We start from the raw sequence: 72,089 nt of genomic DNA on the forward strand, positions 1-72,089 counted from the left end.
TGGGGCTCACATATCACCTGCCCCCTTCGTAATATGAATTTTCTATAGATATCTGTTGAATTTTCTACCTTTTTTTTTTTTTTTTTTTATATATATGAAAGTTGTTTACTATTGGATGAATTCTTCAGCTTAACTCGGTGCATAATTGCTTTCTTTTTGTTATTCGCTATGGAGATAGATTTTCATTCTTAGTCAGAAGCAGAGAAGCAAGTCATGTCTGAAAATAAAGTTGAACAGGTTGAGCTACTAAGTTCAGATAATGATTCATATGGAGGAGTTGTAGTGAAGATAGAGCAGCCCGTAGATCCTAAGATCTTTCCTTCTTTGCTTAGAGCTTCAATATCGCAATGGAGGCAACAGGTATATATATATATATATATATAGTATCTTTTAATCTTATCAGTTTATCTTCCTACGTCTAGTATCCATTTGATGTAGAAGTTGCTACTAGTACCTCCTATTATGTTATAAACTTGGGATGTAATTTGCAGGGGAAGACAGGTGTTTGGATCAAATTGCCTATCGAACATGCAAATCTTGTTGAAGCTACAGTAAAGGTAAACACAGGTTTCCAGATTTATTATTATTATTTTACAACAAATTGGCTAATACTTAAAAGGAGGTGTTCATTTATTTATTTTTTAACATTTAAAAAAAAAATTTCAACTTATATGTCCAATAGATAGAGGTTTGTTTTGACACATATACCTGGTAGTTACAACTGCGCTTTTATTTCATAACAAATTAACCTATTTCATCCTAAAAAGCATCGGTATGGGTACACAATAATACAACAATTTCTGAAAAGTAAGATACATTACGAGGGGACATGTTCTAATTTCACAAACATGGCATAAATTCATTGTGCATGCCCTCTCGTCAGAATTGTAAACCTTGGGCTTTTCCTAAAGGTGGCTTCTCTAATAAAAATAATAAATTCATTGTGCTAAGTTAGATCCTTAATTCTCATTCTTACCCACCACATTACCAATAAGAAATTTAACCATCTATTTATTGGTTTCGTATTAAAATGCACCAACAATCGATGTATATAGTCTTTCTAAATTGTGATTTATAATCTTGTTTGTTGATTTTACAGGAAGGATTTCGGTATCACCATGCTGAACCAGATTACTTAATGCTTGTATGTTGGCTTCCTGAAACTACTGATACTATTCCTCGAAACGCTTCACATCGAGTAGGTGTTGGTTCTTTTGTCATGAACAATAAGAGAGAGGTATGTGTTTTGGATTAAATTCTGGCTTTCCATTACCATGGGTCGGCCTTTAGGCTAGGCTATTTGGGCCAATGCCTAAGGCCCTATTATAACTAAACCTCTTATTATTATTTTAATAATTATTATTTTTACTAAAAATAATTATTAAAAAAATTTCATAAATAGGTTGTTTATTCTTTTCTCCATCCCCAATATGACCACGATATTGATGAAAAAAGGAAAATCTAACCCAATTGAAAATCTAAAATGTTTAGAAAGATATGTCGTAAATATGATGAAGATGATAATGGTGTCATTATTTTCCTGTAACAAATTCAAGTTTGAACTTTTGTAATAATAAAAAATAAAAAATAAAAAATATACTGCGTCATGCATCGCCTTATCCAAATTAAATGAAAAGTCATTAATTTAAAAAAAAATAAAAAATAATGGATTTTATGTTTGAACCATGATATCTGATTTTTAATATAAAATTTGTCTTGGTTTGATTAGTATTGATTCATTGAGTTACATGATAGATAAATTTGAGTGATTCTATGCTCTAAAAAATAACGCTCTGTTCGTTTTGCTGGAAAATCTTCTATAAAGATAGTTTTCCACATTTTTCAGTATTTGGTAACATAAAAAAAAAAAAATTGGTCAATGGAAAACTATCTTTAATCAACGGAAAACTCTTATAAAAATAAGACTTATTTTCTATAGGTTGTTTTCCAAAAAAAAATTGGAAAACAATCTCTATCTCATGCATCGCATAACTCCTATAAATATTATATTTTTCTGACTCAGGAAATAATATTTTCTTTCACTCATTTAACCTTTCTCGTAATAAACTCTCCCACTTCTTCTCTTCTCTTTGTTTTTTCTCTCTTCTCACATCCTCACTATCACGTCTTCTGGCATCTTCTCTTCCCACATATTTCTCTCTCTATCTGCCTCTCTTCTCTTTTTTCTCCCAATTTTTTCTCCCCTCTATAACATTTTTCTTTAATAAGTTTTTTTTTTTTTCTCCTCACAGATCGGTCAATAGTTCTATAACAATTTTTAGTATTTATCAAACTATTTGTACTGGATTAGTTTGCCGGTAAAACTATCTGGCCTATGTGGCATTTTGAACTATTTAAAATGGAACTTATGGGTATAATGATTATTTTGAATTATGAGAAGTATGGTTAATATATATGTGTGTGTGTGTGTGTATTAATTATGTACGTTACTGGTCCTATACATGAACAAGATGAGTATTTGAGATCATGAAAATTTGACAGCTAATTTTGATTGTATCCGTTGTCAAAATTTTAGTTTGAAAACCAAATTCATTCTTGGTTTTTTATTATTTATTTATATTGATTACATTAGGTGGGTTTACACAATACACATATTATATATGTTTTAAATTATACAAGAAATGTTATAAAAATTGTGGATACCAAACACCATAAAACATTCTCAAGTCCATTTCTAATGTTGTTACCAAACACCGGAAAATGAGATAGTTTTCCAAAAAATGCTCTCTAGAAAATGAACAATTTTCTAAAAAACGTTAATGCTGAAACAAACAAAGCGTAAAACATATAATGGAAAACTTATATAAAATCTTATAGATCAATGAGAAATTCTAAAAAATTACTTCAAAGATTATGTCATAGTATAAAGGAAATAACAATGAAAATAATCATAGTGATGTTCAAACATGTAATATAATATTACAATTCTCGATTATAGAAAAGAATAAATTCCTTTCAAATGCACTTATCTCTTATACAATTTTACTAACAAAGCATGTTATAGTTGTCTCTAAAACAAAGAAACAAACAAAATATCAAAATTAAAACTTACAAAATCATTCCTAAAATGGGATATGTGATTAGAAGATTAAGTGGACTAATCATATTATCAATTAAAAAGTAGATGTTAACAAAACCTAAATAAACAAACTTGGTAAGTAATTTTGCATTTTAAATAGTAAGAAGAATAGAATTTAACTTAATAATAATAATAATAGATTTTAAATATAAAAAAGCCCCACCAATAATGTCTCCTTCGGCCTAAAATGGTATTGTGCAAGCCTTGACCATGAAATCAAGGACAAAGCGGTAATTTGGAAATTCTGGTTTTGCTCTTGTTATTCCAAAAACATTAGCCATATATTGATATTATACTCCAAAAAGTCTAGTCAAATTGAAATTAGTACTACTTGTAATTACTTATGCAACCTAGATCAACTTAATACGTATCCAATGTGAGATTCAACACATGCCCACACAACCCATGCATTTATATCCAATCCAATAACAATTTAGACAATCCATTATTTGTGTTTGATCTTCTTAAAAATTTTAAGTCACTTTGTTCATACTTCATATAGCTATTTCTATCAAGCAAAACAACTTGCTCTAGTGTATCTGACTTGACTATTTCAATCATTAAATACCAAAAATGGAATGGCCTTGTTATGATGGCTTAGTAAATCTAGCTACTGAAATGGAATTTATCTTATGGCAGGTGCTTGTAGTTCAGGAGATTAGTGGCAAATTCAAAGGAACAGGGGTGTGGAAGTTTCCTACCGGGGTTGTTAATGAAGTGAGTATGCCCCAAGTGCAATTGTTTATCAAATTCTTTAGAAAGTTTTAGAAAATGTTCACCCTGGATTGAAATTTTTCATACGCAGGGTGAGGATATTTGTACAGCTGCAATTAGGGAAGTCAAAGAAGAGACAGGAGTAAGTGATAAAAAATGCAATTTGTGGATTCAAATGTGTATGATATTTACCTACATGTAGGTTTACAAATCTAAGACCTTTACTTTTATTTTTTTTCAGATTGACACAGAGTTTGTGGAAGTTTTAGCATTCAGGTAAGAAAATTGCCTAATACTATCCAGTTCACATGCATTTTTAGATGTATGAATAAACAATAAATAGTCTTCCCTGTAAAAGCAAGTTTACTAATGTTGCATTATGAAAAATTTATGCCAACTTATTATACTAAAACTAATATTATTATATTAATTGTTATCAATATATTTACATGTTCCTCAATCTCCTTTTGGTGTTTCATTCTAATCTCTCTCTCTCACACACACACAATATACAGGCAAAGCCACAAGTCATTCTTTACCAAATCAGATTTGCTCTTCATTTGCATGTTAAAACCACGTAACTTTGACGTTGAGAGGCAGAATTCAGAGATTGAAGCAGCACAGGTAATTTTTTTATCGCAATACTACTACAAAGACTGCTTTTCTTTGCATCAACTCGTTTAGGGCTTTAAGAATAAAATTGCATTAGTTTTGTTAATCAAAATAATGTTGCAATCCTCAGTGTGGAAATAGGCATATATTTTTCAAACTTCTATCAATCATACTAGCTGCTTATATTCTTTGAATTAACTTTTCAAAATCATACTAGCCGGATGCAAGACCAAAAGCCAATCTAATTCATGTTCTTGTTTGATAAAAGAAAAGACTTTACATAGGGAATAATCAATTATGTCTACAAGGCTTGTGTTCGGATTGGAGCATCAGAATAAAATGTTTTTTTAGCATATGTTGTAGAGAGGTTCTAGTAAATAAGTCCAATTGGGAACTTTTTAAGCAGATCCTATGGATTGATTTTTAGTACTTGTATGATGGTTGCATTTGTGCTTAATCTTATTTCAAAATATATTTGTTGAAATCTTTATATCTATGGTTCTGACTAGTGTGAATTATTTTGCATCTCCCATTTTTGAAATCCTCCTCTAATTCATATATCTTTAAGGCAATATGCATTTTCAATTTGAATTTGAAACGTATTCTGAGGAAAGAAAATGCATTTAGAGCCAATGTAAAATCATAAAAAGGCGAAAAATATCTACCTTTCACGACCATTTGGTGGCAGAAGACATTAACTTATTATGTCCTATTTTCCCATTTTGGCTTGGCATGGCATAACTTAATATTAAAGCAATGTAAAATTCAAGAATTTTGATTCATATTGGACCTTCTATAATTACTGAACTATGGCATCATGGTTTTCTTATGTTCGTCTTTTCTTTTCCAATTCTTTAGTGGATGCCAATTGAAGACTATGCAGCGCAACCTTTTATCCAAAAACAAGAGCTCTTCAATTATGTTGCCAAAATATGCTTATCAAAGTCTGAAACGAATTATACTGGTTTTTCTCCACTGGCTACAACTACAGGGTCTGGCAAAATAAGCTACCTCTACTTCAACAATCAGGATGCGAAGCACCTTGTAACTTCTGATAATCAGCCATAGAAAGTCTGATGTGATGTTTAAAAAACACTATATACTATTTGCATGAGTTGTGACAATAAGAACTCTATGATAGAAACGCTTGAAGGGTTAGTCATACAGTATAGAATGCAATATGTAAATTTCTTTACAGTGATATAATTCAAAATGTGGATTTCCTCTCAGTAGAGAGTGAGTCAATAAAGTTGTAATATGCTTATCTTTTTGGGTGGAGGGGGGTTGGGGGCTAATAATAAAGATGTAATTTGATATTTGTTTAATACAAAGTGTGATAATAAAGAGTACGAAATGCACTCAATTTTATGCCCCTTTAAAAAAATAAAAAAAATAAAAACAATATATGTAATGTATTGATCAAGAATTTATGGTTTAGAATTAATGAAGGTCCTTGATACTATTGATAAATTCTGTTTCACAAACCAAAAACATGTCGTTTTCTCATATTGAGATACTGATAAATGCTTATTCGTTATTGTATATGAGATCCAGGCAAACAAGCTAAACTAATGGTATTGGACCAGGACCTATTGTACAACCCCACAACCCGCAAGAGATTATCAACTTTAAGTGAATGCTTGCGTGAACGTGTGTGCATAATGGCATGCACTACACATGTTTTCAAACACATGTTTTCAGTTTTTATATAACATTACACATATTTTCACACACTTTTTCACTCATACGTATTTCCACACATGTACTAAACACCCCCAATTCACATTTCTTTTTTTGTTAGGTTCTTCCTTTAGGTTTATCAATCTGCACCCACTACCTAAATCTTATGCACCCTTTTATCACCTAAAAATAAAAGATAATTATAGGTTTACATTATACTAGTAATGTAAGTCTTATATTATGGACTAAATAAATGTGTAAAATTAGTGGCAGAGCAAGAAAATTTCCTCAAGGGAGCCAAGCTAGATATATACGAAAAGTTTAATCCAAAGAATTACATCTATAATAATAATAATAATAATAATTGATGATACACGAAAATCAGTAGGCTGAAATGCTTCGGACTATGGTGATGGCTGTGAATCCTGAAAAGTAAGAAAGAACCGTCAAGGGTGACCAGTGTAACCCGGCCAAAGACCCTCCAACGTTTAAGTTAGCTTTCTCTCTAAAACACAAGGAAGGGAAAATAGTGAATGGTGATACTTACCTTGGGTGAATAGGACTTGTTCCTTTTATTGAGAGTTAGAAGTGGGTCTACTTGTTCGGATTCACCACTATCATGGGTGATGTGAGTAGTTAATGGAGAATGGGCAAATGGAATACATGGAGCGAATTATGAGGAACTCCTTCCATGTTTTGAGAGTAGTACACTATGGTCAAATCATAAGGGAGTTTATGAGAAGTTCTTTTGTAGAATTCACCAAGAATTATTTGGTCGTCCTTATGTTTGTATTATGCACGACCCACCTGGTCTTGTTACAAAGGGACTTGTATTGTTTCCTATACTATAAGAAAAATGCCTATTAGCGACCAAGAATTTTTGACGGACCCAAAAAGACCTCTCAAAAAATCTTATTTGTGACGGCAAAATAAAGCTCTCACAAATACTTGGTAAAATGCGAAATATTTGTGACCAACAAAAAAAGCTATCGCAATTATGTATTATGGCCGTCGCAAATACTAATATTTTGGAGGGAAATTTTCCCTCCATATTATTTGCGATGGACAATTAAAAATCTCTTGCAAAAAGTATATTATTTGTGATGGTTATAAAAAACCGTCACCAATACTAAATTATTTGCGAGGGCTTGGATCGATCTTCACAAATAATAATTAAAATGTCAAAATTTTTGGAGGGAAATGTTCCCACCAAATTATTTTCGAGGGACAATAAAAATCTCTTGCAAAAAGTTTATTTTTTGTGTGGGTTAAAAATATGCCCTTACTAATATTAAATTATTTGCGAGGGCCACGATTGACCTTCACAAAAAATCATTAAAATATTAATTTCTTTTTTGAGATAAAAGTTATTCTAAAATTCAAAGAAAAATAAAAAGAAACACATAAACATATAGCACTTTGCATTCTTTAGATGAACCTTTTGTTTACGGTCTAAAAAAAAAACCCTTTTATATACACCTTATACAAGAAAGGTATGTCCTCATTTTCTAAATAATTGTACCCATAAAAAAAAATGATAGCACTTTCAACTTCAAAATGGTAGCTTGAAATTCAAGAATTTCAACCTTTTCTACTCTCTCTCTCTCTTTCTCTCTCTCTCTCTCTCTCTCAAAAGTGAATAAAAATTTCTTCTTATTAAAATAATGCATAAAATATGAGTTCATAGATCAAATGGTAAATTACATCCGATTGACATGAAAATTAGCATTCATGTTAAGAACGTATAGAACATGTAATCCAATGGTTGGATTTTCAAAATATAAATTCAATAATAAATTATTGGTTGATGTAACATTTTTTAGAGTTACAACACGTGTAACTTGAACACAACTCTATATTTCTTAATTCGATGTGAATTTTGACAAATCTACTATTAGCATACATTATCTTCATATATTTTTATACTTACAAAATTTCAAGGTGATCAAAGATCAATAGTCATGTCATTAATCAATTGTCTAGATTCAAGTTTTAGTAGTTTAAAATAATGCATAAAAGATGAGTTAATAGATCAAAGGGTATATTACATCTAATTGGCATGAAAATTGGCATGCATGTTAAGAAAATATAAAGCATGTAATCCAACGGCTGGATTTTCAAAATATGAATTCAATAATAAGTTATTGGGTGGTGTAACATTTTTTAGAATTACGTCAGGTGTAACTTGAACCTAAACCTATATTTTTTAATTCGATTTGAATTTTGACAAATTTACCATTAGATTACATTATCTTCATATATTTTTCATGCTTACAAAATTTCAAGGTGATCAAAGATCAATAGTTATGTCATCAATCAATTATCTAGATTTAAGTTTTAGTAGTTTAAAATAATACATAAAAGATAAGTTTATAAATCAAATAGTAAATTACATCCAATTGGCATGAAAATTGGCATGCATGTTAAGACCATATAGACCATATAATCCAACGGTTGGATTTTCAAAATATGAATTCAATAATAAGTTATTGGGTGATATAACATTTTTTAGAGTTACGTCAAGTGCAACTCAAACCCTACTCTATATTTCTTAATTCGATATGAATTTAGACAAATTTATCGTTAGATTACATTATCGTCATATATTTTTATACTTACAAAATTTCAAGGTGATCAAAGATCAATAGTCATGTCATCAATCAATTGTCTAGATTCAAGTTTTAGTAGTTTAAAATAATGCATAAAAGATGAGTTAATAGATCAAATGGTAAATTACATCTGATTGGCATGAAAATTGGCATGCATATTAAGATCATATAGAAAATGTAATCCAACGGTTGGATTTTTAAAATATGAATTCAATAATAAGTTATTAGGTGGTGTAACATCTTTCAAAATTACGTCAAGTGTAACTCGAACCCAATCCTATATTTTTTAATTCGATGTGAATTTTGACAAATCTACCATTAGATTACATTATCTTCATATATTTTACATGCTTACAAAATTTTAAAGTGACTAAAGATCAATAGTGATGTCATCAATCAATTGTCTAGATTCAAGTTTTAGTAGTTTAAAATAATACATAAAAAATGAGTTTATATATCAAATGGTAAATTACATCCGATTGGCATGAAAATAGGTGTGCATGTTAAGATCATATAGAACATGTAATCCAACAGTTGGATTTTCAAATTATGAATTCAATAATAAGTTATTGGGTAATGTAACATCTTTTAGAATTACGTCAAGTATAACTCGAACCCAATCCTATATTTTTTAACTTGATGTGAATTTTGACAAATTTACTGTTAGATTACATTATCTTTGTATATTTTACATGCTTACAAAATTTCAAGATGATCAAAGATCAATAGTCATGTCATCAATCAATTGTCTAGATTCAAGTTTTAGTAGTTTAAAATAATGCATAAAAGATGAGTTTATAGATCAAATGGTAAATTACATCCGATTGGCATGAAAATTGGCATGCATGTTAAGATCATATAAAACATATAATAATCCAACGGTTGGATTTTCAAAATATGAATTCTGTAATAAGTTATTGGGTTGTGTAATATTTTTTAGAGTTACGTCAAGTGCAGCTCAAACCCAACCCTATATTTCTTAATTCGATGTGAATTTAAACAAATCTACCGTTAGACTACATTATCTTCATATATTTTTATGCTTACAAAATTTCAAGGTGATTAAAGATTAATAGCCATGTTATCAATCAATTGTCTAGATTTAAGTTTTTATGGTTTAAAATAATGCATAAAATATGAGTTTATAGATCAAATGGTAAATTACATCCGATTGGCATGAAAATTGGCATGCATGTTCAGAACATATAAAAAATTTAATCCAATGGTTTGATTTTCAAAATATGAATTCAATAATAAGTTATTATGTAGTGTAATATTTTTTAGAATTACGTCAAGTGTAACTAGAACCCAATCCAATATTTCTTATAACTAGAACCCAACCCTATATTTCTTAATTCGATGTGAATTTAGACAAATCTACCATTAGATTACATTATCTTTGTATATTTTTCATGCTTACAAAATTTCAAGGTGATCAAAGATCAATAGTCATGTTATCAATTAATTGTCTAGATTCAAGTTTTAGTAGTTTAAAACATGTAATCCAAGTTGTAGTCACATTTTGGAGAGACTCCTAGCCACCATCAAGATGCCATCATTTTGTAGTGAATGATGTGATTCTTCGATTAATGAGGATTGAACTAAGCGATTACACAAAAAGAGGTCTCCTTCATGATTTCTTTAGTTAGTGAGGTTTAATAGTAGACCTATAATGAAACGAGTTATCCCCAAATCAAATGCCAAGAGCCCTTAAATTTAAAATTTTTAATTTATTGTATATGATTTAGCTCATTGTGGGAATTACATATTGTTCTTAGCTCATTGTGGTGGTTACATTTTTTTTTTTTTAACACGTGACTTAAAATAATTAATATTTTTTATTATCTATTTTTGGCCAACTATTTTAATGTGTGAATTGTATCTAATTTATTTCATTTTTATTTTATTAATTAATTTATGTGTTGCATAGACATGTTGCATAAAATGTCGCTATATGCTTTCCCCCAAATTTTTCATTGCCGCCCAAAATTTCCCCCTATTTTTCATTACCCACCTTTTTTTTTCCCCAAAGCTTTTTTCTTCAATTTTTTTTTTCTTTCTTTTCATTCGGCTCCCACTTCTCAGACTGTTAAAAGTTAAAAACCCATTTTTCATCTCAGCCACCATAGATCTACTCTCTCTCACCTCAGCCACAACCCACTGCCACCGATCTGATCTTCTTCATTAGATCATCTCTCAAACCCACATCAGACTTGAAATTGAAAGAGATATCAGATTCAATTGAAGAGTTTTTAGAACATAAGCCAGTGCCAGTCCGATGGTGAATTCGTTTAGTGGGGTGGGAGTCAAGGCTCCTCTGGATTCTATCAGGGGCTTCTATTATTGTTTCTGTATTCAATTACATGCTTACTTTTGCCAATTGCCACTCTCTCCTTTACTGGGCATTTGGGTTCATTAGAGCTTGCTGGGGCATCCATTGCTAGTGTGTAGGAATTCAAGGTCTTGATTATGGGATTATGGTACGACTCTTTTTTTTTTTTTTTTTTTTACACTTGAAAATTTATATGTTGCCTAGGAAAATTGTTATTTCACATTTACCCATTTCAAGACTGTCGTTCACACCACACAAATATTGTGGATAATGAATGTCTGCAATGTTTGTGTAGTGTGAAACGGGGAGTGTGAGACAATTACAATCCAAAATTCTAGTTACACTATATATATATATATATATATACACAAACATATATATTTTCTTTCATTATATGTTTCATGTATGTAATTCTTTCTTTATGATGAAAAAAAAAAACACAACAGTTGGGCATGGCCAGTGCTGTGCAAACCATGTGTGGATAGGCACATGGGGCCCAAAAATATGGGGCATTGGGCGTCATATGCCAGAGAGCAATAGTTTTGCATCTGGGAGCAGCAATACTCCTTACCTTCCTCTATTGGTTCTCAGGCCCAATCCTCATAGCCATAGGCCAATTTGAGAGCATAGCTGAGCAAGGCCAAGTTTTTGCACACGGTTTGATACTCCAACTCTATGCATTTGCAATAAGCTGCCCCATGCAGAGTTTCTTCCAAGCACAGAACATTGTAAATCCTCTAAAGGTTCTTCTTCTTTTCTTTCTAAAAGTTTTTTTTTTTAATTTTTTTTTTGTTAATTAATGAATGTCATTGTTGTTTGATATAGTACGTTGTGAATTTTGTAAGTTATTTTTTATTATGCTCAGTTTCTTTTTCTTATTAAACCCATAGACAAGCCTATGTTACCATTGATCGGCACTCTATTGTTCTACTAATTTTATATATTAGTATAATAATAGGCTTGTATATCATCGGAGTGGGGCTCATCAAAGAACAAAGAACCCACGAGGTTGCCATTGCTGAACTCAATAATCTTTCTTCATCTAGGTAACCTTATCAACCCCTCTTTGTTTGTTACTCTTTACTATAATACCATACTAGACTTGCCCTTGTCTTTTGCTAATGTCTTTTTTATTGTTTCCATAGAGGCAGAGTATGCATGCCAAGTGCTTGTAAAAATTACACAGAGAGTCAAAAATAAATAAATTAAGAGACTTGTGGACGCTAATTAGTTAATGGCTTTAAGATGGTGCTAAACATGAATATGACAGAGCTACATCTTTTTTTCTTTTTTTCTTTTTTTTTTTGGGTTTAACACTATATTTTTGCAAAAAAAAAAAAAAAAAACATCTAATTGTGGTTTGGGTTGGTCTATATTAATTTAATAAAGATGTGTATAGTGACTGAGATTGAACTTTTTGTGAGAATTTGGTTAAATTTCTAAATATTAGATGAAAAGAAACTAAAAAATAAGTGGAAGTTCATTTGTCCAATACAAGCACTAGTTTGAATGATCCATTCTTAGGATAAATTGCACTTAAGAGAAGTTTTTGGGGGAGGGAGGTATTGCATAATTAGTGAATAATTATTAAAGAAAAACCATAGATAAAATAGCGGTTATTGCAAACAAGTGAGGCAGCTAACCTAATAGGTAAATGATTCAATGCATCTTAGATTAAAGAGTACTATCATTTTCATAAAATTTGTGCATGTACGAATGATTTTATATCTTGAAAATTCTCATCGTGCTTCTCATCTGACATGGATGCAGATTAAAGCACAAGAAAACATGATATGTGGTCCATATCTGCATGAGGTAGTCTTCTTTAAATAAAATCATTTTTACTTAGCAATATATATATTGATACAAATCTAGAGCTGTAAGGGATTGATGGTTTTATTTAGTACTGTGTAGTTGTTGCAAGGATAATAGAAGGCTGCCTATTTTGTGGCAGTCTTTAAGCGTGGCTTGAAATTTTCTTTTACATTTTCTTTCTCTTGGTGAAATGTTAGGTGTTCCTTTACAATGCACACATGTTTGGTTTGACAGGAATGCCTTGCACATATTTTTTAAGGAATTTTCCATTTATTAATGGTGTTACTCATTGCCTTTATTTTTAGTCTATGCATCTTCATTTCTAAATAAAGAAACATGTTAGATTGGTTGATCTTAATAAAATAAAGATTACAGTACTCAAGTTTGTAAGTGCATTGATAGCATTTTTATAAATATTATACTCTTATTTTGCAGGTTAACCACTCATTTATCATGATAAGGAATTGGGATGGTGTGTTATGGACTGCAATATTTGGTATTAAGGTAAACCATATTGAAATTAAATTCCACTAAAAGTTCCAAAACATATAAGGGTCCAATTAATGTATGCTCTAAGAAGGCATTTGTGGAATATGTGAAACACCACTATTCTGATTGCATGTTTAACATTAAAAATCTTATTTTTAAGTACAGAAAGAAAGAAGATCGTTACAAGAATGGTCCTTCATTCATTCCTACACCTTTTTGGAAAAAGATGGTGGATAAATGGATGGATGGAGAATGAGGGGTGAGTATAAATGAAATATATGTCACAAATTCTCTCTATCTCTCTTGCACTCTCTCTAACCATTATTTGTGGTTTACATTTTTCACAATTGTTATATTATTTTAATTTATATTTAATTTTGATAGTGGTTTAAGTAATCAAATTAAATTATTATTATTGTTAAATTAAAAAAAAAAAAAAAGGTTATTACTGTTGTTTATGATATATTGTATGATTATATTTGATATAGTACTATGTGCACTTATTTATTGAAGCATTGATACAAATACAAATTCACTTTAATTGTTTCATTTTAACTCATGTTTAATGCTTTTTTTTTTTTTTTAAAAAGATGGTACTAGCAGAGATGAAGAGGACAACTCAAACAATAACATGGAGGTCAAAAGCAACTTGGAGGGTGACCTAGAGGAAAACTAATATAGATCTTTTCATAATTCTAGTTTAAAACAATATTTTTATGTAATGGTTTAATTTCAGGATTTTTTTTTGTATATTCTATATTTTAAAGTTTGAACTTATAAGGATTTTTATGTTTCAATGGATCAATTTTAGTAATCATTGTACTATTGTAACATGATAGATAAACAAAATGATATAAAATAAATTAAAAATAAATAAATAATAAAATATTTAAAATATTATATAAAATATTATCATTGACATAAAAATTTGGTCATAAATAACTTTATAGTGACGACGAAGTTCCTCGTAATTTATAGAATAGTGATGCCACTTAACCCCTTGCAAAAACGTTTAAAGTGACAGCTTAACGTCGTTACTATTATTTCTAACTAATTGTGAGGTTTTATTGACATGGTGATTGTGGACGATCATCATGGACGAACATCCTTAACTTAGTTCCTGTCAATTGCCCCATTGTCCTTGTGTCGTCCACACCATTATCTTTTTCTTCAACTATTAATTATTTATTAAAAGACTATTCGAGGAATGTACCAAGGAAGTTGACACGTGGCTCATCTTAGAGACCTTCAAGTCGCATCGCTTCGTTTTTCAAAAAATGTGCCATATGGCACATTTTAATTGGTCTATATTGCTTTAGTGTCCCATCTTGTTGGCTATAAATAGGAGAATACCCCTCTTACCCTCTCACATTTTTCATATTTCCTTCTTTGACATCAGTCGTCCTGTGCATCATCTGGAAGTTTCCTTCTGTTCTTAGTCGTCTTCGTCTAGAATCAGGTATCCTTATTTCTTGGTCTATAGGTTTTCTTAAGTTATTCTTTTACAAAATGGCTATCGTAGTGTCCTCGTCTACCAACAACGATGAGAGAGATAGATGAATATCATGATGAGAGTAATAATAATAGTAGTAGTGGAAGTGATAGTAGTGCATATAGTTCTTCAAACGAGCACTACTTGTCTGGGGTTTCTAGGGCCTTATTAGAGGTTTTCCAAGAAAAGTTAAGGCAGAAGACGACGTCAAGTTTGTCAGCTGGCCAGTCCTCTCGCATATCGGCATCCATCCCCTCTTTAGATGAAAAGGAGGATGTCTTATATTGTTGTGCAGCAGGTATTCCTTCTAAGACAGACGAGAAATAAACTAGGTTCCGTTAGGAGTTGGTATCAGATCCCAAATGATCTGAATCCTCGTCTAGCTATTCGAGGTGAATGGTGTTGTTCCCCTCATCATGGAGTTGGTATTTAAGAAGCTTATTTGTTAGGGGGGTGGGGTCTTAGGTTGCCTCTCAACTATTTTGCTAGGGAAATTCTTCACAGGCTGGGTATAGGTATAAATCAACTTAACCCCAATGCATGGAGGCTCATTGTGTTTATGCAGGTGCTATGGAGAGAAGTTTTTGAGAGAAACCGTCCTCTTACTGTGGACAAGTTTCTTTACTGTTATAAGCCCTCTGAGATTAGTTAGTCTTTGGGCTTTTATCAATTTTCAGCGAGGAGTTCCAACTGTAGGTTGGTTAGGTCTCTCCCCACATCTAATAGGAGGTGAAAGACAGAGTTTTTCTTCGTCTCTAGATTCTGGGCAAAGAACCCTGTTGAAGTAGGCAAGGATCCATTTCCTCCCTATACAGGTGAAACGGGTCATCTTCGTCCAGAGGGTATGTTATTTCCCACCCTATGCTTTATTTCTTTTTATCATACTTGTCTTTTTTTTTTTTTTTCTTTTTTAAATACAGCTATGAGACAACCTGCTCTGTCCAAGTTCCACCTAGACTGCATCCAGCAAGCTCGTTCTTTTGCAGATAGGACGTTTCATTGCTTAGTGACACTTTGTTGTCTTGCGAGTTGGGGACTTGGCCCTGAACCCACTGAAGAAGCACTTGCCCACGAGCTTACCACCCAAAAACATAAGTTTTTTCCTTTTCTCTTTTCTTTTTATATTTAAGTCATCCAAATACTAAACCCCTTTTTTCATTTTTTTTTTTTTAATTTTTTAATTTTTTTAATTTTTTTTTAAAATTTTTTAATTTTTTTTAATTTTTTTTTTATTTTTTTTTTTTTAATTTTTTAATTTTTTTAATTTTTTTTTAAAATTTTTTAATTTTTTTTAATTTTTTTTTTAAAGAATGGCAACCATGAAAGATAACAAAGGGATGGGCGTTGCTAGAGACAAGATTGAGAAGGAGGCTATTAACCAGTCTCATCCTCCAATTTCGTCCATGGTGAAGGTCGTCCCTCATGCTACGTCGGAGTGGAAGAAGACAGTGTCCAAAAGAGTAGATACAAGGAACCTTCCTAGTCATTAGGGCAACAAGAAGCAAAAGGTTGACCCTTTAACAAAGTCCACCCCTGTTGTGGTTCATGACCAACCTGCCCCCATGACCAAATCTAGAGCTGGCACTTCTCCTTCTCGTCCTGGTGTTAACGTATCTAAGCCTTCCACGCTGCCCCCATGACTCTTCTTGAAAGTGAAGACCTGGCTTGGGAGAAATTTAATCAAGCAGTCACTAATGAAGATGTTGCCATTTGCTATGACATGTCCATGAAAGAGTTTGAACATTCCACTGTTCATGATCTCTTTAAGGTATCGTAATTCGTCCTTAGCTTGATTTTTGTGTCTTTAGGTCTAAGTTTCATCACTTTCTTTTGTCTATATTCCTTTGATACAGGTTATGCCAAAGTTTATGGCGGTGTCTAGGCAGGCTTATGAATTAGACCACACCAAGGTTAGGCTTGAGGCAAAAATCTGTGATATGAAGAAGAAGCCAAACCACAGGACGGGGGAAAGGATAAAGCTTAAGGCTGAGGAGGAAGAGTTGAAGAATTTAGCAAAAGAATTAAGGACGGACATTGTGGAAAAGGACACTCGTTTGAACCATCTGTAGAAGCAAAACGAAGAGCTCAAATCGTCCTTGAGTCAAGCCGAAGATGAAGTGATTAAGGAATTCAAGTCGACCACAGCATTCACTAATCTTTTGGATGCGAACTATGCAGCAGGCTTTGAAGATTTTCGTATGGATGCTATTAAGCTGTTCCTTGAGATGAACTTTGATTCCATCAAGCTTCATGCTGCAGCTAAGAGTTCCCTACTTTAGAAAAGTTCAGAAGATTTAAATGTTGAAGACGATGCTTCCACTCCTTTTCCTGCTAAAGACTGCTCTAAGTCTGGTGGCGATGCCCCCAGTGGTTTATCCCCTTGAAATGATTTCTATTTTATCTATTTACTTGTTTGTTGTTTTGCTTTTGTCCTTTTTTTTTTTTTTTTCTTTTAGGGGGTCCATTGTTTTGGACCATTTTAATTTTCTGCAAGTACATTAATGCGTCCATGTTTAAGGATGAGTATTTTATACAATTGCCTTTTCTGGGCTTGATACTATAGGGTTTTTGGATGATAGTTACCTACCTTTTTATTTATGAACATGTTTTTGTCCATATTTTTATTGCCAACTTCCATTCCAATTATTCTTTGTCTATAGATAAGACTTTATTTTGGAATATGAATATTTTCCTCGTCCTTAGACTTGTTTGACTTGTTCTTGGAGTGGTACTTAGCTATATATTTTCTTATAGCTTGGATTACCCAAAAAATTGGACGTGTCGTCCAAATAAGATGTATTGCATGCATGCTTTTTTTTCGTCCTTTATTTTTGGACAAATGTATTGCCTTAGATTTTATGGCAATTTGCCTTTTCCTCGTCTAAGGGTGGCTCATGATGATACATCTCCATGTCTAGAGATTTTAAATGCCTTTAATTTAATATGGACGTTAATTTCGCAATCAACACTTAAATTAGAGAATTCAAGCTATTTTATATACAATAACTGTACATAACATTGTCCATAAATATCAGAGAACTTAGTACGTAGCATTGTGCAAAGACATCGTCCATGCTAGTACTTAGTCCTTTTTTTTAGAGAATTCAAATTGCTTTATATACAACGACTTTGTTCATGACATAGTCCATAGCACATGCTAGTAGCTAATGCTTTTTAGGGAATTCAAATGCTAGAAAATATAAGATACTGTTGAAAAACATAAGTGCTAAAAGATAACATAAATAAACTACTAGAAATCACTAGCAATCTTTAGACTCGTCCATGCTGACCTTCCCGACGAATATTCTTTAATGGTAGTACTTCCTCAAATTCTCCTCATTCCACGGGTGCTCCAGCTTTTGTCCATCCAAGACTTCCAAGTAGTATGAACCTCATATTTTGGAATTGATGACTTTATATGGTCCTTCCCAATTAGGCCCTAACTTTCCATGAGTGGGGTCCTTTGTAGCCAGTGACACCCTTTTTAGGATGAGATCTCCAATGTTGAACTGTCTTGGCTTCACCAGTGCATCATGATGCTTGGCCATCAAGTTTTTGTAACGAGCCACCCTCTGTTCTACATCCATCCTCACCTCATCCACAAGGTCAAGGCTCAGACGAAGCTGTTTTACATTCTCCTCATTGTTGTAATAAGCCACCCTGTAGCTAGTTAGACCGACCTTCGTGGGTATGACCACATTACTTCCATATGCCAACTTAAAAGGAGTCTCTCTAGTTGGAGTCCTTACTGTCATCCTTTATGCCTAAAGGACACTGGGTAACTTGTCCGTCCATATCCCTTTTGCCCTCTCAAGCCAAGTCTTGATGATCTTCAACAAGGATCGGTTTGCAACTTCACCTTGTCCATTGGCCTGTGGATGGGAGGGTGAAGAGTAATGATTCTTGACTCTTAACTGCTCACAAAATTCTCTGAAGGCTATATTATCAAATTGACATTCGTTGTTTGAGACGAGCACCCTAGGAATTCCAAAGCTGCAAATTATGTTCTTCCAGAAGAAATTTCTAACATTTCGTTCAGTGATCACAGGCTCTACTTCCACCCATTTGGTAAAGTAATCAATCTCTAATGTCAAGAACCTTATTTGTCTCATCCCTATGGGGAAGGGACCAAGAATGTCAAGTCTCCACTAGGCAAAGGGCCAAGGGGCCACCATTGGAGTAAGATACTTTGATGGTTGCCTAGGTATGTTGCTATACCTTTGACACTTATCACATGCTTTAACATAAGCTTTAGCATCTGCTTACATAGACGACCAGTAATATCTTTCGCGGATCATCTTATAGATAAGGCCTCTGAATGGTTTCCATAAGCCCCTTCATGGACATCTCTCAAGACATAAAGAGACTTGTCTGGATTTAAAAACCTTAGATAGGGTGGAGAAAAACCCCTCTTATATAGCACCTCATCCATAAGGATAAACTTCACTGCCCTTACCCTTAGTTTTCTTGCCTTTTCTTTATCATCTGGGAGAACTCCATCCTTGATATAAGACATAATTGGGGTGGTCCAACTGGTAACTCCATCTACTTGATTCACTTCCAGCAAGTCTATGCTTGGAATGTATTGGATTTTAACTTGATCACCCACTATCTCATCTGCAGATGCAGTCTTGGCTAAAATGTCAGCTTCTGTATTTTCTTCCCTTGGTATTTGTTGGAACTAGACTGTTGTGAAGCATTTTATACATTGCTTAAATTTTCTCAAGTACTTCTTCATACATTCTTACTTGGCTTCACATGTCCCATTTACCAGGCCTATCACCAATTAAGAGTCTCCCTGGACAAGGACTAAGTCTGCTCTAAGTGATTTCACTAGCTGCAAGCCGTGAAGTAGGGCTTTATATTCTACTTCATTATTGGTTGTCTGGAACTGTAGACGGATTGCATACTCCAAATGATCTCCTTTTGGTGAGTGTAGAACAAGCCCAATTCCTCCTGCATGCTGCATGGACGAGCCATCTACACGGATGACCCACTGCTTTGCCCCCCGTCCCTCACTGTGTTGCTCCTTGGAAGGAGTGAATTCAGTAATGAAATATGCTAGGACTTAAGCTTTTATTGCGTCTCTTGGTTTGTACCACACATTAAACTCACTAAGTTCCACTGCCCACTAGATTAGTCGTCCAGTGGCCTCCAGCTTGTTCATGGCCTTCTTTAATGGGTGATCTGTTAGAACGTTGGTTATATGAGCTTGAAAATAAGGCCTAAGCTTTCTTGCTGCTATCACCAATGAAAATGTGAGCTTTTCCATGGGTAGGTATCGTCTTTTAGCTCCTTTTAAAGCTTTGCTGGTGTAGTAGATAGGCTTTTGTACTTTTCCTTACTCCCTAATTAAAGCTAAACTTACTGCATGAGAAGACACCGCTAGATAGAGGTACAACTCTTCCCCTAGTTTAGATGGGCTTAATAGCGGAGTTGAAGTAAGATAAGCCTTCAAGTCTTCAAATGCCTGTTGGCATTCGTCAGTCCATTCAAATGCTTTTCTTAACACTAAAAAATAATAAATATTTGTTAGTAGCTTTTAAAACAAACATGTTAAGGGCAACTACTTGTCCAGTGAGGCTCTGGACATCCTTGATATTCTTTGGGGGCTCCATGCTCAAAATCGCTTGGATTTTATCAAGGTTTGTTTCAATCCCTCTTTGTGAAATCATAAAACCAAGGAATTTCCTTGACGCAACTTCGGAGGCACATTTGCTTAGATTAATTTCATCTTATATAGCCTAAGTGTATCAAAGGTTTCTTGAAGGTCATCCAAATGCTGCATCTCCCTCACACTTTTAACCAATATGTCGTCCACATATACTTCAACGTTTCACCCAATTTATGGACAAAACATATGGTTGACTAGCCTCTAGTAGGTAGCTCTTGCATTTTTCAGACCAAAGGGCATCACTTTGTAACAAAACAAACCTTGGCCTGTGATGAAGGATGTTTTCTTCTAGTCTGCCTCGTCCATCTTAATCTAGTTGTACCCTGAGAATGCATCCATGAAGCTTAGCAGCTGATGTCTAGCTATTAAATCCACCAATTAATCAATGCGTGGAAGAGGATAGCTATCCTTAGGACATGCCTTGTTTAAATCTGTGAAACCCACGCACATCCACCATTTGCCATTGGCCTTTTTGACTAATAGTACATTAGCTAGCCAGTCGGGGTAGTGAACTTCGCGGATGAACTCTGTGGTAACTAACTTATGAACTTCTTCTTTGATGGCATTATCTCGTTTTGGGGTAAACACTCTCTTCTTCTGATAGACAAGCTTGTAAGACAGAGACATGTTTAAACGGTGAGTGATCACACCTGGGTCAATTTCACGCATGTCTTTATGACTTCAAGTAAAAACATATGTGCTCTTTTTGAGGAATCCAACGAGATCCTACTTCGTCTTCTCCCCCATACTTGTTCCAATCCTGGTAAATTTCTCCGGGTTGGACTCATCTAATGGTACATCTTCCAATGGCTATCATGGCTAAGTAAGATTCTCTAGTAGCTAATTGATCTCCTTGAACTTCTCCAATGCCATACTCTGTTGGGAACTTGACAAATAAGTGGTAAGTGGACTTTGTAGCCTTCTAACTGTTCAAAGTTGGTCGTCCAATAATTTCATTATACGGGGACGAATAGTCTACAACAAGGAAATTCACTTTCTTATTGATTTGCTAGGGGTAAGAGCCAACCACGACTGGCAAAGAGATGGTGCATACCAGTAAAACTTTCATTCCTCCAAACCCGATCAATGGCACATTTATTAGAAGAAGTAATTCTTTGTTAATTCTCATTTGCTGGAAGGTTGGATAGTAGAGGATGTCAGCTAAACTCCCATTATCCATTAACACTCTTTTAGCTGTATAATTTGCAATCATCAAAGTAATGACAATCGCATCATCATGAGGATGGTGCAGTTGTCTTGTATCTTCATCCGTAAAAATAATGGCAAGCTCATCTTTTCGGATCCTTCGTGGTCGTCCAAATATTTGAACATTTTGGACTTCCCGTAGGTAGGTCTTCTTTGCTTTGGACGAGCTTTCTATTGATGTACTACAATGATCTTTATTTCTCTAAGCGGTGGATGTGCTGGTTCCTTTGCTTTGCCCTTCATTAGCTATCTCTTGTCTTTGTGGTCTTGCCCAAGAAAATTTTTCAACTTTCCTTACTTAATAAGAGCTTTAATCTGCTGCTTCAAGTCATAGCATTTGTTTGTATCATATCCATGGTTGTGGTGAAAACAATAGTACTTACTTTTGTTCCGCTTGCTAGGATCTCCTTTCATCCTCTCAGGCCACTTTAAGGATGGATCGTCTTTGATTTGCATTAATACTTGATCAAGCGGAGTATTTAAGGGAGTGTAGTTGGAGTATCGTCCTGAAGACAACCCTGCTTTCTTGCTGTTGTGATCCCTTTTCTCCCTTATTTTGGCTTTCTTTGGATGCGAACCTTGCTTTGGATGGTATATATAGCCATTTTCCAGTCGTTCACCTTTCTTCTTCTCATTGGCAATAATTGCGTCTTCTACATTCATGAAACTTTGGGCTGAATGTATTAATTCTGCCATTGTCTGAGGCTTCTGGTTGTACAGCGTGTGAATGAATAGGTCTAAACTGACTCCATTATAGAAAGCTGCTAAGAGGATCTTGTCATCCATCTCGTCCATCAATAGAGCTTCTCTATTAAAACGGCTGATAAAAGTACGCAGGCTTTCATTTTCACCTTGTTCTATGTTTAACAAGCTAGACGAGGAATGCTTTTGCCTTTGTTCCCTAACAAAATTGTTGACAAACAACTTACTTAACTCCTGAAACAAAGTTATGGTATTTGGCGGTAGCTTCCTAAACCATACTCTGGCTGGGCCTTTCAAGGTGGTAGGAGAGGCTCTGCACATGATTTCGTCTGGAACACCTTGGAGATGCATGGTTGTTTTGAATGTGACAATATAATCGCAAGGGTCACGTGTCCCATCATATGATTCTAGGGTAGGCATTTTGAACTTGGAAGTCAAAGGATGACTTGTGATAGACGCAATGAAGGGGGAATCAGTCCTATGGACGAGATCATCCACATGGTTTGCTCCTCATGAAATCCTTCATCTCTTCCATGGCTCTTTTCATCTGGTCCATCTCCCTTTCTAAATTTCTCCTTTAGCATTGTTCTCAACCCCTTCATTCTCTAAACTTTGGCTTCGTTCTCCACCATGTTGCTGATGACACTGTTTATTAACTTCTCTAGTTAACTCCTGGTTCTGTTGTTTTAGTTCTGCCATCGTTGCTGCCATGGACTGTAACCGTTGCTAGACGATCATGGGAGGTGGTGCCGCATGATTTGGGTGACTGGAGGCTTTTCCACTCTCTTGGTGTCCTAGACTGGTGGCCATTGACCTAGTACGAACGATGTAGCCCTTTTGTCTTGGAAAGATCAAAGAAGTTAACACTTAGAAACTTTTTTCCTTATCTTTCCCTACAGATGGCACTAACTGATGATACACGAAAATTAGTAGGTTGGAATGCTTCGGGCTATGGTGATGGCTGTGAGTCCTGGAAAAAAAAAATATATATATATATATATATATATCAAGGGTGACCGGTGTAACCTAGCCAGGGACTCTCTGATGGTTAAGTCAGTTTTCTCTCTAGAACATAAGGAAGGGAAAATAGTGAATGGTGATACTTGCCTTGGGTGGATAAGACTTGTTCCTTTTATAGAGAGTTAAAAGTGGGTCTACTTGTTCACATCCACCACCATCATGAGTGATGTGAGTAGTTGATGGAGAAAATGAGTAAATGGAATACGTGGAGTGAATTACGAGGAACCCCTTCCACGTTTTAAGAGTAGTACACTAGGGTCAAATCATATGGGAGTTTATGAGAAGTCCTTTTGTAGAATTCACCAAGTATTATTTGGTCATCCTTATGTTTGTTTTATGGATGACCCACCTAGTCTTGTTCCAAAGAGACTTGTATTGTTTCCTAAGTACAATGTTCTTGTTCTCCTCTTCTTAAGGTTTCTTGGACGTGGTAGTTATGGACGATCATTATGGATGAACATCCTTAATTTAGTCCCAATCAATAATAATAATAATAATAATAATAATTAAAGGGTTCTCCTATCCATGAAATCCACATTTATGGTTTTTCCAAAAGGAAAAAAAAAAATAATTTCTTTATCTCTAATTTTTTAAAAATATTAAAAATAATTAAATAAAATTTTTATTAAAAATAGGGTAAATTGCAAATTACACCCCTAAAGTTTGGGGGTGAATTGGGTGATTGAATTTTTCTCCATGAAGTTTCAAAATTTGAATTTTACTCCCTGACGTTTGAGGGTGTTTGAATTTTACATTAAAAGTAATTTTAAAAGTAACTTTAAATTAATGAGTTATATATGGTGTAAAAGTAATTTTAAGAAACAAAAATGATGTATTAGCCAAACCTAGGAGGCCATTATTTAAATTTATACATAAAATTTTTATATTTTTACCAAAAATAGAAGAAGGAAGAGCAGTATTGTATACATTATACGAGATGGGTTCAAGTTACACCTGGTGTAATTCCTTAAGAATTACATCTTTTTTGTACCGTAGATTTCTAATAGATCCAACGGTTGAAAAAATAGCATTAAATGATTAAGGATTTCCACCTTATTTACTTAATTAATAACAGATTTTCTCTATCCTCATTTATTACTTTCCATAAACCTCATTGGGTGTTTAACTGTGTCTCTTTCTTCCTAAAATTGCTGGATATATATGAATCTAGGCAAAAAACAAAGACTGAAAAATTCAAAATTTTCTTCTCTCAAAATCCTTGGGTGTCGGTAAGTAAGATCCAAAGATATACTATAATTTGTGATTTTTTAAGTACACTTAATCTGCCAGAACTACCCGTAAACAATTCACAAAATGAGCAAGAGCCATGTGGTTTCCAATTTCAACACATTATAGCAAAAACACATGACAAAACTCAAATCTATTGAAGATAGGGCAAATATGAGATCACAAAATAATATAAAGAAGTGAACATATATATATATATATATGTTTTATTATAATGTTGAAAATAAATGATGACCAGAATCTACAAAGAAGTATCCATTTGGTTAATTGAAAAAATTGGCCGGTCGATGTTCATACAGTTATGAAAAGCATGTTATAGTTAGACTGGTAATGAATTGGCTTGCTTAATTCAGGTGGTTAACATCTAACATGATAAATTTGGCCAGTTTTACTATCACCGTGTTGAATTCTTTTTTGTGGTTAAGAAATATTTGAACCATATATATACTCCTTGATACAAGAGTTACATGCAAGGGATATTTTCATTACAACGCCTTCTAATTATAAATGAAATACGTATTATGTATAATATCTACACTATTATGCTAATTGAAATAGATTTGGCCTAATTCCATCCTGAGCGGGATGAAGATAAAGAGGTTGGTGTGACTCAGAGGTACAACATTTTTTCTTTTTTCTTTTAAGGAAGAAAGGGACACAGTAAACAACACCTAAGGAGGTCTATGGAAAATAATAAATGAAGATAGAGAAAATCTATTATTAATTAAGTAAATAAGGTGGAGATCCTTAATCTTTTAATGCTACTTTTTCAACCGTTGGATCTATGAGAAATCTACGGTACAAAAAAAGTATAACTTTTAAAGAGTTACACCAGGTGTAACTTGAACCCATCTCACATTATACACATTTGCAAAAAAATGTACAACATTGTAAATTTTACATTGCAATTACAATGTAAACTAATAATATTCCTAAATAAAATTGTCATATACTCGTATGTCACTCTATAGTCTATTCCACGAGTGAAATTAAAAATGATGCAAACAACTTGCGCCCATAGATTCCTGTCTCTGGTTTTGGCTATAATGAATTGTTTTGAGTTAAATTAAAACTTCTTTTTATATGTGTCGTTATCTATATCCTAAAATGAGATAAAGTATTTCATTAAAAAAAAAGAAAAGAAAGAAAGAAAGAAAGAGAGATAAACTAAAAAAAGAGATAAACTAAAAAAGGCATATCTTGTTAGATAAAGAAGAAATCAACAAATGCACCAGCACAATTGTTTTTATTTAAGAACATAAATTACTGGGGTAGGTAATACCGAGCAAAGACTTGAGTTTGATATTATAAAAACCTTAATTTCATTGTCATATTACAAGTACCTTTGGTATCGGAGTCCAACTAGACTTGATATAATCAGCTTAGGCACAGCACAAACAAGGCCTTCCAAGAGAATATGAATTTACTATGATTAGTTTATAGTTTAGTTTAGTTTAGACCATCATGCATGACAAACAGCCTTGTCTCTTATTACCGACTTTGATTTGTGTCCATGTTCATTTTTGAGTTTGTTGTGGTATGTTTGCAATTTCATGCTAAATTTTGGGGCTATACTAAAAGTAGCGGCCCAAATGTTTGGACTTTCACCAATGATATATATATATATCTAATGGCCACCCAGCTTTTTCAGGTACAAGCAATATTGAGAAGAAAACTGTTTGCAGTTTGCACTCTGAATATTCCTCAGCAGAAACCAATTCGAACACTCACTTCGGCTATGGCTTTGGCTCAAGGCAAATGGGTCAAGGTTTGTTCCTTAACTCACACTTTAGTTTTGCTTCAAATTGTCTGTTTTTGCTTTCTTAGGCTGACTCTATTTTTTAGATGCACTTTCAGATGATTTCACTTGTTTCATACTTATCAATTCATAGAGAAAGAAGAAAAAGTATGGTTGGTTTGGTTAATCTCTTTGTGTTTTCTTGACAGAAAGGTTTGGTTAATCTTTGAAGGATTCACATTTGATTATTTGAGTTTGGTCTCCTTATAAACCCCAGAAATTGAAATGGTCTCCAGGTGGATTTTTTAAATCTTTGAATGATCTATGAAATGCAAAACCATACAGATGACACCAAAGCCAATTCCTTTATTATTCAATAATATCATCTGATTTAATACCTTCTCTTAATCTTTGATATTTCTACCCAGATGGACTCCTTAATCTGCAATAAAATTCTGTCCTGAGTACCTTATTTTGGTTTCTTCCAATTGATTACTTTATTGATCTGGATCTTCTTTATTCACTTTTATGTTGCTGATTGCCCTCTTCCTTAAGTATCAATGTCTTTTTTTTTTTTTTTTTGAATAAGCAATAGAGGAATTTTGTTGTACCTTTCGCTTTCATAGACGAGTATAAATTCCATGATATTAAAATTTGCACAATCTATTTAAAACTGATAAGTTATTATTGGTGTAATAATTTTTTTTTAAATATATATAAATCCATACCTTTATTAATACTAATCACAACATACTAACTCAACAATTATGAAGAAAAAAAATTGTGAAAATTTTGTGTTTGCAGACTTGTTATTTGTAGTTTTCCCAAAATTATGAGAATTTTGTGTTAAGACTTTTTTTTTTTTTTTTTTTTTATAGATTTACTGCATGTTCCTGTTTCACCATTATTTCATACTCCATAAATATGCACGGACAACAGCTTTTGTTACATTGGATGGCAATTCTTGATCTAAATCTACAGTAAATAAGAGATATTTTAGCACATATGCCCCTAGTTATTGTATCTGCTGATGCTGGTGCTTTCTTTGTTTATATTTGTGTCACCTTCTTGGTCACATGTATGATAAAGACTTTGTCATTATCACATTTAACATAAAGTTTGTTGTCTGCATTTGTAATTAACTTTGGATCAGCTTGATCAAAATGGTACTGGGCCTGGAGCAAGAAGCTCACATGCCATCTCCATAGTAGGACAGAAGGCCTATGTTTTTGGTGGGTGAATTCTCGCCACGTGTCCCCGTGGATAACAAGGTCCATGTATTTGACCTTGAAACCCTAACATGGTCTGTTGCTAATGCTACTGGGGATGTTTCCACCGCCACGTGTTGGTGTCACAATGGCAGCTGTTGGGAAAACAATTTATGTTTTTGGTGGTAGGGATAGTGAACACAATGAGCTCAATGAGCTCTACAAGTTTGACACATCTACAAGTAAGTGGACCCAACTCTCCGACGGACCCGATCATCGGAGCTACCACTCTACCACCGCCGATGATCGCCACGTGTATATCTTTGGTGGTGGTGTGGCGGGCCGGCTTAATGATCTATGGGCCTATGATGTTGTTGATCAAAAGTGGATCAAATATCCAAACCCAGGGGACAAAATCAGGGGAAGAGGTGGGCCTGGGTTGGCTGTGGCCCAAGGAAAAATATGGGTTGTGTATGGCTTTGCTGGAGAGGAAGCGGATGATGTACACTACTTTGATCCAGCCCGTGAAGAATGGCCCAAGTGGAGACAACTGGTGAAAAGCCCACGGCCCGAAGTGTATTTTCCACTGTTGGGATTGGTAAATACATATTTATCCATGGTGGGGAAATAGACCCTAGTGACCTAGGTCACTTAGGTGCTGGGAAATTTGCCAACGAGGTTTATACATTGGACACTGAGACATTGGTGTGGAAACGGTGGGAGGATGGGCCGGATTCGGGTGATCATCCGGGCCTCGCGGTTGGACTGCGTTTGCCGGCGGTCACCGACACGGCAAGGAGGGACTTTTGGTGTATGGTGGCAATTCACCAAGTAATGATAGGCTTGGTGACATTTTCTTTTTCACTCCTTGCTTGTAGAGCAGATGAGAAATAATCATAATCATATGTACCTTGATATTTTCATAATTATATCATGATAGGTGTATGGTGGTTATGAGAGACTGGCAGCTAGGATTGTGTGGGTATGTAATATGACAACCTTGTATCTTGTAATAAAGTGTTGTTTTGACTTTGGACATGATGATTTGGGTATTGGAGTGCTGGTTTTTGTATCCCATCGTAAATAGTAGACAAACTTTTGGTGTGGAGTTCTATTTTTTATCCATTTTTGTCAATTTCAATTGATCATTCTCTTTATACTCGTTTTGTTTATTCAAGTCAAGCAGTTGACAAAGAAACATTAAATAAATAGCAAGTTACTTGATATTGAATTAATTTTACATAAATATTGAAATAGTAATTGAGCAAAATTAGGTCAGTTTGGCAGGTGGCGACACTTGTCAATCTAGCTAAGAATGGTAGGTTCAGCCGAAATAAAAAGTACAATTCAGTAGCAATGCTCTCTATCTCATATCTCCGGCACATTCAAGGCCCGTTTGGTTTGTGTTTTCAAACAACATTTTCTAGTTTTTAAACAGCATTTCACGCATTTTAACACATTTTTTCACCCACACGTATTTCAAAAAACTACAAACAACAATTTTCAAACTACTCTACCAAACACCCCCTCAACATCACTCTTATATTGTGAGTCTTAACTTTTGTTTTTTTTTTTTTTTTTTTTTTTTTTTTTTTTTTTTTTTATGCCGTGAGTCTCACTTATGAGATATGAGAGTGAGATCCACGAGCATTCTCATCAGCTCTCTCATAAAAAATGCCATTTTACAACACCAAAAACCTACTTTATCATTTTAACACACCATTTTACAACATGTCATTTATCAGATGTTCTATACTTCCATTTTATATATTAAAATAATACATCTAACCCATTAAATAATATTAAACAAATTTCATCACATTAAACTACAATCACAATCAACCTCCACAAACCACCAACGGCAACGGCAACGACAAATCACCACCAACGGCAAATCAACATCCACAAACAACAATCACAATCACTGGATCTCCGGATCTCCATAAAAATTCCAAATCCAAATCCAAAAACCTCAACAAAAAAGAAAAGAAAAAGAAAAAGAAAACCAAAATCTTCAACAAACCATCAACCTCCACAAACCACCAACGGCAACGGCAACGGCAAATCACCACCAACGGCAAATCAACCTCCACAAACAACAATCACAATCACTGGATCTCTATAAAAATTCCAAATCCAAATCCAAAAACCTCAACAAAAAAGAAAAGAAAAAGAAAATCAAAATCAAAATCTTCAACAAACCTTGCTGGCGCACTACAGCCACAAACACCGCCGCCCATACAGCCGCCCAAAACTCAACCAACCACCGCCACAACCACGATACCACCACCGGCCCAAAATCCCAACCCAACCGATCAACCAATGACCCAAAATCCACACATCGAAACCCACTACAGCCACAAACACCGCCGCCCACTACAGCCACAAATATCGCCGGCCCAAAACTCAACCAACCACCGCCACAACCACGACACCACCACCAGCCCAAAATCCCAACCCAACCGACCAATCAATAACCCAAAACCCACACAGAGAAACCCATCCCAAATGTCACACCCACGACCCGATTAAGAGCTCTAAAGGTCGACGGCAAAGGCTGTGGAGGTCGGCGACGAGGGCTGTGGAGGTTGACGACAAGGTGAGGCGGCGAGAGATCTTGAGCAAGGATGAGAGAGATCTTGAGCCGGGAGGACTGAGAGGGAAGAGATAGAGAGTGACGGAGAGAGTAGAGAAAAGAAGAAAGTGAGGAGAGAGGAGAGAGAAAAGAGAATAAAAAAATATTAAACACAAATGCCATTTTTGTCCGTACGCTCTCAAATATGAGAGCGTACTGTAGCACGTTCCAAATTTTTGGAACATTTAACATACCTGATGAGCCTTTATTTTTGTGTTTGATGTGTCAAATGTGCCAAATTTTTAGCATTTGGCACATTTGAGAGACCTGATGAGAGTGCTCTAATATGAGAGTAATATGAGAGATATGCTACATGTAGTTGATATATAAAATGATTTTTTGTATTATTTGGTGAGATCTGCACTATATGAAAAAGATGCTGCATATAGCTGATATATAAAATACTTTTTCCTACCAAAATATTAAATAATTTTATGTATTATTCGGTACTTTAGGAAGCAATTAATGCTCATTCTCACATATTTTTTATTTTTTGAGAATCGTTCCCACATAGTTGGTGATTGTTATTATCCAAACAAACATGTGCGTGGAGCAAAGTGACTCTAGGCTGGTCGAGAGTGAGGACAGACATGAACTCAGCGTGAACAACTTGGATGAGCATGAGTAATGGATTGTGTGGTTTCCTTAATTTAGGGAATTGCTAGTGGCAGAGTAATAAGTGCGTTCAACAGATAACATTCCTAGTTTTTTGGAAGAGTTACCAGATTTTTTTATTCCTAGTTAATTGTATTTCGATTGTTTTCAGCTTATAATCAGAAGTCAGCAGTCAGCAGTCAGCACTGTCATTTAAGCAATGAGACTTGAATTATAAAGTGATGATGCAAAAAATCAGTGGGCTGATTGTTCAAACCAAGATGTGGTGGAAGACCTGAAAAGATGTAATAAATATAATCGAAGTGCACTGGTGTGGTGCCGACTCAAGACCTTCCTGATGGTTAAATTATAACTTCTCTAAAGATCTCTAAAAACTCTTTTTTTAGTGTTTAAGAATTGGAATTTCTCATGTACCACAAAATTTGGTTATCTCTAGCCTTTTTATAGGAGATCATGAACTTCGTATTTTATATCACTTTATTCATGTGAGGTATGTTAGTAAAGTGGACATAGTGGGAGCGAATTTTGGGGGAACAAATTTTGAGGAGATTGCTCCCACGTTCTGAAGTAGTTATCTAATGTGGTAAATCTTATTTATGTCAAACTTGGTGAATGGCAATGCTTATGGATGAGCATGCTCTCTAGACGATTGTCATACTGTGGATGGTCCTTACAAATTTTGGCTGGCCAATAAGTGCAAATCAATTGACCACAAAGTGCTATATCAAGCCCTTAGAAAAAAGTTACAAAGTGGAACTTGAATGATTCAGAAAGTCTGATTAGCTCCCAAGCAACCAAATATAAAAATATAAAAAGATGCAAATGAAAAGCTTCACATTATACCAAACAATAACTCTTTTAATTCTGTTTGCCAATTACTTTCTTGCTTGCTCATTAAACAAATCCCTTGTGACCATCATCGAATTTAGCACCCCAATTTGGTTTATATATTTCAAGTTGAGGGGCTAATTGCAAAAATTATTTGGGTTAATTCTCCTTGGTCCATAAGATTCTTGGAAATGAATTTCAATTCCATAACTGAGTCGATGAGATTTGTGCTTCAATCAAAGGAAAGGTTAAAGCTCCCAAAACATGAAATTAGAAAGTTCATGTGACATAATATGGATGACAAGAAATCGAATTTTGACATAAACTTAGAGGGAAATAGTTGATCCTTTACCCTTAATTAGACAAATCAACAAAATATACACTAATCATTTGATGTCTTGGAAAAATGCAGTTGAAGACGATGCTGATAATGAAGAAAAAGCATGCTTAGCAGTAGTTGGTAGAAACCATAAAGGAGAAGTTCTTTTTTATTGGACTGATCGAATCTACTAACAACTTCGAAGTAGTTGAGTTGGGATTGAAGTTTGTTATTTGTGAAGGAGAAACTTTGAATATGATATCTTCTCTTCAAAGTAACCCAACATCCCTAATGGGGGGACCGAGTGAGAATAAATCACAAAGTAGTTGAGGGAATACTTTACCCTCCATTATTTTTTTATTCTTTTCTATGTAGAAGAAATGTCAATGGTAAATTGTATGGTTAGAACATCTATGAAATTAAGACTTTCCCTTAGTTTATTTATTTTATTGTTATATATATTTTTTTAATAGTAAAAGGAAATTTTTGTTGACTTGTATATATTTAGGCATGTAAAATGATGTTTATTGTTTAAATTATTTAAAATTGATTAAACTTTTATATGTTTCATGATTTTTAAAAGTATTAGTATACCCTTAAGTCTTAACAGTTTAATCTATATTATATTCAATAAAAAAAGATTGATAATAGTTAAAAAATATTAGTTTTGATCAGTATGATTTATAGATAGTTCACAATTTACAAATTAACTAGATGAAAAAAAATTGTTTTGACTAACGTAAAATTTTTCGTTATGTATAAGAAAATATGATATGTTGTTCCATCTAATCCTAAGACGTATGAGTTGGCTATAATCGAGAAAGCATTTTATATAGAGTAATAGCGCAATTATGATTTTGATGTTAAGATCAGCCGTTGTTAACTTATGGGTTTTGTAAAGCATGTGATTGATTGTGGATGTTTAAGATGTGTATGTTGTTTTAGAAGTAAAGAGAAAGAGAAAGACACATTCAATATCAACTTTTATTCTACAATATTCCTCCCAAAAAAAAAAAAAAATTCTCGTTACTTGAACTAAATAATTATAATGGATATTTGTGTGCAATTTATAATTGTTACTTTTTATGATGAATTCATTACCAACAAAGCTTTATAACAATTATTCTATAATATATACAACATTCTCCGAAACCATCTTATATAAAATATTACAAAATTATTCGTGCATCACGCGGGCAACTTACTAGTTATTTTAATAGTAAAAGAAAATCTATGTTGACTTGTATATATTTAGGCATGTAAAATGATGTTTATTATTTAAATTATTTAAAATTGATTAAAATTTTAAATGTTTTGTGATTTTTAAAAGTATTAGTGTAGCCTTAAGTCTTAATGGTTTAATCTATTCTAACATGTAACCCATCCAATCGCATGGATGCATTTAAAATCAGACACGATTTTTATTATAAAAATATAAATAATTAGTCAAATTATTATTTAAAAAAATTAGCATGTAACACATGCATTAATGCATATATATATATATATATATATTTAAATTTAAAAATTAAACATAATTTTTATCATAAAAATATAGATAATTAGTCAAATTATTTAAAAAAAAAAAAGTAAACGTTGTTAGTCACATATTAAAATTCTTACCTAAATTTAATAATATTTATGATCATTTTCTTTCTAATTTTTAATAAAATAGAATATGTGGTAATTTTTGTTATGTGATGATTTTTATTGAGTATATTTGATTTTTTTATATATATTTATTTTATTTCATAGCTCATTAATATCAGATTCTTAATATTTTGCATTCATTAACTCACTTGGCACAAAGATTAAAAAACTTAAGTGGACAAATAACACAAACTTAAGTGGATAATTATAGTGTAGTCCTCACATAAATTTAGACACAATTTTTATTATAAAAGTATAAATAGTTATTCAAATTATTATTAAAAAATAGCATGTAACATATATATGTATGGGTACATTTAAATTAAACACAATTTTTATCATTAAAAAAATATATAAATAATTAGTCAAATAAATTGTGTGGTCCCCACATAAATCTAGACACATGGCACAAAATTGGGAACTCTAATTTAGAATTCTAATTTGAGTTTCTCTCAGTTTCACCTATTATATATATATATATATATTATATTCAATAAAAAATATTGATAATAGTTAAAAATATTAATTTTGATCAGTATGATTTATAGATAGTTCACAATATACCAATTAACTAGATGAAAAAAATTGTTTTGACTAATGTAAAATTTTTCGTTATGTATAAGAAAATATGATATATATATATATATATTATGGGAATGTAATATGTTAAATCATGTTACAGCTCCTTTTCCTTGCATAAAATTAAAAAAAAAATATAAAAGAAAGAAGGCACTATATGTGTCATGTAGAGAATAGCTTGCTCTATTTCCATAGCATCATAGTGTTAGTACTGTGGGATTGTTATGTCAATGCAATGTAGAAATCAAAATTTAAAAAAAAAAAAAAATAGTAGAATTGTTGGGGAGTTGGGGGGAAGGTGATAAAACCATCTGAAAGTCAAAGTTTCTGGAGGGCAAGAAGGTAGACAGGGAAGCATGGATAGGAATTAAGAAAGTGAAAAAGTTTGGATAGTTTAGCAGCGGCCTTGTTGTCTATCCCATCTGAAAGTCATAATGGTTACCGGAATAGATACTAGGACTAGGGAGAAAACATGAATATGGTCAACTTGTTTTAAGTACATAAACCTTGAATTATTCGAAGGTTTGGTAGAGGGTACAAAGACAACAAGAAATAATGGTGGCTTCAGACTTACAGTTATTTGTTTGTTTTTTTTACAATTTAGAAAGGCTATTATATAAGATCAAGATTTATCTTGGCATTTCTTGGATCAAGATTCCATGATCAATATGGTTTAATTTATCAAGAAACACCTCTTAAGCTTTTTCTTTGTCTACCATGGCTATACGCTTAAGTGCTTGTTCTTCTTCCTCAGCCACCTTTTTTGCACCCTCCTCATTCTGTCATGAGACTGAGACTATACTAAAAAGAAAGAATTTTGGAATCTGGGTTTGTCAGAACAATTCAAATTTTCATGAAAACAAGCGGTTTGAGCTGAAAGCTTCAAACGTGCAACCACTAAAGGCTGTTTCCTTGCAGGCTGGTGAGTTCTTAGGACCTCTACTTTTAACTTGAAAATTTGCTTCTGTATGATGGTCCTGGAACATGTGATTTTTTTCTAAATAAATAACAATGTGTCTCAGACAATTCTTCAAATTCGTTTAGGCATCCTCTGGTGTGTTTGGTTAAAAATTTTGAAGTTCAGTTGTCGCATTAGAAAAGAAAAAAATTTGCCTTAAATTTTCATAAAATTGTTGATTGCTTTCCTTGCTTAGTTACTTTCCTTTTGCTCTTCAAGGAAAAGCAAAAGGAAAGTAATGAGAATTGGCTTAATTTTCTATATGCTTAGGAGAATTATGTGTGTCATACACATATGGTTGCGAGAATTGGCTTAATTTTCTATATGCTTACGAGAATTGGCTAGTTTCTTCTAGTTAATTGGAGTCCCAATTCTGATATTGAGGTGGATTTATGGATTAGGTGCGCCTGCGAATTCTCTAGATCGTGTTGTGAATCCAGTGCAAGAAGACTGCATTCCTTTCTTAGAAACAGTGAAAGAAGAGTATACTCTCAGCATTGTTGTTGTTGGGGCTTCAGGGGATCTTGCTAGGAGGAAGATCTTCCCCGCACTATTTGCTCTTTTTAATGACGATCGATTGCCTGAGGTTTGATTCTATGATACTTTCCTAACTGCTTCTAAAAATATGTCTTAGCGTAATTCACTTTGTTATTGATCATTTCTTCTTTTTCTTTTTTTTTTTTTTTTACCCCTTTAACTACTATGCAGAATTTTACGATTTTTGGTTATGCACGAAGTATAATGACTGATGAGGAACTGAGGAATATGATCAGCAAAACTGTGACTTGCAGAGTTGACAAGAGGTACCCCTCCTCTCCTTTCTTGTGAAATGATCTTCATATGATATGTTTAACCCAATTAAGTTTTCTATTTTGTGCTGATTACTCTAATTTGATGGTACAGGGAGAACTGCAATGAGAAGATGGATGCATTCTTAAGACGGTGTTTTTACCATTCTGGTCAATATAGTTCTGAGGAGCATTTCTTGGAATTGGACAACAAGCTGAAAGGAAAAGAGGTACTAATGCATGCTTTATAGAAATTAATATATCTAAGATTCTATCTTCAACGATTCCTTGCCAACTGTAACAATATATATATATATATATATAGTTGCAAGTATCCTCATTATGGTTTTCGAAGCTTTAGTTGCAACCATGTACTAGCCACTGAAACTAAAGACAATTAGGCTATAATATAAGATGCATCAGTTTTCCACAGCTATGGCATGTGATGAATCCATGGAAATTAATTAAAATTTGGCTGAAAAATGCTAATTCTCTTTGTCACAATAGTGCATGTCAATCACAAACTATGACAATGAGATAATGAGGAGTTATTTATTATGTTTAGTCTTGAAGCTGCAGGATTCCTTCATGATGCTGTTGTAGTCCTTTTCTTCAATTGTCTCTGTTGTTGATTACTAGGAATGGATTAGTATTAATTTATACTCCATGAAGTCAATTTGGACTATTATGAGAAAGTTTTGGCCATAGAAGTGCAAAAGCAAGCAGTATAGCTCCAGCTTCATAGGCGTTATATTAAAAAAATACTTCATTGATATGCATGGTTCTACATCCCTATAAGGTATTGCAACTGGACATCATAAAGAGAAAAATGCATATCAGACACCAATATACATATTACTAATACTCTAATTAATATTTCAAGATTTGGACTTTCAATTTTTCCCCCTATTAAATTGATCCTTGAGCTCCTTTAACTACAAGGAGTTGATAGCAATAGAGAATAATGTTTTCTCATCATAATGTTTTTGGCAATTGTATGTCCCTAAAGTCAATAACTTGGCTTCTTTTAGGCTGGAAGACTTTCAAATAGGCTGTTTTACTTAGCAATTCCACCAAACATGTTCGTGGATGTGGCAAGATGCGCCAAACATCGTGCTTCTTCAGAAAATGGGTGGACTCGAGTCATTGTTGAAAAACCATTTGGTCGTGACATAGAGTCATCCAGGGAGCTGACCAGAGGCTTAAAACAATATTTAAGTGAGGACCAAATATTCAGGTATGTAATTCTATGCATTTTGGTTCCTTGAGGCAGATTTCAAGCCACTCATCCATATGTGCATACACAGATCTTCAACCTTGTTAATCTTTTTTACAGAATTGATCATCACTTGGGCGAGGAGCTAGTAGAAAATCTCTTGGTGCTTCGCTTTTCAAATCTAGTTTTTCAGCCTTTATGGTCAAGAAACTACATTCGCAACGTACAGCTGATTTTTTCTGAAGATTTTGGGACAGAGGGACGAGGCAGGTTAGTTTAGTATCTTTTTTTTTTCTATTCTACTCAAATTATTTCATTCCTTTTGGTACATCCCCAGAATTTCTCTCTTATAGTTATAGTCATACAAATATTGCCTCAATGCACTAGTTTTTCGTACAGGTACTTTGATAACTATGGTATCATCCGCGATATAATGCAAAACCATCTCCTACAAATACTAGCACTATTTGCAATGGACACACCTGTCAGCTTGGATGCAGAGGACATTAGGAATGAGAAGGTACTGAACATATCAATTAAAATGATCATTACTGTGTATCAGTATCAACACAACCGATAAATCCCATGACTAATGTTTTTAACATATTCCACAGCTTTTAATTAATTATCAATTAAATTAAATTCACCCTCTAAAGCAAAAATGCAGTCCATTATATGATCATACTCTTGTGACTAATATTATGCATGGCCTTGAATCAGGTTAAGGTTTTACGATCTGTGAAACCAGTTCAGCTGGAAGATGTGGTTATAGGTCAATTTAAGGGCGATTGTGATGGCAATACATCATATCCTTCCTATACTGATGACATGACTGTATCAAACAATAGCCTTACACCAACATTTGCAGCAGCCACTCTCTTTATCAATAATGCTCAATGGGATGGGGTTCCATTCCTGATGATAGCTGGGAAGGCTCTCCATTCAAAGCGGTAGGTAAATAATGCTCATGTCCATGAAGATCATTTCTTTGTTGAGCAGTAGTATAACATTGAAAGTGATAAAATGATCAAAATTCTTGTTGCATTGAAATTCCAGAACAGAAATCAGAGTTCAATTCAGGCATGTTCCAGGTAACTTATACAATCACAAGTCTGGAACTGATTTAGATAATGCTACAAATGAGCTTGTGATTCGCATACAACCTGATGAAGCTATATATCTGAAGATCAACAATAAGGTCCCCGGTCTTGGAATGAGATTGGATCGTAGTGAACTTAATCTGCTTTATAAAGCCAGGTATAAACTACAACAAAATGCAACTGACTTTAGATAGAAATCTGTAATATGTTTTTATATAATGCAGATAGGGTATCATGGAAATTTGCTGTTGCACTTTCCACTAAGGCTGAGTTTAGCTGGCTCTTTTTGAGGATATCTTTTATCTCTAGTTGTGGAGTGTAAAGTAATCAATTCTAAATTAGGAAGTACTTCATCACAAAATATCATCTTGATTTGATTGGCATAGAAAAGAATCTGATACTAGCCATTAGAAACTAATTATAAGTACATAAGTCATACCCATCAATTGATGAAAGAATTTTTGCCAATCATGTGAGTACTTTCATAACCTGACTATAATTATGAGCAACTAACTAGAGATATAATGAGTCGCATGGGGACACTACTTTCCTTTTATCACACAATGTTTTCTTTTCTACTACTTCCTTTCAACTATGAGCTGCTAATGATAAGATATGGTCTGTTAAAGGTATCCAAGAGAAATATCAGATGCATATGAGAGGCTGCTCATTGATGCAATAGAAGGGGAGCGACGGTTGTTCATTAGAAGTGATGAACTAGATGCAGCTTGGCAAGTACTCACACCATTGTTGAAGGAATTAGAAGAGAAGAAGGTTGCTCCAGAGCTCTACTCATATGGTAGTGGAGGGCCAGTTGGAGTGCATTATCTTGCTGCACAGCACAATATTCGCTGGGGTGATTTTGGTTACGAGGATTAATCAATAGATGGGGTCTTTTGCATGCGAGGATTAGTATTTTGATGATGATGATGATGATGATGATGATAATTGTTCAAAAGTATTCAAACTCATTTCTTTCATATATATATATATATATATATATATATTTTTTCTATGTACAATATATATATATATATATATATATTTTTTTTTTCTATGTACAATGTATCAATCTCAGTTAATTTATAATATACAAATTAAATAAAGGGAATGTAAGTTTGGATTCTGCAACATGTATATGTACAAGTAACAAACAATTGTAATAAAATGAAATTCATGAATTAGTATTATCATTTTTTATGTGATTTTCTTTCTTTGAGATGTGTTAAATATATATAAGCAACACGATGTGTTATATCATATTGTATATGTTAAAGTAGATGCGGAAGGGGAAGCATAAAATATAAACACTGGGAACACGAGGGTTACGTGATTCAGCCTTGTTGGCCTACGTCCATGGAAGAATCCTTTAAAGGTTACATCTTTATTATGTAAGAGTATAATACAATATGTTACAATGAACCCTAACATAAGTATATATAGGCAACTAAACCCTATACTACTAGTACAAGTAGGAGTGAGTTTTGGCTTATTACATTAGGCTGATATGTCTAATATATCTCTAACACCCTCCCTCAAACTCAAGGCGGAAGCTTCATGAGAAGATCTCTTGAAGAATGCCTTTGAAGAAACTATGATGAAGAATGTGCCAATTGACCAATTTTGGTGCTTCAAATGAAGAAACAAAGTCCAGAATCAGAATCTACGCAAAAAATTGAATAAGATAGGCCCTTTCGAAAATTTAACTTTTGGTCAAAGGTCAACATAAAAGTCAAAGTCAACTGGTCAAGACAGTCAAAGGTCAATTGTTAGTCAACAATCTACACGATCCAGGTTGCTTTCGGGTCAGGTCATAAATTGAACTGCAGAGCCACTGATGTCATCATGATGACGTGGCGTTAACGTGGACTAGGATTAATATGGCTAAGGCTTGCGTAGCTCTTGCTAACGTCAACAGATGACGTCATGGATGACGTCAGAAGAATGTTGACATAGTTCATGGGCACATGCACAACACTTGGTGGTAATGGCGCATGACAGGATCTCCAGATGGTTCATGTAGGCACATGTGACAAAGGATGGCAGCAAAATTTCACAGTTTTGCAGATTGGGGGACAACAAGACCGACAGAGAAGCACGTGTGGACATAATCCTATCTGGGAGTCGAGAAGCTTGGTGACACATGGGAGGAGAAGCCAGAGCCTTTGTCCACGCCTAGTGGTGCGTGCGGCTACCAATGGAGATTGAGTTCCTGGGTTTTGGTTGAGAGAGGCCGTGAAGCACGTCTATGGTGTTGATTTCAACAAGTTAAGCCTTGATTTGCACAGATTTGAAAAGGGAGGCACGGATTGCTTGGGTTGTGATTTGAGACATAGCGGCAAGATAGCAACGGTAATCCGTGGAAGCTGTGTGATGTTGTGGGGTACAGATTTGAAAACAAGCAGGGATACTGTGGATTTGTGCTATGCATGTATGAATCTTCTTTACTGTGTAGAGATGTTTGTTTGATGCCATGAACAAAGTTTGGCTCTGATACCATGTTAAATATATATATATATAAGCAACGCGATGTGTTATACCATTTGTATATGCTAGAGTAGATGCAGAAGGGGAAGCATAAAATAAGAATACTAAAAGTATGATGGTTACATGGTTCAACCTAGTCTGCCTATGTCCAAGGAGGAATTTCTTAAGGGGTACATCTTTATTATGTAAGAGTGTAGTACAATAACATGTGTTACAATGAACTCTAACATGAACCAAATTGTTCGATTGTTTGTCATTGTGGAAACATTAAATGGATGCTAATCTTGCTATTGGACAGATTTTCATGCCAAATTTACTTAAGCTGTGTTTGGCAACATGTAAATTATTTTCCAAGTGTAAAATATTTTTGGGAAAGGAAAATATTTTCTAGTATTTGGTTGCATTTTGAAAATTGCATTAGAAAATATTTTCAAGTGTTTGGTAACATTCTGGAAAATGCAAATTTTCTACTAGTTTCTCACATTTTCTCAACCAATTTCTTATCTTTCAAACAAATTTATAATAGAAAATTACAAGATATAAACTTTTTAAAGAAACAAAAATCAAAATAAAATCATTAACTTTCAAACTCAGTCAAACAAAAAGGGGGAGGAAGGAAGAGTGAGAGATTGAGGGAAAGAGAGAGGTAGATCGAGAAACTTGGTTGAAATCGGATCAAGGGGGGTTGATCTAGAGGTGATGACGATGAGATCGGTCATGGGTGGGTCGATCTAGAGGGCAACGGCAACGAGATCGAGAGAGGTGGAGGAGACGAGCTACAGAGCAGCGGTGACAAGAATGAGATACAAGGCTCTGATCTGTGTTTGGCGTTGGCAACAAGTTTAAGAGGCAACGAGAATGAGATGAAGGTATGGGTTGGTTCGGATGAGGGATGGGTCGATGGAGGTGGGTCAGTGAGGATGAGGACAAGGGATGGGTCGGTGAGGATGAGGGATGGGTTGGCAGAATGGCTTGCATGTGATGGTGGGGTCGTGTGTTGAAGGGTGGTTTTGGGCATCACTGACAGTACCCTCTCCTTGCTCAGCTTGGGCTTGGCGTGAGTGATTTCCAGTCTTCTTTGGGTTTTCTCTTTGAGCTCTCTCTCTCTCTCGCTCAGTATCTCTTCAAATTTTCAGTTAGTAAAACTAATTTTGAAGGTAAATCAAGTGTGTAATTGATTTTACGGTTCTAGGGGCTAAATTTTACAATCAAAGAAATGGTTTTCAATTTGACCAAATTTTACATGTACAACCAAACACACATCAAGGAGTAATATATTTTCTTAAATTCATTTTCAGCCAAAACAAACACAACTTTAGTCTCAGCGAACAACCCGAAACAAATACTAAGGAAATCTCCTAACTAATTTATGCGAATCAAGAATGCATAGCATAACCCAAAAATGCACGGAGAACCCTTCAAACCTTTATTACTTTACTGCAAAGTACAAGAGAAAGAAGAAAAAAAAAATCTTACAAAAAATCTACCTGAACCTAAATCAATCACTATGGCTTTAAATATCCATTCAATTACATAAAATGCATTGTTTCCCTCATTGTCAGGGGCGGAGCCACCTTATACCGTGGGGGGCCATGGTCCCCCACAAAAATGTTCAAAAAATTTTTATAGTTGGTAAAAATAGGCCCAAAAGAATTTTTGTTAGATTTGGCCCCTTCAAATGAAACCCCCCAAAAGTCTCCTTGATTCATTCAAATTAATTCAACTATGTGACCTTTTGTTAGTCTTTCTCCATCTCTCCTCCCCCAACACGTCATCACACAAGCCCAACTTGTATAATTTTTACTATTAGGCTGTAGCTTCCTTTATAGAAGGGTATTACTTCACCTTTTCAATTTGTATTTTCCATCTACCTCATCACTCACAGTGAAAGTGTTCCTTAATCTCTCTAGTCCTCCATTTCTTCTTCTACTTTTTCATTTCTATTTTACATCAAATTCTATTCATTTTTATCTAAGTTCAATTTCTATTTCTATTTATTTATATTATGGTTGATAATTTTTTTTCTTACTCTTATTTATTAATCCAATTGATAGTCTAATTCATTATTTATATTTAGTATTTCACACTAACATACTAAGACAACCATATTTAAGTAAGCTTTGGTATGACAACACATCTAATACTAGATTAGATGCATAAATCTTCATAGTCCAATATATGTTGCCACTAATTTTATTTGAAAAATCTCATACGTACGCATGCCAAAACTAATAAATTTGTCTGTGTTGGACAAATTTGTCCAGTAATGAGTGGGTCATACATAGACACACACACACGCTGATCATTTAGTCTCCGCTGGCCCTCCCAAAAAAAAATTTCCAGCTCTGACCTGCTCATTGTAGACACTTTTTCCCATACTCATACTGTTTACTTGTCAAGTAACTGCCCTATACCAATGCCACCTCCAAGTATGACCAACACAGCCTACAGAGCATATCCCCACCCATATACAAGCCACACCCCAAACTCATTTTCGTACATAAACTAGCATGTCTATATTATCTTAATTGGTATTACTCAGACTGCTTCTCTAGTCAATAGCCTTAATTAGCTTTCTTTTTAGGTCATGTTTCACTACAACTTTTGGCCTAGTTTTGCAGATCACACCTCTAAGTAGTCTCCATAGGTATGATTTGCACCGTCTTCGGTGACATCAAGCCTCGATCACCACATACATCTAGCATTTAGTTAAGCCTATCATTTTTATTCAATTTGTTAGAGATATCAGGACCAATCCTGGTGAAAGGCTAAAGTTTATAATATATCATATGTCGGTTTATTGTATTAAGACTTAATTACTACAAGTAATTCTAATCCTACTTATAGTGTAAGCAGTGTGATTCAACATTAGCTTACTATAAATACCATTGAATGATTTTATTGCATGTAATACACAGAGCATACTAGTAAAAATGTAACTATGGAAGACTTGCCATTATGGACGTACACTTCTACTGCCAAACAACGTTAATTCTCTCGCGTTCTCTGTCTCATTTACTCTATTTTTCTTATCTTCTCGTACACTTTCTCTTTATCTGTCTCATTTATTTTCTTGTTCATACATTTATCTTGATATCTAGTTATGCTTCCAAGGAAAACCCAAGAGAACAGTCACATATCATATGTTCACACCATTTGCAAAGCTTGAAAATGCAACTCAAGCCCATTACTAATATTAGTACAGCAATGAGTTAGGAATGACCTGCGTCACCATTTCGTATCATCATCATATTCACGATTGGAACACATTTCCAAATCATAAATTTGTCTTGGCATTTACCATAAATCTGAAAACGTACTCGACAATGATCTTATATTTTATGTCATACTAATAGTATTTAAAAAAAGCAACAATAAAATACACACCGCAACTAGAAATTTTGTGCTCTTTACATATCACATACACATGACAACTAAATGGCACTATACAACACATGTGATACATCAAGACAAATCAAATAAATTATAAAAGGGCCCAAGCAAACGATGCTCGTTATTTCTTTTCTTTTTTCTTTTTTCTTTTTTTCCATAATTAAAATGTAATATTAAAAGTAACCCCAAAAAAAAAAAAAAAATCAAATCTCTCACAATGAAAGCTGTATAGCAATGGAACTTTTTATGTAGCGCCAGGGTGTCACACTCGTGTGATATTAACGTTACACCACTAGTCCACTAATCACAGAGCCAAAAACCCCACACAAAAACTCAAAATCACCATTAATATCAATCTCCCACCGTCCAATCCACTAGCCCCATTGTTATCAGCGGTCTGATTCCCCACATCATCACCCTCAGGCGAATCGGCCGTGGGTGCCGCTGCGGCGGCCTCTTTGGCAGCCTTAGGTGCCTCAGCCTTTGTTGTTGGTGCAACCTTAAACAACTCTCTAGGCAACAAAACCTTGTCAACCTTATAAACCACTAACGGCTCTTCATCCTTTAACGTCCCCGTTACTTTTGCCGTTACAACTTTTGTCTTCAACGTAATCTCCTCGCCATCATTTTGGACAGTAAAGTCATACTTGTTAGCTCCGTCAGTTGCTAACGTGTTTATGATTCCATTATTTGACTTCAACATTTGTATGGACTGGTATACGGGAATCCCGTGATATAAAAGTAATGATATCTTTTGTGGTGCCGTTAAATTCTTGAACTTAGGCATGAAACCGTTAATAACAGTGTCGGTTGGGCAAAAAACTGTTAAACCTCCGTCAATGTTTTCCTGGAATGTTGTGTCGGCTCCTGAAGCTATTAATAAGTCAGCAAATGCTTTGCAGCCTTGCTTGGACAATATAGCCGTTAAATTCAGCTGGCCTGGACCTGGTGTTGGTGCTTCAGCTTCAGTGGAAGTTAATACCTATAAGGTGTGTTTGGATTGAACTTATTGTTGTTGAAACTGAAAACTGAAAACTGAAAACTGAAAACACTGTAGCAAAATAATTTTTAAATGTGTGAATAATGTCATGGGACCTATTTTTAATATTTTTTATTACATAAACAGTGCATGAACAGTGTGTAAACAATACACGCACTGTTCATGCACAGATTTTTTTTTTTTGTCTCCCAAAGTCCAAAAATGCGGCCAAAAAAAAAAAGGAGGAAAACGCGTTTGCTGAAACGCAAATGCGGAATCCAAACCCCACCATAATCTCCATTTACAAATTCTTATTAGTATAAGAGTTGGGTTCAAGTTACACCTGGTGTAACTTTAAGTAATATTACACCACTCAATATTTTTTAATTGGATGCAAATATTGACAAATCCACCGTTAGATTACATTATCTTCACATATTCTTCATGCTTACAAAATTTCAAGGTGATCAAAGATTAATAGCCATGTCATCAATCAATTGTTAAAATTCAAGTTTTTGTAGTTTAAAATAATACATAAAAGATAAGTTTATAGATCAAATGGTAAATAACATTTGATTGATCTGAAAATTAGCGTGCATGTTAAGAACGTATAGATCATGTAATTCGACGGTTAGATTTTCAAAAGATTAATTCAATAACAAGTTATTGGATGGTGTAATATTGCTTAAAGTTACACCAAGTGTAACTTGAACCTAACTCATAGTATAAGAGTTGGGTTCAAGTTACACCTGGTGTAACTTTAAGTAATATTACACCACTCAATATTATATAATTTTTTTTATGGTAAAGAATCAATATATTTGGTATATGTGATGTATTTAGTTTACAAAATATACTGCGTGCACTAATATTTACTCATGGCAAAAAAGTATATGTGATGTATAATACTTGAATTTATATATCTACAAGTTGGTTTTCGAAAACTTGCTATCAGAAACAAATTTATGAGGCTATTTTCAGTTATCTAAGAATCCAGCCTTGTTTTGTTCTATAGTCAAATACTCAAATATTCTTTAGAATTAACAATTTCCAAAATTTCTTTATTGATTTTCTTACTGCCTTTTGCAATTTTGAAAAAACAAACTGCAAATTATTGTTACTACTAATTAATTAATGTGTACCTGACTGATTTGTAAGACGGAGATATTGTAAGGAATCTCCTTCACGGACTTCACATAGACAGCATCAAGATTGCCATTATCATCTTCAGCACCGAACCCAACTTTACCACCTTTAAGGTCGGTGACATTCACGTAGCCAGAGGAACCAGGGGCTGAGCCTGTGGCTTGGAACATGGAGGAAGTCAAGGCAGAACCATTTGTGATTTGGTGGAGTTTCTTGGAACCAAAGTAATCGACGAGGACATGGAGGGAGAGCACGTTCTTAATGGTGTAGACAGAGAGGTGTTTGGAGAGGAGGGATGACATGGCAGCATTGTCCACGGCGAGGACAGTGATGGTGAGGCGGCGGTTTATCTCAGAGGCGAGGTGGGTGATGGTGAGATAGTGATTGAAGGTCGAGAACTCGGGGTGTTGGGCAAGTATTTGGGTGATATTGTGTGCATTGCTAGAGGGTAATAGGAATACTAGCAAGAGAGGGATTGTGAATATGGCGGTGAGTGGTGGTGATTGCTGCATTGTGACGGTGAAAGAGGCAGAGGAGAGAAGAGAGGTCTAGAATTGGAGTGGGAAGGAGGAAGAAAGTGTTGTAACTTAAGTAAGTGAGCATAGCTGCATAGGACCAAAATTCTTGTATGATTGTGCTAGCTTGGCATTAGGTTGGATGGGGTCCATATAATGGGGTACCTTATGGGGCACTGATGAGAGGGATATATTTTGAAAAACATGTCTCATATATGATGCTTTAGATGAATATAACATTTGAAAAACATTTTTATATTTGGAACCATGAAACCCATCTAATAATCTAGATACCTACTGGCCATGTTTAATTAGCAATTTGGGATGTAATAGATTCTACTATTTTATTGACAAAATTGCTCCTTCAACAGATGTTTGCCATGCTTCTTCCACTTGATTCAAGTTTTCTCCAAATCGATTGGCAAAACATTGTTTTCAAACCAAAATTGACATGGCATCAACCGGCCATGACTGGAATTTCTTCTAACTTGGTGAGAACATAAATTAGTTTCACATTCGAATTTGGTTAGAGGCAACATTGCCTTAAGATTTTCTTGTTATTATAATTCAAAATTCAAATAAATGTTTAATATTGAGTCGAGGAATAGTGAAAGTAAGGAGTAAGGAACACAATCACACACATACTTCATTGAATGAAGAGAGGAATGGGGACCGAATAATTTCTTCCCATTGGAAATAAAGCCAAAAGGAAGCCATGTGCGTACGATATAGAAAAATATCACCCACCAAAGGAACAATTTCATTACTCTAGCCACTGTTATAATGATGGGTAGATAAATCCAGGCTTCATTAGATTCTTAAGGGATGTGTACCCGTCGTTGCATGTTTGATTTAATTTGGAAGAGATGATAATTCCAAATGTTAGTGTTTGAAGGGTATTTATTTATGCTTCACAATCATTGTTGATTTTTAAATTTCTAATACTAAAAAACATTAAACGGTAGAACAATCCAAACCCTACAAAATAATATATTGTGCAAATTCTTAAACTCATAGAGCTAAAGTTCATGTATTTCAATCAAATAATGAATGCATATTCATTATTCATATTCTCCTTGTATAAATTTGACTACAAATAAGTTTCTATTTCATTTCTTTCTTTTAAGGTGTCTTTGTTCGATCAAAAAAAAAAAAAAAGAAAAAAAAATGAATTGAATGAACTTTAGATGAGATTTGAATGTGGATATTCATAATTCATCGTCTTAATTATTTCTTTTGGAAAAAATGATGCAATTCACATCAAATTCATGAAATTATCTTAATGATATCGAGGGCTGTAAATTAACACAAATGTTTATGAACAGCTCAAACTCATTTCGAAGAAAAAAAAAATTGTTCATGTTCGTTTGCCAAGCTCAAGTACAACTTTGGGCTTAACTATTAAACAAGCCAAACTTAAATATAATAATATGTTCATGCAAGCTCGATTTAAATCTATATAATAATATATTTTTCTATGTATATTTTTTCAAAATTATACATATATAGAATTGAGAATGGATTATGTAGTTTATAACTAGGTTCATATAATGCCAAATTCATATTTGTAGTTTATTGATGATATAAATAGTTTATTCGTAGTAAAACTCATAGATTTGTGAAGGGAGGTAAGAAATTTTAGTCATGGTTTTATTATATATGGAAAAAAAAATAAGTTAATCAAATAACCCATGAACAAGCTTAAGTTTGTTCGAAAAGAAAATTAACCACACTTAAATATAGAATCTTAATTGGTAATGAGCTCAAGCTCGGCTCATATCCAAAAAAAAAAAAAAATATATATATATATATATAAGCAAAGACCTCATGCAAAAGTGAAGCTCAAGCTCGGCTCATATCCAAAAAAAAAAAAAAATATATATATATATATATAAGCAAAGACCTCATGCAAAAGTGTATGAGGTCCTGCCATGTAGCGCTCTAATTTTGCATTTAATCCCTTTTTTTTTTTATTTTTTTACCTCTTTTCATTAAGTTTTTTTATTATTACCCAAAGACGATATTAACCTATTTTTACTATTATCTCATTAATCTCTCATTATTTGCATGAGTTTATACCACACCCTTCTCTCTTCTTCAGGACTTTTAGCATATCCAATGTTTTAGTATTAAAAATCAAAAGCAAAATAATAATAATAATAATAATTAAGTTAACCAAATAACGCCCCAGAGAGAGATAGAAAGACACGAAAAATGTGGATTGTTAAATGAATTCACTGTTTCACTATTACCACAAAAATGTTGATTGTTAAATGAAATGCATTGTTTCACTATTACCAAAATAAAAGACTTGATATTTATAAAACATTTGTTAGAGAGAGAAAAAGAGGAAATTGGATGGCCACCCTCTTCATGCTAGCCTCCCACCACCTTCAAGCCGCTGAAACCTCTATAGGTAAATTTATTTTAAGTTTTGTTACTTCTTACGATGAACTTATTACTAACAAAGCTCTATAACAATATCACTATAATATATGTACAACATTCTCCAAAATCATCTTACATAAAATATTACAATATTATCTGTGCATTACATGAACAACTTACTAGTAAAATTAAAAGAACAAGACTAAACTTTTAATATTCAGCTCAACTTGACTCATTTACAACCCTAATATCACGAAATATCATTATTCTAGGTTCTAAAATCAAATAGATTAGTATCATTTGCAAAATATTTCCAACAAAGAAAGTAAAATTTAGAATTTAACTTTTCGGAATTTAAATTCCGATATTTTAACTTTTAGGAATAAGCATTTAGGTACTATTTTCCATCAAATTATCAAAACTTTCAATTTTTTTAAAATTTTGGGTTTGAACCCATGTCAAATTGATCTTAATATCAGACAAGGTTTTTATCCAAACTAGTTTAGAGAGAAATCCTTCAAACTCCTTCTATATCTTTTTATTGGATATGAATTTAATTTGAAATTTTAATTGATAGATTGCATGTTCTTTATGTTCTTAACATACATGTCAAATTTCATTCAATCAATAAACTTAATTAAAAATTAAAAATTACAATCCATCAATTTTTTTTTTAGTTACTACTAAAATTTAGGACAGTTGTAAAAAATTTCTACACAGTGGAAAATTATTGAATACTCCGAGAGTATCATAAATGCGTACTCCCTCTCTCACATGAATTGTGAGTCTCACTATAAATTTAATTAGTGAGACCTACAATTATGTGAGAAGGAGGAGTACTAGACATGGCAAAACGGGCGGGTCTGGTCGGGTCAATCGAGTTTGCAGATCAATCAAGTCGCGGGTCAAAACAGGTCAATTGAGTTGCGGGTCAATCAGGTTGTAGGTAGATTCGGGTCAAGTTGACCTGTATTTTTCAAACAAGTTTTTTTTTTTTTTTTTTTTTTTGGTGTTTTGAAATAGATGCAATCTATCAATTGTTTATGAGTTTACCCGATGGCAAGTTGGTAATGGAAATTTGATCCACATTTGGATGACAAATGGATGCCCAAACCTAAAACCTACAAGGTAATCTCCCCCCCCCCCCCCTCCCTCCCCCAAAAAAAAAGTTGTTTGATGACTTTCCCATGGTCTCCTCGCTGATTGATAGAGATACTAGAAGATGGAAAGTTGATCTTGTCAAATCTATTTTCTTTCCTTTTAAGGCAAACACCATTCTTAATATTCCACTATACTATAATCTGCCGAGGACAAGATTATATGGGTTGGTAATAGAAAGGGCAAATTTACAGTTAAAAGTGTTTATTACATTGCCCTCAAGGTGATTGAAGCGGAGGATGAAGGAGAGAGTTCCACTGGGGATGGTAGGAATGCTCTTTGGAAAAGGTTGTGGCATTTTAAAATCTCGGCAAAGACAAAAATCTTTACGTGGAAGGCATATATGGATGGCCTCCCAACAACGGTAAACTTAAAAAAGAGAGGGGTTGATATTGATGAACTTTGCCTATGCTATGAAAGAGGACCTAAGTCAATCTCTCATTCCCTAATTACTTGCAACATCGCTAGGAGAGTTTGGGACTATTGGTTGGACTGCCCTGTTGAGATCCCTTCAAGCCCCTTGGATTTTTCTGACTTAGCGATGGAGATTTTGGCACAAGGGACTTCTCATGACCTTGAACTCTTCTTTGTCACGGCATGGTCAATCTGGTACAATAGGAACCAAGTGGTGCAGGAATCGGCTAACCAATCCCCCCAATCAAATTTGGAGCTTTGCCAGAAGGTATTTATAGGACTTTAAAGGGGCAGTCTTGCCCTTAAGTCTTCTTAGGCCTCATGAGGGCAATAAATGGGTAGCCCCACCAGTTGGAATGGTTAAAATTAATATGGATGGAGCTACATCAGAAAATGGAAGGAACTCAAGTGTGGGGGTGATCATTAGAGACTCCCAAGGCTTAGTGGTAGCAGCATGCTCAAGGTACCTTTCTAGCCTATTCACTGCTCTAAAGTAGAATTACTTGCTATTGAGTGTGGCTGTTGGTTAAATCTGGTTTTGTATCTCATACAAAACACGTAGCGGAAGCAATAAACAAAGATCTGTTTCATTCATGATTGATAACTTGCATTATGTAAATTTCATAATTAGCGTACCTTGGTGCGGTGAAATTCAAAACAAAGGATTATAAGTACTTGGGAACACTTTCAATCTTCACTCTAATTCCACTTTATGCCCAAGAAGTGTGGTCTCTCAATCAATTTCCAAGCGAGAATAATTGAGTGGTTTCACTCGCACATACACACCCTTCACAATGGTGTCTCACTTTTTCTCTTATAAAAATTCTGTATGTCTCTCCCTTTACATATAACTGATTATCTAATTGGGCCGGCCTATTAGGCCTTTCCAACTGGGTTTTAATGTGTAGCTTGGAGTAGGACCAAAAGGACCAATAAGACACTAACTCCAATGGGCCTTGGGCTTTTCTGTCAACTCTTGACAAGTCCAAAGTTACCATTAATTATATTTAATACCACTATATAAATATAATTGCACTCTAGGCCTTATTAATAAATTATATCCCAAAACTTTATTATACATGCAACCCCTTCATAAAATATTCATAGTAATTCAAAGTTATAAATATAGACTGTCACTTTGAAAATTACTACGTCTTAATCCTTGAGTACCCGGTTTAATCCTTTTAAGTTATTCATTATATATTTATGAAATCCAATTTCATAAATATATACTTTAGTAATTTCTTACCAAAGTGGTTAGGCCTAACTCTCTGAATAACTAAACCCATTAAACTTATCTCAATGGAATATTTTATATCTCTGTTAAAAGACTATGAATTCCATCTTGAGAATATATGTTCCATCAACACGAAATGTGGCTGCCCAACATACTGAGGTTTTGACCGTTACTTTAGATCTCACTCCTGATATATNCCTTTACTATGATTAGATTCTCACTGGTTATACTGTTACCACTTATCAATTACCGCTAAACACTTGATACCCAAATTTGGTGCAACGCTTGTTCCAACTTTCTAAAAAAGCTAATCTTGGTATAATTTTTTATTTGTTTAAAGTAGGAAGAGAAAATGAAGGTGGCAAGAAAAAATGACAACCTATAATAGAGTACATAAAATATTAAGTAAAGAAGAATAAGTAAATATTTTATAAGAATTATACCTTAATCTTAATCTACTCATCGTTGGTAGACATGGCAAAACGAGTAGGTCAGGTTCAAGTTCGGGTCGGGTCAATCAGGTTTGCGAGTCAAAAGAGTCGCGGGTCAAAATGGGTCATTTTTAAATGGGTCATGGAAGTATAATCCCCACTAGAGGTCTCCATCAAGGAGACCCCTTTATCCTCGTATTTATTCTTGTTATGTGCAGACAGTTTTTCCTCTCTAATGAATAATGCTGTCCAAAATTAGATGTTGAGTGGTATAACCATTAGTAGAGGTTGCCCAATGGTCACCCATCTTTTCTTCATGGACAATAGCCTACTGTTTTGTAAAGCAAGCATCTACAAGTGCCAACAACTCATTGATATCCTCTCTACGAAGCTGCATCTGGTCAAAAGGTTAATACTGATAAATCATTAGTATTTTTTAGTCGTGATACACCTAAAGAAGTGAAGAATGAGGTAATGAGTACCCTTGGACCTATGAGTGACTCTCGTCACTCCAAGTATCTTGGCATACCATCTATTATTGGCAAGTCAAAAACTAAAGTCTCCATAGAAATCAAAGAAAGAGTGGGGAAAAAGCGGTCAGGTTGGAAGGAAAAAATACTCTCTATAGGCAGCAAGGAGGTCCTCATAAAAGCAATTGCCCAAGCAATTCTGACATATACGATGAGCTGTTTTCAACTACCAAAGGGTTTGTGTGATGAGATGGAAGGGATAATGTGAAGATTTTGGTGGGGATAGAGTAAAAAAGAAACAAAAATAGCTTGGGTGAGCTAGAAGAAGCTGTGTAAGTCAAAGCTTAAAGGAGAAATGGGATTCTGAAACCTTCAAGCTTTCAACCTTGCAATGTTAGCAAAACAAGGCTAGAGGTTGCTAACAAAACAAGACTCCCTTGTGGCTCGAATCTAAAAGCCCGATACTATCCCCATGGAGATGTCCTCCAAGCATTACTTTAGATCTCACTCCTGATATATCAAAGCAACCTACACTTCATGATTAGGTTCATTATTCTCTCAGGATTAAGAGTTCATGCAAATATAAGTTGTGAGATTTATTATTCAATTGACAGTCGTTAGGAGAATAATAAATCTCATAGCGGTCCAGTTCAATATGTCTTAACTCTTAAAACATATTAACACATCAACTAGAAGTCTCCACTTCCATGATCAAGACAAATCATCTTAGTTGATATGTTATAGTCTTCGTAGATGAAATGTCCAATTTCATCACCGACTACGAACTAAAATTTCGAGTTTACAAAGAACTTGTGACTTATATCTTCTGTGACTAAATCACATAAATCACATACTATGCATCTCATGGACTAAATGATAATGTCCGAATATTCATGTTACCATTATTTTAGGTAATAATAAAACAACTTTATTAATTACAATATTAAGTCATACATCATGTCATACATAATGTCATACATAATATCATACATAGCATCATACAATAGGATTTAAGGGCACTAATCCTAACAGTGGCATTCTTTTTGCCCGAGAATTGGAGCTCTCACAGGTAATCATAAAGTCAGATGCCTTGTCATTGGTGAAGAGTATAATTGATAAAGAAACTGGTGGAAGTCTAGGCCACTTGTATTTTGGTATTAGTCAAGTCCTTGAGTCCTTCAACAGGTGGGAAATTAAGCATGTGAAAAAGGGGATACAACAGGGTAGCTCATGAACTCACCCAACTTGCCAAGAGGAATGAAGCTTCTCAAAGACGGATAGAGGTCTCCCCTCCCATGTTTCAAAATCTCATCTCAGTAGATTGTAGTTAGCTAGGAGCTTCCTGGTCTTTTTTGAACTCTATTGTACTCACTTTTCTTTCTACTTGTATTCAGTTTCATATTATAAAAAATTATAAATTATAAATTATAAATTATAAAAAAAATTATTAAAAAAAAAAAAAAACTATGACAAAATTACAAAGGGAATCAAGGTTCATTTCATTTAGGTCCAGAAAAAGAAAATTCAAAATTAAACAAAGAAAAATAAAATGCATTTTCTATTAATCTAACAGAAAATGTAATAGAGAGGGCAAAGTACTTATTCTGAAAAGTTCAATGGGAACATGCATTTCTCTTGTTACATGCATGGGAAGAACGTGCTATACCCATTAAAATTGCACTATGGTTACGTTTATTTATGCATAAAACATTTTCCAAAATTTTCTAGTATTTGACCCAAAATGTTGGTCAAATTGAAAGTGATTTTGGGTTCACTAGGAAAAAGCCCTCCACATGGAGTAAATTATTTTATGCCCCCTTAGAGCATTCACAATAAAGTTATTTAAAAATATAATTTTTAGTAACTCAAAATACTAATTTATCTACTTTAACACTCCACTTTATAAGGGCATCAATATCTGGCATGCTAAAACTCTAAATATGCTAAACTTTAGCATCAAACTTCGTAAATCTTATATTACCCGCACTTCTAATTCTAAAAACTTTTACCATTAAGCTACAGTACCATCCTACTTTTACGATAATACTGTAGAAAGATGGTATTTTTTTTTTAAAATAATATTTTATTGGGTTTTGGGTTTTTATTTGGGTATTGAGTTATATTATTTTAATGTGTTGTATGATAAAATAAAAGTTGAAATGTTGTGTGTATTGTAAAATGATATAGTATAATAGATAAAGTAGCTTTTGAGATAATAAAATGAGATATTTTTTAGATACTGGATGCTAATACTCTAAGTGCCCGTTTGTTTCCACGTTTTGAGCCCAAAAACACTTTTTGAAAAAAGCTAGGCATATATGTGCGTCTGGTTCAGCCCAAAACGCAACTTTTTGGAAAAAGTTGCATTTTGGGTTTGTGAAGAAAACGCGCAGTATGAAAATGGAGCTCTGAGCTCCATTTTGGAAAATGCCCGTGCGCGTTTGAAATCTATCTGTTGGACTCACAAGACAATTACCAAATTACCCTTTCACACCATTCCTTATTCCTCTCATCTCTCTACTATGCTCTCTGCCCTCTCAATAACAAATTTCCAAATCCAAACACAAAAACAAATCTATAACAAATTCCCAAATCAGCTAAGGAAAAAAAAAAAATTAATCCCTTGCAAATTAGGATTCCTCAAAATGCAAAACAAAAAAAAAAAAAAAAAATGGATGAGTTCCGATGGCTCTTAGAACACGCCGAGAACACAATCATTGCATCAACCGGCACCAAAACAGTCCCCGCCATCACCGTCTCCATTGGAGGGACCCTCCAAATCCCAAAAACCACTCGCGACTCCTCCACCACGGCCACCGCCACCTCCACAACCACTACCGCAAAGAAACGTAAACGACCGTCGAATAGCGAATTCGTGGATGTTGTAAACAACGGCAGGGAAAAAAAAAAAAAGAGGAAGAAGGAGAGCTTGGAACATTCTGGATTTTGGAGGAATGGTAGGGAAAACAAAGGAGAAAAGAAGGATAAAGAAGAAAAGAGTAAGGGTACATGTGTGGAGGAAAAAAAAAGAGGGGAATAAAAAGAAAGAAATGCCGTGTGTGAATGATAAAAAAAAGAGGGAAAAAAGAAGAAGGAAATGTTATCACAATTTTTTCCCTATAAATCTTAAGTGGTAGGTTAGTATTAGCTAATATTGGTGAGAAAAAATTAATCTTTTTAGAAAGAGAAAAAAATAATTTTAATAGTACGTTAAAATTAAAATTAGTATCAATTTTATCACAATATTTTCACAATACTTTCATAATAAATCTTAAGTGGTAGGTTATTATTAGTTAATATTGGTGAAGTAGTTGATTTAAGTATGAAACAAACTCCTTTATATTTACATTGTCCTTTTTAGTAATTTACCACTTAAACCACAACTTTTATAAATGTCAGCCAAACACTCAGCTTTTTTAAAAAACACTTTTTAACAGCTTTTGCCAAATACTCAGCTTTTTCAAAATGCACTTTTTCATTATGAACTTTTTGAAAACTCCACTTTTTCATTATACACTTTTTCAAAAAGCTGAACCAAACTCACCCTAAGAGGAGTAAAATAATTAGGAGCTGTTTGGTACCTGTGTTTAAACACCAGTTTTCAATATTTGAATAACAATAACACTTCTGACATATATTTCTATAACACTCAAACACGTGTTTTCACAACATTGAAAACTAGACAACAATATTAAAAATCTTGCTAATTTGAACATACCCACCACCCACCACCTTCCTTTAACCAATCTTATATCCAATGTCTAATTTTTTTTCTGTGTTTTTGGACAAGTGCGATTCACTCTAATCTTCTTGTGATTGGTACATACATAGTTTTTTTTTTTTCTCGAAAAGATTTTCTTGTGGGTTTTTTATTTTTCACTCCTAAATTTAGTGTTTGTTTTTCCCCCTCAGAGGATCTGAGAAATCTATTGTGCAATGGAAATTTATTGAGAATTCTGTTGTATAATGGAAATTAATTGAGAAATTGTGTAAATTTCATTAGTAATTTTCCATACAAATCAAATACCTAAAAATATTTTTTTGGAGTATTTTTAAGAAATATCATAAAACATATATATAAAAAAATACTAAAGTATTTCTAACTAAAAATATTTTATTTGAAAAATATCTTAGGACGAGACAATTGTAATTTCCACGATTCAATTTCTAACAAGAAAAAGACAGGCCTTAATTATTAAAGGATACTCTTTAAGTTAGTTGATACATATTTTTCTCGCAAATCTTATCTTTACTTAATGATCGAAAGATGGGTCACTGATTTCGACCAAAGTAATACGTCACATTCCTAAAGATAGATACATTACAGTAGTAGAGTTAGTCCCCTCAATATATGTATGTTATCAAGTCATTTTACAATTTGATTACAAATTGCAATAGGAGGGATACAAGTTTCTATCAATGTATTAAATTGATTATGATAGGTACAACATCGTTTTATATGAGTCTATGATCAAAAGAAAATTAAGAAATATCTCATAGGCCTCTTATTAGAAAAAATATCTTGTAAACTCGGCCGTAGTAGGAGATATTCTCTCTTACAATTGTTATAAGTTTTATTGTGCATGGATCACAATATATTACTTAAGTAAATTAAGAAAAAAGTCTAAGAAATTTTTATTTTAAATTTCATATTTTAGAGATGTAATAAATTAAACCTTGTGGTTTCAAAACTAACAAATGAAATTTTGAGATTTAAAAAAAAATTAAATTAAATTATATAGTTTCAAAAGTTATAAATAAAATTTTAAGGTTTCAAAAGGTAACAAATTAATCATTAGCCCATTTAAATGGAATGACAATGTATTTAGGATTTAATGGGTTACTTTTTGAGCCCTTATGGTTCAATTTGTTAGTACTTTTGAAACTGTATGGTCTTTTTTTTTTTTTTTTTTGAAAAATTTTATTTAATTTGTCATTTTGAAACTGTATGGTTTAACATGTTACATACCTAAATTTTAGGCATTGAGATTTAATTTTCTCAAAATTAATTATGTAATCGGGTTTGAAATTATCGAACCTTTAACTTTGGATAATTTGATGTTGTTAAAGGTCTAATTGCAAATAAATAGAACATATATAATTAATAGTTCGTTTGGTTGGAGTAATTTTTGGAAGGATGAAAAATGGGAGTGAAAAAAGTTGAGAGAAAATATGATTTTTGGTCATTTGATAAAGAGGAAAAATATGATTTTTGGAGTTTTTTTTTTACCCGGATCCGCCAAAACAAATCCTCCCAAATTGAAGACAAAATAAGGAAGAAGAAGGTTCTTAATGTGAAATGACATGGGTACATCTAGGAGTGTTGGTGGTGCGATGCGGTACGGTTTTGGGCCATTTTTAGCACCGCACTTTGCAGTGCGGTTTAGCTAAAATCATAACTACACCGCACCTTATTTTTGCGGTTACTTGTGCGGTGCAGTGTGGTGCGGTGCGATGTAGTTTAAAGTTTAGCCAAAATCATAACCACACCACACCTCATTTTTGCGATTACATATACGATGCGGTGTATAAAATGCAGTTTAAATAATTTGAAGTTGGTATATTTTTCAAGTTTTAGGCTTTTTTTACCCAGCCCAAAACTAATTTTTCCCTTTGTTTTGGTCCAAGTTTTAAACTATTGAGCTAGTTCTTCTTTATTTTAGGTTGGCTTTCCTAATCAACACTTGCTAGGGTTATCAAACTATTTTTTTTTTTTAAATAGAGTTATTAAACTATAAATAATATATTTAATATTAAAAATAATTATATATATTAATATATAGAGAGGGTGCGGTGTGGTGCGGTTTGTGTGGTTTTCTTATTATAAAATTGCAAACCGCACTGCATCATACGATGTGGTGCAGTGCACTATTACTTGCGGTGCGGTACGGTTATGTCATTTTGCAAGCAGTTTTGGTGTGGTTTTTGCGGTTTATGCGGTTTAAGCGGTTTGATGAACACCTCTAGGTACATCTATTTGTTATTAATTCTGTCGAGTGATGAGGTTCACTTGTTTTTCTAAATTTTCTATTCTCATTGTTTGTCGTTATCAGTTGTTGTCATCCTTACTATAAATAATACAATTACTTCCTATTTGTTTAAAAAAAAAATACCAGGGTTAAATTTTATATATATATATATATATATATGAGATAGATTCAAATTACACAAAGTATAACTTTATAAGAGTTACACTTTTTATACACCATAGATTTCTAAAAAATCTAATGGTTAGAAAATTACTATAATCAATGTCATCTTTAAAATTAATTGTTTTCCGTATTAGCTAACCTAATTAATTTAAGAGAATATTATATTATTTTCTTTTCTACTTTCTTTCTCTCTCCTAATTAATTCATCCCTAACCTTGCATGAGTGCCTATTCTCAACGTTCTTAAGTTGCAGATTTTATTTTTCTTGCACAAGAAAGATAGCCTCCTCTTTTCGTCATTTGTTGTTATTATTAGCTAAAATGTATTAGATGCTTCTAAAAATCTTACAGTGACCCACCACTTAATGTTCTCCTTATATTAACATTCTCCTCTACCAGTCCACCTAAATAAATTTCCCTCTCCTCTTTTTTTCTCCATTTTTTATATTTTTCTTACATCCATTGTCAAAACCCAAAATCATATATATCCATTTTCATTTTGATCTTCCAGTTTCAGATCTAATCTTCATTTTCATTTTTATTGTATTGATAGCGCCATGGGTAGCTTGCTATTTAGATTTCAAATCCACCAAACTAAGAAAAATAAAATAAAAAGACTAAATAAAAACTAAAATTAATAGTGTCCAAAATTTCAAAACCTAATATTCAGACCCTACTCGCTTCTTTCACTATACACAAATTTTAAAATACTATACATTAATGACGTGAGAGGGTGTTTTCTCACCCTTAGATTTAAGGTGCGTTTGTTTCGATAATAAACAGAATCCATAAAATATTTGACACCACGGGGCATGTTTGGATTAGCTGGAAAATTCAATCAAACGGAAAATGATTTCCGTTGACTGTAAAATACCCAGCTGTGACCCGTAAATCATTTTACACTTTTATTTTACCTTCAAACCATTTTTACTCTCCTCACTCACGCCAAGCCCAAGCCCAAGGACGGAGAGAGCTATTGTCGGTGAAGCCCTGATCCAGTCCCCGACCCATGGCCCTACCGATCTGATCATGCCACTCAAACCCATCGTCGATCTATTCACACTGCCTCAGCTCCTCCGTTTTAATCAAACCCATCTCCGATGAACCCAGCTAAACCCACCCTGACTTCACCACATCCCAGTCCTCGACCTACAGCCCTGCCGGTCTGATCATACAGCTCAAACCCATTGCCAATTTGATTGTGCCGCCTCAGCTCCTCCATTTTGATCAAACCTATCTCCCGATGAACCCAGCTAAACCTATCTCCGATGAACCTAGCTAAACCTATCTCTGATGAACCCAGCTAAACCCACCCCGATTTCATCACATCCCAGTCCTCGACCCATGGCCCTTCCAATCTGATCGCGCCACCTCAGCTCCTCCGTCGTGCTCAAACCTATCTCCAATAAACCCAGCTAAACCCACAATTGGTCTTGTGACTTTTGATTTTGATTGTGTTAAATGTTTTTATTTTGATTTTGGTTATGTTATTTGTATATTTTGAATTTTTTGTAATAAAAATTTTTTGGATGCTGAGAAAATGGTTGAGAAAATGTGAAAATTTTGTAGGAAAATAGCATTTTTTGAATGTTACCAAACACCGGAAATCAATTTTCAGACTATTTTTTATTGTAAAACCAAACACCCAGATTTCATTTTCTTTAAGGGAATTCACTTTCCCCTGTATTCATTTTACACTCGGAATTCGATTTACATTGAACCAACCACAGCCTTAGTAAGAATCTACGGTGTATAAAATGTGTAACTCTTGTGAAGTTAGACCAAGTGTAACTTGAACCCATCTATATATATATATATATATATATAGGGTTGGATTCAAGTTTTACTTAGTATAATTCTAAGCAATATTACACCACATAATAACTTGTTATTGATTTCATTTTTTGAAAATCTCACAATTGAATTACATGTTCTATATGTTCTTAACATGCATGCTAATTTTCATGTCAATCGGATATTATTTACTATTTGATCCATAAACTCATCTTTAATGCGTTCTTTTAAACTACAAAATCTTGAATTTAAAAAATGACAAAGTTTAGCAACAAGATTAGTTGTAACATTAAGCTACAATCTTATTCAATATATTTTTATTGAATGTGAATTTTGACAAATTCACAATTGGATTACATCTTCTTCTTATATCATTTATGCTTGCAAAATTTTTAAAAAAATTAAAGATAAATAGTGTAAGGACATAGTTTGGTTTCTAAACCAAAAATATAATAGGATCTAGGCCCAAAGAGCCTAATACAATAAATTTTTAGAGAATGAGTTAGAAAACTAGTCTTTAATGAGTTGGATAACAATTATAGTGGATCCAAATGACAAAAAAACAAAGATAGAAAATTGTCCTTGGCTCAATCTAAGGAGGTTAGTTCTTGTATATATTTCTTTTGAATTTGATTACAACTCCAATTCTTGTTGCTACAGTATTTTCCTTTCAATTTTCCAATCCCTCTCATTCGGGGGCTTCTTTCTCTCTTCTTTCCTTCCATCTCCACCCTCCACGTGTAGATCAAGTTGTTGGCTTTGACCTTTGTCCCATCAGCACCTTCCTGTAGTCTCTAGGAGTAGCTGTAAGGCTAAAAATTACTGCTCAGGTATCACTTCTACATTAATGCGGCCAAAGAGTTAGCTGCAGAGCATTCAATGCGGTGGTAGCAGTTTTCTCTCAGATATTTCATAACTTTCCTTCATCATGTGCTTTCATGATGTGTATCGTTATCAATAGAAACTCCCGGAACATTGCTCTGGATGGTAAACCACACCTTTTGACCTTTGCTTTGCTTAGCCAAGGAGGCATTCTTACTCAAACCACCTTTCTAAACCCTCATGACTAGACCCCTTTCTTCATTCACTAATGCAGACTTCTATGACAACGTTTACCCGTCCTCGGACTACTAGGTGTCTTCAGATTGAACCCCCGGCCCAATATATATATATATATGTGTGTGTGTGTGTGTGTGTGTGTGTGTGTGTGTGTGTACACTATTGAGCCTATCATACCTACAAATAGTTATGTCATTAATAAATTTTTTAAGTTGCAAGTTTTTGTAGTTTAAAATTATACATAATATATAAATTTATAGATCATATAGTAAATAATATCTGATTGATACAAAATTTGACATATTTATTAAGTGCGTTAAAGAACATGCAATTTCAATTGTTAGATTTTTAAAATATGTAGTAATATTTATTTTATTGAGTAAAGTTGTGGTCTTAGGTTACAACTTGTTTTATAGCTAAACTTTATCATTTAAACAGTTGATTGATGACATGGTTATTGATTTTTAATCATCTTAAAATTTTATAAGCATACGAAAATAATGTAATCCAATAGTGAATTTATTAAAATTGACATTAAATTAAAAAATATTGTATGGTGTAATATTATTTAAAAAAATAAATGAGTAGGGGGGGAGAGTGGCGACTTTTATGTGCTCAGGACATCACAGAGAGAGATAAACATCAACACGCTAAAAAAATGTTATATATAATAGAGGTATAAAATTAAATTTATACCAATTACATTTTTTTATTATCTAATTTTCTTATTAACAAAAAAAAAAAATCAATTACTCAACTTTTTCACCTCCAAACCAAGCACTAAAGAAAAACTAAAAATTCTTTTACTCTTTTTTTTCATCCATGCTTTATTTTCTATTCCCACTTCCCAACGTCCCAATTCTAAAGACTAGTAGCTGGTATAACACTTGTCTCAACTCTCAACCAAGTGGCTGTTATAAAAACTGTCGGTTCTCTCTCTCTCTCTCTCTCTCTCACAGAAAAGGCTGTTATAAACAATTGTTATTAAGAATGTCGTTTTTTAATGTCATGTCAGCAAGACTGCGACTCTGCTTAACCCCAGATGCTAACTGATGTTAACATTTCTCCTAAACTTCCAAATCCCAATCCAGGTATTTTATTTTATTTTATTTTATTTTATTACGTTTTCCTGTAATTAGGAATTAATTAATTCAATTTCATTTACATGAGAGAGAGACCCACAAGTGTCGGTAGCACTTTACTCCAAAAACGGCCAGACTGGCTTATTCACAGCGTATAAGCCTGGGCCACGTGGGCAATAATAGTTGGGCGGTGCCACATCAGCTTACAAAAATACTCTTGACGGTTTGGATTTTCTTTTCAGCTCGTAGAAAAACTAGTAGCTCACTTTATTGCCTGTCCAGCCTGTTATTTTCAACTTAGAGCTCACTTCATTGGGTCCAGTTAACATGTCAATAGTTTGGGATTCTTCTCTCTGCGCCATTCCTTTTAGTCCAACCCTCGTGCTTATTTCTTTATTTCCAAAAAGAGAATTGTGATTGAATTTCTACTGCAAAAAACTGTTCCATTTCTATCATTTGATTTCTTGTGGTCTACCTCAAATCCTGCTGTTTATGTTGTTTATTTGAGATGGAGTCTAGTTACAAAAAAGTCGTGATTAACCCGGGTGAGGGTCTAGTGGTAGGTTTTGGTTTGCCTCGGTATCTGTGTTTAGGTTCAAGTTACAATTAGTATCTTGGACCGTAAGTCAATGTGAGATGCCTATAGTAGATTTTGTCAAGTAGGAAGTGGCTGATCCCACTTTTCTAAGAGGGAAAAAAGTTGTAATTGATGGATTGTTAAAGTGGTTGTAACCTTTTAGGTATGACTTGGTAGGCATCTTGATTTATCCACTTTAATGGAACTGCCCTCTTGTGACCACTCTTGGTGGAACATAGCCCTTTGGTAGCAGGTTCCCCCATCCACAATGGAGGGTATCAAAACTTAACACGGTTGTGGCTGGACTGAATAGATGATGTTGATCATGAATTTAATGTAAAAACCATCAAACACTTGGAAGGCCCAAAGCTAGTTAGGTACGGGTACTATAGTAGCCCCCCAAAAAAAATATGGTCTTCCTATAAAATGGACTGATTTATGTGCATTATTTGGTGGCAAACATGGAATGTCAAACTGTTTAAAAATGTCATTCCAACAATGCACTTAACAAATGTGATTTGGATTTGAACATGAGCCAAAAATAAATAAATAAATAAAAAACAAAGTGTGATTTGAAACAAGCAGATATTTGGCCTCATTTTCTTTGGATATATTAGTGTCGTTTTGTGGGCTTTACTTTTGGGAATTGGGATAACGAGGCAAAAAGTTCTATGGTGGAGATATTTGTTAAGTGGAGTAGGTAGGACCTTGGTGGATGGATGTCTCATTCGACAATGACTAGGTAGGACCTCGGAGGATATTCCTTGAGGGATATCACAATAAGTTTCAAAGAGGTTTAACAAATTTTATGATATTTTTCACAGTTAAGGTAGCAGTTTGTCTTCCCCCAAAAAAAAAAAAATATTGATAGCTGTGATTAGTATATAATAAAAATTATATCAGTGATAGTCACATGTTAAGATAATATTGTATTCATCAAAATCTATCAATTTAGCAAATTGTGAAAAAAATTATGAAATTTGTTGTATTTTTAGCATGATTGAGATATAAAAATTCAATGTGTAGCAAATGAGGGATAAATATATTATAAAATACCTAAATAATCATATTTTAAATAATAATAATAATAAGTGAGATTTGAAAGAGATTATAGAGGTCAAGGGTAAATTGATATTTACCAACACTTAGTTCAATTAAATGGATTCATATTTAATTTAGTCAAATTGATTTCACCTTATTCAAACAATTGAAAGTAGATGTAAAGATTATAAAATTAACCAAGAGAGGGTGTAACCACTCAACATAGTTTGGTGGCACTAGATATTTCTATTAGAATATAGGAAACAAAAATATATTAAAAGCAGAAGCTCAATAATTAAGAGATGGAGTTTGAAGATTCAGCAAAAAAAAAAAAAAAATACCATTAGTGTTTTAAAAAATCAAATTTGTAGCACAGGTGGTCTATTTAATAATGATCCATACAATAGGGGGTCTCTTTCAATTTAACCCTAAAGATAAAGTGATTATTTAAGTCAATTAAGTGTGTTCTTGACTAAAATGTTGATAAGATGTAGAATGAAATGACCATTTGTTTTAAATTAGTGACTAAAGAAGTATTTAAAGAATCTAAAAGATGTGGGGTCTGACTAAAAAGACTAGGTGGTAAAAAAAAAGGAGGTTCTAGTAGCAATGTGATTGCAAAGAGAGAGTTAAAAAAGCGGCCTATCTATATGTAGAGACAGTATCACTTTCGAAAATTATTAAGTAGTGAAAAGAGGAGCAAAACTTGATGTCCAAGAGGCTAGATTTAAGTTTTACGATGAGTTATATAGCAAGTTGAGGAGAAGGTTTGAGAAAAGTATAATGATAAACTTGCTAATTAAGACAAGTAAATGAAAACAATAATAGACTTGAATTGTGTCAAATGCATTATTTATGACAATCAAAGAGTGGAGGAGGTACACTCATATACATTTGTAAAAGAATATGGAAGATATTCAAAATTGTACGAATTATTGTGAAACTAAACTTATTAGTCACCTTATGAAACTTTGAGAGAGAGAGAGAGAGAGTGATTGAGTATAGATTAAAATAGGAAACTACAATTTGAGAGAATTAATTTGGCTTTATGCTATGGCAATCTATCAACTATTCTATTACTTAGAAATCTAATAGTTTATTGACCTAGTGAAAACATATGATATGGATACCCATAGAGGTTATTCGTAGGGTTTCGAGTAAATGAGTTGCTCTAAAGTATATTAAATTGATTAAGAACATGTATGACAAAATTGTAAATAGTGTGAGAATGAGTTGATGCATCATAAGTAAGTGTGTGTGTGTATGTGTTTTTCACTATAGGTTTGCATTAAAAATCAATATTAAGTCCAAATATTTTTTTCATTGGTATGGATAGGCTTAGTAGACTGTTTCAATACGAAGTTTGTTAGTGTATTCTTTTTGCATTGATATAATTTTAATGTATAAAACTAAATGTGAAGTTAATATCAAGTTACAAATTTGGAGGGATGATTTAGAAACTAACGGTTTTTGGCTAAGTATGACTAAAACAAAGTACATGAAATGAGAGTTAAGTAGAATCAAAGGTGAAAGGGATATAAAACCTAATGGTCAAGAGAGATCTATATTTTGAATTAATTCATTAAGATTGAGAGATTGAAAGATGTGAATCATAGGATAATAGCTAGGTAGATAAAGTAGAAGCGTATAATAAGTATTGTGTGACAGTAGAATACCAACTATGTTAAGGGAAAATTTTTAAAAGTCCGTAATAACTTACAAAATCAACTACACCCTATGATATTTAGTGTTGTGATATTAAGAAGCAACATGTTCATGAAATGAATGTATCTAAACTGAGAATAGTAAAATGGATAAGTTGAAATATAAGCAAAGATAAGATTCAAAATGAAGAAATTCACTTAAAGATAGAAGTGACCCTATTGATGAAAAGATGAAAGGGAGTTACTTGAGATTATTAGTAGAAGTATGAAAAAAAAAAAAAAAAAAAAAAAAAAAAAAAAAAAAAAAAAAACATCTCAATTAACAATGTGATAAAGAGTATGATTATTGTAGGGTCAGTTTTTGCAGCCCAAGCCCAAGGAGGTATGGATTCGGAACCCACTGAGCCCAAAACAATAAATTTTGTAGAGAGTGGGCGAAAGGGCTAGGCAAATAATGAAAATAACAGTATTAAACAACAACACCAATGCGAGAAGTTGAATTAATGTGCTCTCGGACTAATATGAGTATTCTGTCCGAAGAGATGTTTTTCATTGATAATCAAAGGTTACAATTTCTGGAGCTACAACCATCTAATATCTCCTTTCTCTCTCCTGTTTTTCCTCCCCCTTCTATCAGGGGTACCCTTCCCTTATATAGCATTACCTTCTTACATCTCCTACGTCCACTTGTTCATCATCCAGGCTCCCACTTGAGTACATGTCCCATCATCCCACCTTTAGCCTTATGTGAGTGGCGGTAGCTGAGAAAGCACTGTTCAGGTGTCCTGTCCACATAAATGCGGCCAGAAAGGTAGGTACAGTGCATTAAATGTGGTGGTTGAAGTATGCCTCCTTGATATTTCTCCGTTGCCGTTATCTTTATGTGTGTCCGAGGTTCCTCTCCCTCTTGACACTTGTCAAATAGATCACTTGAACCTCCCATACTCGTGCTTGATCAAACCTCTTCGGATCCGAGGGCTCATGACTACTCGGACATATGAGCATCTCCTCGGATGGAATACGTGTTCATCTCCAGGCATCCCCCATTGGCGTGGGCATCCGACTGAAAGCCCCATCTCCTCGGATGAAGAGTGTTCCTCATTCAGGGCCTTGGGCCCAATAAGTTGGGCTGGGTTTTTCTCCCCCCACAATTATGATATGATAAAATATTAGAAAAGAATACATATAGCCAATCATGATTATTTTATAGAGGTTCCATAACCAACTCCAAAGTTTTGAAGCTAGGGCATGGTTGTTGTTGACATGGAATGTTGTGATTGATGAATTACAAAAATGGTTTCGAGGATAGGCATATGTGAAGCTGATGTAGCTATAGTCACAACTTTATATAACCAATTATAAAACATGCTATGAAAATTATTCTCTCCCTAACACTTTTCTGCCTTCAGTAATTGCAAACATGGAAAATCTCAAAAAATACATCATGATTAGGCTCACAACTTTCCAATTCTTCTCATGTGTCAAAGAGAGCAAGGGAGAAGTTTTCTAACTTACTGCACACTTCACTGAGCTATGCTTTAATGTTTGTAAGGGTTGATTAAGCCACTCACTTAGTATGTTCATTGCTTCAAATGCATCCCTTCCATCTTTTTCTGACTATGGGGGTTGCTTGGGAGCAATGAGCTAGCTCATTCACTCCTTTAGGTTTGTTAGTTTATACGTTAGTCTAGCTCACTGGGCTTAGCTAGGGCCAATGTACTATTCTTGTAGTACACTCATATTACTTGTACATCACACATACTATAATCTATACTGTAAATACTGCATTTTGTACCGCTTACGACTTGACCCTCTTTTCCCCCAATGATGTTCAAATTCTAAAGCTTAAGGTTGGTTTAGGGCTTGATTAGATTGAAATTGACTTGAGGAAAGTGTTTTCGGAAAATTATAACTCTTTTATGAATCAAATAAGCTATTTTTGGAAAATAAAGGCCACGAAAATCTTAGGGCATGTGTACGCATACACGTGCATGCACATGCATGCTCAAGATTTGCGTGCGCATGTTTAATGCATGCATATACAAACACGGGCATATATATGCATGCTAGGGTTCCAGAAACTATGAGATGCAAGTTTTTTCTACATTAAAGTTTGGTTTTGGAACGAATCTCACATCATCTGAGAGCCGTTCTAAACTCCTATTTTTTGTTTACAGAAAGCCATACATGGTACATTTTCAAAATATAGAGAAAATCTGAAGGGAAAACACAAGATTTACTAGAAATAGTGAATTAAAGAAGGAGTTTTTCACAAAACATCCTCAAGTCAAATTTTTTTTTTTTGAGGCATTTTTTGGCCTTGATCTTCAAGTTTCAAGCTTACTAATCACTTTTTTATTTGATTTTGAATAGATTAACTGAGAAGAACAGTCAAAATCAAGTTAAGAAGCTTTGTATTTTGAGGTATAATGTTCTAGTTCCTTTTCTTTGCTTTGATGTCCTTTTCCTTGTTTTCTTTCCTTGTTTTTTTATGTTATAACATGCCTGCTTAGTTTAGGTTTTCTTTACTTTGTTGTTTTGAGCATGCTAGGTTGTTAGATTTAAGTTTTCTATTCTACTATGTTCTTGTGTCTCTAGGTTAGGATTTAAGGCATGTATGTGTATGCATGCTTTTCGCATGCACATGCATACTCGAAGTATGTGTACACATACAACCGGGCTACGCACGCAAGCCCTATGTATGTATACGCATACTCATACCTAGAAACCCTAATTTGAACCTTTTTTGCTTCTGTTTCTTTATTTTACTTATACAATATGCCTCTACCATGTCCTTTTTTATGCTTATGAGTCTTTACCTCCATGTTTTGTTTGTTGTTTGTTCTTCACATGTTAGATTAGGGTTTCTTTTTTATTCTTTGTTTGATATGCCATGAACATGCATATGATATGACCATGCAATGATGCATAGGTATTGTGGTGCAGTGAGATAAGTCATACATTCATATGAGCATGCATTTGTTTGGAATATGCTTTTGTTGATGAGTATGAACATGCTTGGTTGAATGAAGTGTTCTTGATGTTTAGATGCTTGTAACATGTTGTTTGATTGCTGCCATGTCTATGTTTCTACCTTGAATATGATATAATGCCATGTGTGATAGATGTATGCTAAGGTTTGAGATGTGATGAGATGCATGATAGATATATTTTAGGGTTTGGGATGAAAATGTCATGTTGTATGCTTAAATGTATGCTAGTGTATGTGTGTGAGTCTAGAATGATAAATGTTGAATGTGCATTTAATAAGATTAAGACGTAAGACACAATGAGTGAAAGCTGATCCACAAGTCGGGTGGGGTTGGGTGCCTAACACCTTTTTATCCTTATACGTAAACTCCGGACACGTGCTCTGGTAGTAGATCAGCCCTTCCACGAAGGGTGCTATATTTATGGTTCCTAGATCTAATTTAGGTGATGACTCCATTTTCCTTCTTTTCCTTGGTCCACTAGGCCGAGGCAGACTCTCCCTCCTTTTGCACCTATAGTGGCAACTCTGCTAGGGATAAAAAGTTTGATTACAATGTGTCTTATTTCTTAATTTTAATAAAGGCTTATTCAATATTTGTTTGCACACACTTCACTTGATTCTTTTTGTCTCTTTCACCCTAATTGGTGATGAGTGGGAAGATGAGTACTCTCCATTCAAGCCAAAATCTTTCAGAGTTCATCCACCAACTCACAATCTGTGCTATTACTTATAATGGGTTTTGAGTACATTAATAGTTTGCCACCAATCCATTGCGGTCTATTTAGGCCCAAGGTTGGAACCATGCCCCCCTAGTTGTGAGTAACTTACTGATCTATCCCTTTAGCTCTAGGAAGCTTATCCTTTGACTGTTGACCTTTGATCAACTTTGACTTTAACTAGTTTGACCATTGACTTTGACCAAAAGTGAAAATTTTTCGATTGACTTTCTCCTTGTCACCTCGAGTTTTAGGGGGGGGGGGATGTCATTATATATGTTAGTCTAGTCCATCGGGCTTAGGCCTAGTGTACTATACTTATAGTACATTTATATTACTTATACTTTACACATACTATATTTATTTAAGACTCTCTATTGTACAATGTTACACACACAATATATATCAATATACAGACTATTCAGTCTTTTTTTCTCTTTTTCATTTTATATTTTTAACAAGGTTTTTGCTTCACTATGCGCAATTATTTAGAAAATAAGTGAAATACTTCCTCCTAAAAAAATTATGCACATTTGGCCAAAATTTTAGTGACATATACTAAACAGTGAAAAGGGGGAAAACAAAAAAAGCAATGCATTATTGTGGAAAAAAGCACCACCACCTTGTAAAGACATGGCAAAACCGGTCAAAATTTTCTAACTCTACCCGACCGGAAAAATACCTCACCTGAACCTAATTTTTTTGACCTGAAGCAAAAACGGGTTGACCTGTGACCTAACCCGTATTTTTTGCAAGTATACCCGACTTGACCCAAACTCGAACCATTTTTCAAAATTTTTTTTTGGTAAAAAAAAAAAATTAAGACAATATTGGTTTAATTGTTTGTTGTGAGTTTTAAGGAAACAATTGAGACATTTACATAACTGCATGCAAATTAATTGAAAGATAAATGGTTGAGTATTCTGTAATGAGTAAAGATTTTTAGATATTAAATAACAAAATACATGCCAAGATAATTTGATTATAGTATAGTTAAATTAATTGAAAGATGAATGGTTGAGCATTCTGTAATGAGTAAAGATTTTTAGATATTAAATAGCAAAATACATACCAAGATAATCTGGTTATAGTATAGTTAAAAACATTAATTTAAAATTGTAGACATGTGTGAGAAACATTCACAAGTGTAAATATAGTGAAGCCAAAGTATCAAATTAACATAAATTATGAATGTTTAGACCTTTTTTTTAACAATTTATATCCAAAATAAACGGCTTTTTAAAGTGAATTATGATATTTCCTAGAGTGTGTGTTACTTAACAATTATATGATATTCATAAAAGAGATCATGTATAAATAAGTAAACAATCAAACTTTAATGTATATCTCAAATTGAAATAGACTGCCAACCACAATTGACAATAGATTATAAAAATAATTTTCAAGATTGTAAATTTCTTATATGTTTTTATTATTTGTCAAATGAATTATCCAATAAGTCATTTGTAATTTTGTTTTATATTTTGAGATGTTGATATTGTGTAGAAATAAAACTTGTGTATTTGTTTTACTTATCTATGTGTCATTTTGTTTTAGATAGTAATGTTAAGATTTGTATAATTTTAAAATTATTGAATAAGTATTAATAAGTGTAATTCATTCTTGATATAAGTGGTGAATTCAAAGTAATAAATTTTACATCAAGTAATTTGTTGCATGATTTTTCAAATGACAAATACATGTTGTTTTCTTTTAAAAAAAATTTAAAAAAAAAATTCATGTAAAAAATACAGGTCAACCTGATCCAACCGTCAACCCGATTGACTTGAACCTATTTTTAACCTGCTTAAAATGACCCATTTTTTACCTGCAACCTGTTTGACCCGCAACTCAATTGACCCACCCGACCCACCCATTTTGCCATGTCTAAGTTGTAAGTGAGAAACCATTGAGGCATAATACTAAGGTCCCTAGTAATTGGGACCGAATAGAAGTAAGATACATTGATGGATGCTTCTGAATTGAGGAGGATGATTTTTAGAATTCTCATGGCGTCTATACAGATCAATGGAGCGTCGAAGCATAAAACTCAAGAACAGGACGTATT

At 33.7% G+C, this 72,089-nt stretch overlaps 5 protein-coding genes and 1 long non-coding RNA gene across 8 annotated transcripts in view; 5 read left to right on the forward strand and 1 right to left on the reverse strand.

Annotated features, from left to right (window-relative positions):
• LOC112016054 (nudix hydrolase 2) overlaps positions 1–5,655 on the forward strand; it is a 7,945-nt gene extending 2,290 nt beyond the window's left edge. The window contains exons 3-10 of one of the 2 annotated variants that reach the window (XM_024048546.2): positions 238–360; positions 492–557; positions 1,100–1,237; positions 3,740–3,817; positions 3,906–3,956; positions 4,056–4,090; positions 4,330–4,438; positions 5,285–5,655. In XM_024048546.2, the coding sequence (XP_023904314.1) occupies positions 238–360; positions 492–557; positions 1,100–1,237; positions 3,740–3,817; positions 3,906–3,956; positions 4,056–4,090; positions 4,330–4,438; positions 5,285–5,494 (810 nt within the window). In that variant the 3' untranslated portion in view covers positions 5,495–5,655. Of the gene's footprint in view, positions 1–178; positions 361–491; positions 558–1,099; positions 1,238–3,739; positions 3,818–3,905; positions 3,957–4,055; positions 4,091–4,329; positions 4,439–5,284 lie in introns of both variants that reach the window. The other variant, XM_024048547.2, reaches the window with a different exon arrangement.
• A 5,081-nt stretch (positions 5,656–10,736) lies between these two features.
• On the forward strand, positions 10,737–14,148 carry LOC112016069 (uncharacterized). Of its 2 annotated transcripts, none has more exons than XR_002883286.2 (7): positions 10,737–11,195; positions 11,494–11,790; positions 12,006–12,093; positions 12,818–12,862; positions 13,298–13,366; positions 13,517–13,610; positions 13,942–14,148. It is a non-coding gene; the product is annotated as an uncharacterized LOC112016069 (long non-coding RNA). The 2 variants fall into 2 exon arrangements; XR_010623485.1 differs by having other exon boundaries at positions 11,639–11,790.
• A 1,971-nt stretch (positions 14,149–16,119) lies between these two features.
• Positions 16,120–17,408, forward strand: LOC136061650 (uncharacterized). Its single transcript, XM_065759675.1, has 2 exons — positions 16,120–16,611; positions 16,697–17,408. Exons 1-2 carry the CDS (start codon positions 16,480–16,482, stop codon positions 16,910–16,912), a joined length of 348 nt encoding a protein of 115 aa, XP_065615747.1. The 5' UTR covers positions 16,120–16,479; the 3' UTR covers positions 16,913–17,408.
• Positions 17,409–25,999: 8,591 nt separating this feature from the next.
• LOC112016050 (thiohydroximate-O-sulfate sulfur/sulfate-lyase (nitrile-forming) NSP5) lies at positions 26,000–28,747 on the forward strand. The gene is given in 7 exon segments (XM_024048543.2): positions 26,000–26,230; positions 26,345–26,461; positions 27,585–27,665; positions 27,667–27,762; positions 27,764–28,172; positions 28,175–28,387; positions 28,390–28,747. Coding segments are annotated over 7 exon segments (1,068 nt in total). The 5' UTR covers positions 26,000–26,206; the 3' UTR covers positions 28,518–28,747.
• A 5,843-nt stretch (positions 28,748–34,590) lies between these two features.
• Positions 34,591–39,337, forward strand: LOC112016059 (glucose-6-phosphate 1-dehydrogenase, chloroplastic). Its single transcript, XM_024048555.2, has 10 exons — positions 34,591–35,187; positions 35,625–35,809; positions 35,932–36,026; positions 36,127–36,241; positions 37,043–37,248; positions 37,348–37,497; positions 37,627–37,747; positions 37,948–38,177; positions 38,284–38,484; positions 38,957–39,337. The coding sequence occupies exons 1-10, from the start codon at positions 34,983–34,985 to the stop codon at positions 39,204–39,206; spliced, it is 1,758 nt and encodes a 585-aa protein (XP_023904323.1). The 5' UTR covers positions 34,591–34,982; the 3' UTR covers positions 39,207–39,337.
• Positions 39,338–44,207: 4,870 nt separating this feature from the next.
• Positions 44,208–46,957, reverse strand: LOC112016062 (fasciclin-like arabinogalactan protein 2). Its single transcript, XM_024048556.2, has 2 exons — positions 46,329–46,957; positions 44,208–45,189 (listed from the first exon to the last, which is right to left on the reverse strand). The coding sequence occupies exons 1-2, from the start codon at positions 46,842–46,844 to the stop codon at positions 44,512–44,514; spliced, it is 1,194 nt and encodes a 397-aa protein (XP_023904324.1). The 5' UTR covers positions 46,845–46,957; the 3' UTR covers positions 44,208–44,511.
• Between the last annotated feature and the right edge of the window lie 25,132 nt (positions 46,958–72,089).

The sequence above is a fragment of the Quercus suber genome, unplaced genomic scaffold (assembly GCF_002906115.3).
Source record: "Quercus suber isolate HL8 unplaced genomic scaffold, Cork oak 2.0 scaffold_337, whole genome shotgun sequence".
Lineage (NCBI taxonomy): Eukaryota > Viridiplantae > Streptophyta > Magnoliopsida > Fagales > Fagaceae > Quercus > Quercus suber.

Excerpts from the sequence above, each read along its gene's own strand:
- LOC112016062 (XM_024048556.2), bottom strand. The coding sequence starts at position 46,844 with ATGCAGCAATCACCACCACTCACCGCCATATTCACAATCCCTCTCTTG. Across the intron at positions 45,190-46,328 it reads CCGTCTTACAAATCAGTCAG|GTATTAACTTCCACTGAAGC; the intron begins GTACACATTAAT and ends CACACCTTATAG.
- LOC112016059 (XM_024048555.2), top strand. The coding sequence starts at position 34,983 with ATGGCTATACGCTTAAGTGCTTGTTCTTCTTCCTCAGCCACCTTTTTT. Across the intron at positions 35,188-35,624 it reads GGCTGTTTCCTTGCAGGCTG|GTGCGCCTGCGAATTCTCTA; the intron begins GTGAGTTCTTAG and ends TTTATGGATTAG. Across the intron at positions 36,027-36,126 it reads ACTTGCAGAGTTGACAAGAG|GGAGAACTGCAATGAGAAGA; the intron begins GTACCCCTCCTC and ends TTGATGGTACAG.
- LOC136061650 (XM_065759675.1), top strand. The coding sequence starts at position 16,480 with ATGACTCTTCTTGAAAGTGAAGACCTGGCTTGGGAGAAATTTAATCAA. Across the intron at positions 16,612-16,696 it reads CTGTTCATGATCTCTTTAAG|GTTATGCCAAAGTTTATGGC; the intron begins GTATCGTAATTC and ends CCTTTGATACAG.